The sequence below is a fragment of the Erpetoichthys calabaricus genome, chromosome 1 (assembly GCF_900747795.2).
Source record: "Erpetoichthys calabaricus chromosome 1, fErpCal1.3, whole genome shotgun sequence".
In the NCBI taxonomy this organism is placed as follows: Eukaryota; Metazoa; Chordata; class Cladistia; order Polypteriformes; family Polypteridae; genus Erpetoichthys; species Erpetoichthys calabaricus.
In genome coordinates, this window is record NC_041394.2 from 338125692 (window position 1) to 338197780 (window position 72089).

Here is a 72089-nt window from a genome sequence, read left to right on the forward strand (position 1 = left end):
TGACGTTTGACTGACAAATGACATGAAATTCCAAATTGACAGGAATTCTATTTTTATATTAACCCATTTTAATTTTGTTTATATTGTTAATGTTCAATACTTGCATGGACTGGGTGTTGGGCAGGGTTGTGGAGTCCAGCAGCTGTGGGGCACCTGTGGTGAAGAGAGATTCACTGATCTTGACTTTGCTGATGATGCTCTGATGTTTGCAGAGTCAATGGAGGCTCTGATCGGGACTCTCAAGCTGAGGCGTAGCTAGGGTTTTCAGCGCCCGGGGACAACTGAAGATTTCACGCCCCCTCCTGTTTGTAACATCAATTTAGCGTCCCCTGGATGCTGTGCCCGGGGACAGATGTCCCCACCCCCCCTGCTACGCCACTGCTCTCAAGTGTCTGGGCTTGCGAGTGTCCTGATAAAAACCAAGATCAGGCCTTTAATGACCTCTTAGGCATGGCCATCAACAGTGTGTCTGTTTGCAGAGAGAGTGTTGACCTCGTTGAGAGGTTTACTTACCTTGTCAGTGACATTCATGTCCTTGGTGACTCTTAATATTAAGTCAGTAGACAGATTGGGAGAGCATCGGGGGATCATGAGATCACTGGAAAGGGGTGTGTGGCGCTCCAGCTATCCCTGCAAAAGGATGAAGGTCCAAGTCTTTAGAGACCTGATAGTTCCTGTCTTGCTATATTGTTGCAAGACATTGACACTATCCCGTGACTTGAGATTAAGACTGGACTCCTTCAATATGGTGTCTCTCTGGAAAATTCTTGGGTACCGTTGGTTTGACTTTGTGTTGAATGAGAAGTTGCTCACGGAGTCCTGAATTAGGTACATTACCTGCATCGTGAGGGAGAGTCGCTTATAGCACTATGGCCATGTGGCATGATTCCCCGAGGGTGATCTGACTTGCATGGTCCTCATTATTGAGGACCTGAGTGGCTGGACCAGGCCAAGGGGCTGTGGCAGACAGCTGGTCATTTCTGGGGGTGGGAATAGACTGCCTGCTTGCCTGGGGGGTTGCCAGTGTTGGGTGCAGCAACACGCTGTAGCAGCGCACACTCTCCAACCTGACTGAAACTGACCTGCCTGCCCCTTATCAACTTCAGCACCCCTGTAAAAAAAACTGGGCATATCAGTTTGATCATGCTCAAGCTGGTGAGCCTATGCATTAGGAGTACAGCAAGGCCGAAATATACATTCAAAAGAAAGGAATTCCAGCATTTGTGCTGAAAAGTAAAGTAAAGAACAAAGCAGCGGCTAAGGATTAGGAGACACATTGAGGCAGGGAAGTGAAAAGGAATGTTGGGGGGGGGTGTTTTTGTGAACAGGATGAGGCCCTACAGATGTCCCTGCAGACAGAGTCACCAGCAATGCCTGTAAGATGAAACAGAGGAGCAGCTTCGGCGACAGACTGCTGTCAATGTCCTGCTCCACTGCCAGACTGAGGAGATTGTTCCTACCCCACACTATGCAACTTCAATTCCACCTAGGGTTGGGGTAAACGTTAACATTATACAAAGTTACTGTCTGTTTTACCTGTATTTTTTTATCACGGTTTAATTTAATATTGTTTCCTTATCAGTATGCTACTGCTGGAGTATGTGAATTTCCCCTTGGGATTAATAAAGTAAGTATCTATCAATCAAATGTCTAGACATATTACAGTATTATAAACAGCCCAAATGTGCACTGAGAGGAAGACAAGTGTAAAACAACCACTGCAGTTGCTTTATACATTGATTTGAATATTTAACTTACTGTATATCATACAAACAAATTTGGAAATAATGCCCAAAAAGTACACACCTCCAGTCTTGTTTAATGTGCAACATTCTTGAAGTTTATTTTTCAGGATTTCTACATCTGGGAGAAATTCCAGCTCATCCAACAGTTTGAATAAAGGGTTTCTGAATTTCAGGAGGTGGTCACTGTTACAGAGAATTGGAGGACTTTGCCCAAGTGTCCTTAACGGAGATGGTGTGTTCCTCTAAAGTGCCATAAGAAGGACCAGACCATACAATGAGCTGGGGCATCAACTCCAGAGACAGAGGGGTCTAACCATTTTGAGGACTTTGCGGAAGTGGACAGTAACATTGGTATCTCTGAGGTAATGCTTAGAGATCAGAGGTTCCAACATGTCACTTCAAAACTAAATCCCAGAACAAGCAGTGACAGGAAAGACTCAATTATTTAAGGACTTAAGACAAAAGTTTCCTTCAAAAATGGCATAATGCCATTCTGGTACACTGGTGAGAGTTCTCCCTGGGGTGGGTCTATTTCTTGTTGTCTAAATTAGAACAAATGACATAAGCACAGATAGGTTGCAATTTCTGCAGAACACCTTTAACGGAATACTCCACCCAAAATGACATTTTTAAATGCTACCCCATGTAGTTTGTAGTGGTGGCCAAGAAAAAAGTTTAATCTCCTGTTTTTGTGGAGAAATTATATACTGCATATTCAAACACAGTGGGGCCCTGTGGTGACCAATCCTGGACAACTGCAAACAATGTGAAAAGCGTCCATGAAAAAATAACAAATAAACTTGTGTCAAATACTCCACATGTCCAATCATTTGTATGATCAAAATGTGCAAAATATGTCAATTTTTCCTGAAATATTATGAACAGTTACATTACGGTAAGGTGTCATTCCCACAATGCAGTGCAACTCAATTGAAGACAGGACTCTTGACCACTGAATGAGGGGGAGTGGCAGGGCCCTGTTGAGTTTGAATATGCAATACTTAATTTCCCCCGAAAAGCATGAGATTATATTTTTTTATGAGCCACCACTGAAAACTACATATGGAAAGCAACATTTAAAAAATATATAATATATATATATATATATATATATATATATATATATATATATATATATATATATTATATAAAATATATATATAATATATATATTATATATATATTTTAAATGTTGCTTTCCATATTTAGTTTGCAGTGGTGGCTCATAAAAAAATTACGGTTATTGTGTGTATATATATATATATATATATATATATATAGCATGGGCGGCATGGTGGCGCAGTGGGTAGCACTGCTGTCTCGCAGTTGGGAGACCTGGGTTCGCTTCCCGGGTCCTCCCTGCGTGGAGCTTGCATGTTCTCCCCGTGTCTGCGTGGGTTTCCTTCCAGGCGCTCCAGTTTCCTCCTACAGTCCAAAGACATGTTGGTTAGGTGGACTGACGATTCTAAATTAGCCCTAGTGTATGCTTGGTGTGTGGGTGTGTTTGTATGTGTCCTGCGGTGGGTTGGCACCCTGCCTGGGATTGGTTCCTGCCCTGTGTTTGCTGGGATTGGCTCCCGTGACCTTGTGTTCGGATTCAGCAGGTTGGAAGATGGATGGATGGATATATATAGCATTTTTGAATGAAATATTCCTTTAAGGAGGCAAGTGCTAAGCTGAGGTGCACAAGTGGCAAGATGAATATCAGGTTTAAAGTAAGGGTGAAGTTGTGATGTACAATAGAGGGTGTGCAGGTTATTAAACATTTGGAACTGATGGGATCTCTACTACTAGGTTAGTGTTTAGGGAGATTATATATATAATTGGAACTAATATTAGAGGTCTGTGGCAAAGTGCAGCTTTTTAGTAAATAATTGGAACCTGGAGCATGCAAGCTCTGGTCAAATGCGGGTGGGTGCAAGCACTCATTGCTCCAGGGTTGACTGACATTCACAGCTCGGAGGAGGCAGAGTACCACACCTGTGCCCAATTTGGGCGTATAAAAGGAGCATGCATGGCAGATAGGGGGAGAACAGTAAATGATTTTTCAAAGAGGAACATGAACAGGAAGGAATGGAGGTTAATGGGAACAGAGAAAAGGGCAGAAATTGGATGAAGCCAGTGCGATGGAGAATGAAAACAGGCAGATGGGAAAGTGAGCCCTAAGTGAGGAGTGTGTGTGGTCAAACGCTCAACAAAGAGGGCAGAGGGGCCACTCCTGCTGAACATTAATGGAGTAGGAGTGACCAGGTGCTCTGGGACTCTCCCACGAAAGCCCGATGGATGGTGGCATGAAGAGAGCATAGAGCAAAGCTTTTGAGCAGTGCCCCCTGGAAACGCCAAAAGACTGGCTGCCAGTGGCAACTGGGACCAGAGCTGGATTAAGGGTTGTCTGCACCTGCCGGTGGACATCTCCTACTGAGGAATCCAAAAATGGTAAACCAGGGAGTCATCAGATTTTAGAAGGAAGCACCATGGCTCGGATTGTGCTTTTAGGGACATGATTTTTCTACCCAGGATTTTTAATCTCAACTTACAAGATTACTTATTGAACTTTTTAACCTCCACATTCACTGATTTCATTAGATACTTTTGGAAAAAAATTTGTACTGTACTTTTAAAACACTTTTCTGTTTGGTTTAAAATAAAGCACTGTACACTTTTTCAACAACCACTTGCTGAATGCATATGTCTTCTTTTGCCTGGCTGATCTCAGTCTATGAGTAATCGATGTTTACAGGTTCAAGAGACTCCAGGGAGCGTTGAGCCAACCTGGGCCAGCACAGGGACCAACATGATTTTTTTTTTTTTTTTTAATTCCTTTTTTAAAACTCATGCCTGCTCACTCCTGCTCACACTCTGACCATTCCTGTCTGCTAGAAGGTATAGTGAACTTCATTTAATCCCCCAAAACAATAAATAAATAAAATGTAAAATCTTTTGATTAGTTTAATTTTATTAAAAAATTAATTTGGCATATTTCACAGTTTTATCAGCGAAACTTTCAGAGACTATGTTGGTCCTAGCACTGGAGGTTGAGAGGTGGTCTGCACCTTTAACACAAATGATGCACCAAGTACTGGACTATCAGGAAGTGTTTGCCAGGCCTGAGGTTTTCCTATTGACGAGGCAGTGCAGGACAAATTCAGATTTGACCTGCTTCAACCAACACCAAGAAAAAAAACCTCTGATTCAGTAACACAGTAGCACAGTACCCAAGTACCATGATTACAGAGGCTTACTTGATATTACAGGATTTAACAACTTTCTGGAATAGTGAATAAATATATAAATACATGACATATTTTTAGAAATAACTGCACATTGGGGAAATTCAAAAGGATTGAACACCAACAAATATCTTGTTACATAAAAACACGATCAGACTGACTGTAGGCCAATACGCTTAACATATATCATTGGTAAGTGATATAAGACTTCAGTTGTATTAGCAAAAAAACAACAACATAGATTCAGACAGTTAAGGACATTGCCCATTTTACTAGGCTTTCAGCATACTTGGGAAGAAAGCTAGCTGCAACTCATCCATCCTTCCCAGTCCCCCTTTTCTGAATAAACACTAAAGTAAATGGCTAAACTGCAGCTCTACCAACACTTTGGTTGACTCCATACTTCATCAGATAAAGCTGTAAATCACTGACATGTCTGCCAAGAGTATTTTCAATGTTTATTCATTTTAGGCCTGTAACCACAAGCTAAACTCTGGCCATTTCCGATGGACCTATAAACCGATGCTGGATCAATAACTGAAGTCACAAGACGCTACACCTTCCATTAAAATCAGATGCACCTCTTCGGTCTCTTCTGGAGCAGTAAGCCACGTTTTCTTGAGAGCAAAAAAGTCACAATTTTTCCGTAGGCCTGGAAGCTCCTTTCCATACAGCCTTGGAGCTGAACACCATGAACAAGCTCTAAGATCCATTCCACAATACTTGAGCTCTGTGCCAGTGACTGAGTCCAGTCAGGGAAAGTAGAAAGGGAGAAGTACCATTACTTTAAAATGAAAACTTCAGTGCCTACATTATTTACTAGAAAGACTCGCAGTATCCTACTGAAGTTACAAAGGAAATGGCAAAGAGTTTATGAGGCAAATTTCAAACTCCTGATAAAGGACCACGTAGCAACAATACAGTGTGCCCTCCACTGCCAGCTCAAACTGTGAGACAAGGGACCCAGTTCCACACAACAATGGACCTCATCCTTAAATTTTTGGTGTTGTTAATTTGTTTATCTGGACCAAGATAAATTAGAGCTCTAAATGGTAAACATCCAGACCTCCTTTGTCACATTTGATTGTTTCTGTGTAACAGGCTCAGGACTGTTCTGTGTCAGGTTAGCTTTTTTTTTTTCCTCATGATTTTCATTACAATGGAAAACTGAACAGATTACAATACGCAAGCTTTCGAGGCAACTCAGGCCCCATCTTCAGGCATTCGATAAGGCCCAAGTTGCATCGAAAGATTGTAATCTCTTCAGTTATCCAATAAAAAGGTGTCATTTTGCTGGACTTCTCATTGCATCCATAATGGCCAACATGGTACAACACCCTGCCATTACATTGGAAACAAAAACCTTGAATCACAACATTATAGATTAGCCCTTTGCAGTGGGATGTCCCAGTGAAACATTGAACTAAAATGACAGTAAAACCAAGAATATCTAGAAGACCAGTAAATGAACTTAATAGTCAGACTCTTCTGTATTGTTTGTCTTGTCATCACACCCTATGTCTTACACAAGCATTTTTATTATTTCTATAATCCTTGTATTTTTCAATAAATGGTAGCCGGTTTCTTAAAATGAGTGGGCTTCAGTAACCTTGTTATAAGTAACAGCCATGAATGCCCACCTACAGAGAAAAGTATAGAAAATAAAGTAGGAGCCTTACTGATGTATCTAATTAACAACTAGTATAGCACAGGCAACACTGATGACTAGTTGATTAACATCAATTAATTAATCTCTCAACACCTTTCTTACACCATCTTAATAATCCAAAGCTATCAAACTGGACAGGGAATGGCAGTTGATTTCGGTGTGATTTTTTTGTATCTTTTTATTTATTTTTTTTTTTTTATCTTGTTAGAGATCTCTCTCTCTCTCGCTCATTTTAAAAATCACTCTACAGATGTACTCTTTGCCAACAGTCTGCCTTAGTGTCTTAAGGTTTAGATCTGCTCCTTCATTAATCTCCCAAGTGTTAAAAGGTTCTTCTGGCTCCAATTTTCTGATAAAGTTATGATTGAGGTCAATATTTTTAATTGATGTTAATTTCCAATTTGTGAAGGTCAGTCTGGCATATCGGTCAACTCCAAATGTCATTTAGCTGTTGTTCAAATATTCTGTAACCAAGTGCAGCTGTTCTTCTAGGTGCCGGTTGCTGGAGTTGTAGCCTCAAGGTATCCCTAAAGAACAATAGAGTGACAATTTAACAATTCAGTTGATATTTAGTGAAGATGTTGAACCACCCATGACCAGCGTTATTGAAGGAGGGCACTTAGTGGGTTTGATGCCAGACAGAACAAGTGCAGTGACTGCAAGTCTCCTTGGAATGTTTCCCCCTTATTGTTATATTTGGTGAAACTGCAGATAGGTTTGAAATTACATAGCATTAGTCTTGAAATTCATAAAAAGTTGTTTACGTATAATTGTAAGAATTTGTGTATCAAGGAGTCTGATACACTACTACAGATCTTTTTTTTTTTTATAGTCCATCCAGGCCACATTGCAGTTTCTGCCTTTCTTGCATAACTTTATAAAAGCTGGTCTTTTCTTCCATATGACTTTGCTTTACTTTCCTTTTGTACTGTTGCACATAAAGTATTTTGATCCGGGTGTTTAGAATTCTACCAATATCTTTTGCTTTAAAGAACTTATGTACAGGGGAGAGGAAGACAAAGGGGAGATTATATCCGAGTTAGATAACATGAAGATTTTTCCTGTAGCAAGCCATTGTTGTGTTGTCTGTTGTTGCTCCATTAACTTACTTTTATACTCGAGTCATATCCTGACACTGCAATTTTAGCTTCTCATGTCAGAAGTTGGGTATGACATCTGCACAGGGTGCACTCCAGTTAGGAGCCATTCTGAGTTTGTTTTCAGTTTCTTCGGCTTTACTGCATGCCATTTCATTTCTTTCATTTGGGTGTTTTTTGTTCTATAATTTGCTTATCCATGTTGCTCCTTTATTGTGTTCTTGAGCATTGTCTTAATTTTTTCTCCAAAATGTTTCACTGTCTTTTTTGTCTAGTGGTGAAGTTAATTAACTTCCATAGGACTTCTTTGGATTGCCTCTAAATAGTCTGTTTTGCACCCTTTCATAGGAATTCTGTTTAAATTCTAATAGAATTCAGACAGAAGCCCAAAGTGTAAGTTTCTTGTTTGATATGGTGAAGTTCATGTGTTAATACACATTTGTTACTTTAACCGTTGTATTTTTCCTGGAACTTTGTGATTTCACTCCTTTCATATATACCTTCATTAATGCCACCACTTCCAACAGGTTGTTTTTTCTTTTCTTCAATCAGTTTCATCTAGGGTGGAGTGTACATTTGTTAATGTTTTCTTAACTTTATGTTCTTCTTTGTTTTCTGTTCACTACTTAATCATGCTTTGTTGTTAATTCATTGCATAGTGCTGGTTGTGCCTTATTCACATTACTTGCAGTACTCAAACGTCAGCCCTGGTCACTTGTCTTTTCCATCAACTTTTGTATTCTTATTTGATGATTAAGTCCAAGAGCTCTTCTTTCATTTCTTGGGCTTCTTTGTCTTTTAACAATGTTGTCATTTCTGCTCTTGCTGGGTTGCTCTTTTTGCTTGTTTTGTTTTCTTTTGGATCTGGATGACTGTAGATTTTCTCCTTTTTTGTTGTTTTTGTTTTCTAATTCTGGATGCTCCGCTTGTTTGGGTTGATCAGCTCTTGTGCTTTTGGGTGGTTACGCTGGAGTTTAAACTTTCGTTGTTACTTACAATCTAATGTACGTTACTCAATTTCTTTAACTCCTCATTATTGTTGGTATTTCACTGTAAGAATCCATTGCTTTTAAGAACATTCCACTTCTGGCTGATAATCACTTATCAGTCAATTCATGTTTGGATGTTGAGTTCTGAATTTGTCTTCAAATCTGTCTTCCCTTTTACTCAATTTGGCTACCAGTGTGTTCATGTTGTAAATGCTGCTTTGTTTCTTGTATTATGTCTTCTTTTGCTGTTCTTTGGAGGTATTCTAATTTCTCATGACTTATTTGTTTTCTTTCTTTAATTATTCCAATTAGGGATCTTAAATTTGCATCTGTCACCTTATCCAATTTGGAAATCAAAATTATATTTCTGTACTGCAGTTTTTCACGAGCCCTCCTGGCATATCCTTTAGTTGGGAACTTGGGATCAGTTGCATAGAAGTAGCAGTACATGATCTCCTCTTTGTCTTCAACTGACCACTGGATTGTGTCTCCTGCTCTCATTTTCTTACTCACAGTACTGTTGTGTTGACTTGTCAGTTCTATAGTAGTGGGACCAATGTGAATTATTTTGTGGCTTTGAAGACTGCTCATTTTCAAAAACTGCTTGCCACACTCAGAACAGCTATATGGCTTCTCTCCTGTATGAATTTGTTTGTGACTCTGAAGATGGCTACTTTGAGAAAACTGTTTGCCACATTCAGAACAGCAATATGGCTTCTCTCCCATATGAATTCTTTTGTGGCTCCAAAGGCCACTCCTGTGCGAAAACTGTTTGCCACATTCACAACAGGAAAATGGCTTTTCTCCTGTGTGAATTCTTGTGTGGGCCAATAGAATCTTTTTCCATGAAAATTGTTTGCCACATTCTAAACAGCAATACGGCTTTTCTCCTGTGTGAACTATAGTGTGTCTCTTAAGACTGATCATATGAGAAAATTGTTTGCCGCATTCAGAACAACAAAATGGCTTCTCTCCCGTGTGAATTCTTGTGTGGCTCTTAAGATTGCTCATTTTCAAAAATCGTCTCCCACATTCCAAACAGCCATATGGCTTTTCCCCTGTGTGAACTTTTTTGTGGCTCTGAAGATTGCCCACTTTCAAAAACCGTTTGCCGCATTCAGAACAGAAGTACGGCTTCTCTCCAATGTGAATTTTTTTGTGACTCTGAAGATGGCTGCTTTGTGAAAATCGTTTACCACATTCAGAACAGCAGTATGGCTTCTCTCCAGTGTGAGTTCTTTTGTGGCTCTGTAGTTGGCTCAGATTTGAAAATCGTTTACCACATTCACTACAGCAATACGGCTTCTCTCCTGTGTGAGTTCTTGTGTGTGCCAGAAGGCTGCTCTTCAGTGAAAATTGTTTGCCACATTCGTTACAGCAATACGGCTTTTCTCCGGTGTGAATTCTATTGTGTCTCTGAAGAGCACTCCTGTGACAGAATTGTTTTCCACATTCAAAGCAGCAGTGACGATTTTCTCCTGTATGAAGTTTAAAAAGAATAAAAAAATAATAATAATAAAAAAGCTTTTTTACAATTTTTTCTTGTATTGACTTCAAGTTACAGCATTAAAAATGCACACATAAATATACATAACTTATTAAATTTTGCCTCCTGCATTTTAAACTACTCACCACATGAATGCAATCACTGTAGCCAAGAAGCTGAAATAGCATACTAAACAGATTGTGTGTGATAGACCAACTTAAAAGATTATTGGTAACATTTTATTAACTACATTATAGGTCATCATCTATACTAATAAAAGGCAAAGCCCTCACTGACTCACTCACTCATCACTAATTCTCCAACTTCCCGTGTAGGTGGAAGGCTGAAATTTGGCAGGCTCATTCCTTACAGCTTACTTACAAAAGTTAGGCAGGTTTTATTTCGAAATTCTACACGTAATGGTCATAACTGGAACTCTTTTTTGTCCATATACTGTAATGGAGGAGGCGGAGTCGCGTACCGAGTCATCACGCCTCCTACGTAATCACTTGAACTGAAAACAAGGAAGAGCCCCAAAGAGTGCTGAAGAAAACATTCATTACACAATTGAGAAGGCACAAGAGAGCGGCTCACGTGAACTGACTGAATGCAGCACGAGTGATCACTTCGATACTGCGGAAACAAAGCACGGTGTAAAACGTAAGTTTAAATTAAGTTTATAGAAACGCTACCGCTGCCGTTTGCAATACCATATTCGCGAGATACAAGTTTAACGAGAAACGCTCCTGCTGCCGTTTGCAATACCATATTCACGAGATACAAGTTTAATGAGAAGACACGAGGTATAAACAAGGTTTTCTTTTCTTCTTAATAAAAATTTAAAAGCAGTACTTCGCCGGTGCGAAGCGCGGGGATTTGAGCAACTGACGCATACAGACATATTCATGAATGCAGGTACTTCGGAAACAAAGCACCTTGTAAACCTAAAGTTTAAATTAAGTTCATAGACCTACAAAAGGTTGCCATTGATATGAGGCAAGATTGCTTTTCTCCTGTACAACTATACGTTGCATTCTTAATAGTAAGCTTGCACGGCTTGGTCATATTACAACGGGAGTGCTGAACGGACAACGTGGTATACAAACAGAACTATAACAATCGTAAAAAAAGAAGAAAAAAAAAAAAGCGAAGAACCCGTGGATTAAATAAAAAGGCTCCTTCCTTGGCAAAGCAAGGAAAAAGGAAGACCTTATATGGCGTTCGTTTATAAAACAGCGGAAAAGCAGTGCTAAGGCTGCTTCACACAAAAACAGCAGAGCGCCTTATATGAGCAGGCAGTCAGCTAAAGAAGGGAATCAATAAATAACTATAATCGTAATAAACAAACAAAAAATAGCTGAGAATCTGCAGACTACATAAAGCAAATGGGTACCTGAACAGAACAGTGAGTCTCAAATAGCTACACAATAACTATAACAATCTTTATAAACGAACAATAAAAGAATACAGAACCGCTAAGCTAGGAGAAAGGACGGCCTTATATGGCGTTCATTTATAAAACAGCGGAGAGGCTGTGTAAAGGCAGCTTAACAAAAAAACAGATCCTTAACAAATTGTTATTGGTATATTTTCCCTCAATTTAAAAAGGTTTTCGTTTGTTCTTAATAAAAATTTAAAAGCAGTACTTCGCGGTGATTTATATATATATATATATATATATATATATATATATATATATATATATATATATATATATATGCAAATATGTATATGTATATATTTATGTTGATATGTGTGTATATATGTGGATGTGTATATATATGTAGATATGTATATATATATATATATATATATATATATATATATATATATGTTTATGTATATATATATGTTTACATAACCTCTTTAACACACTACTTCGCTGTGAAGCGCGGGTATTTTGCTAGTACTCTTATAATATTATTCAAAATTATATTTCTCTGAATAGGCAGTGGCAGGAGAAACCAAGACCATTCAGCTTTTTGATGCACCAATGACATTTACGTTCATCATTAAAATGTTATGTTATGATGGTACACATAAATTATGTTAAGTTGAAATTTGCCGTTAAATTCCTCGTTTAATCTAATTTGTGTATCCATGAATATAAATGCTGTCTTGTTTAACGATTTCTGTCAGAATTATAACTGGAACCTCTAAGCACTCCAAGTAATAATAAGCACTATACAAAACAAAAAATAAAAATAACAGAAATAAATTGAACAAAGTTCCTAAATCTGCCATTAGCACAAGTCTTTGTAATGCATTATTTTGGTAGGTTTTCATTAATAAATGGCAGGTGACTGCCACCTTTTGGTTCATTTCAGTCACATTAGGAGATTGTCTTGATAACATTTCATGAAAATTTTTTTTTTCCCTCCCAATCTTCATGGTTTCTCTTACACTAGAGGACACAAGGAGTGTCTAAGAGCTGCTATCATGATCGACAACAAGTGTTTCGCCAAGATTCTTGCAGTGGTTTTCACTACTGAGGTCTTAAACACAGTCTATTCAGACTCTACATGCCTCACGCCTGCTGTGATATAGAAGAAGCTCCGTAAGAGTTGCATTAATGTTGAACAGTGGCTTTCACTACCTATTTGGGTCATCTGAATGAGTTTGTTGAACACCAAGTTGTGATCAACTTACAGATAAGCTCCTTACTTTACCTGAATGTGTAGAACATGTGGCCTCCGAGTAAACACTCCTACAGTCAATCCCTCACCTTTACCCAAGGTGTTCTGGTGCAGGTATGCTCAAACATGGTGTTTGTTATAGACAATCCATGATGAGCACAAAAATACAACATTTCACCACTCACACTCAGAACAGAGAGCTCATTCTTTCCAATCACGTCCTTCATGAAGAGTTGCAAAGAGCACAACTAAGTCTTGTTGAAGTGACTTTTTCATTCATTTCAGCAAACTTAAACCATAGGCACCCAGCTGAGGTCATGCGAATCCCCACACAAGTATGGCCTCTCTAGTTGGAAAAACAGAGAGAGAGTCCCACTGTATCTGGCTGCTATGTTTCAACCTCCTGCATGAGCTAAAGTTTCTACCCACACCAGAGAAGTTAACAACAAGCGGAATAGACATGGAGAGCAAGTGGTACAAAAAGTTGTAAGGTTACAGATACATGTCAGTGTCAGACCTACTAGTGAGCCCACTATGAAATAATAGCTTAATTAACTAGAACACATTAACAATTATGGGTTTTCTTTGAGATTTCCAGGTTTGTATCATAAGTTGTTGTGCTTATGAGGAATTTCATTTAGTGTTTTTCTTGTGTTACAAGGCAGTACATTTGCAGTTAGCTCATTATACAGGTACTCGTTCCTGCTTTGGTATTCTTGGCTACCACACCTCCACCAGTACACATGGGTCAAGCTGTAGGGTTATCAGCTGGGATTCACTATTTACTGATGTTGTAGTGAACAAACACGGCAAATTTCCCACCAAAGGAACAGGGTTCAATAGAAACATCTCCCCAACATTTTCCACAGCTGCCTTTAAAGGGGTGTTGACCCCTAAACTCTGTTCTTTCTCCATACCCACAACCATTAGCTTGCATACTCTGACTTGTCTGCTAGCTCTCTAGTAATCTCACTTATTTTAGACCCAGTCTTGCCAGCACTGCAAAGATGTTAGATGGTTGCTGTGCTGACAAACCCCCTGCACCCTGGTCGCAGGGTGGTTTCAGTGATTTTGGTTGGGAAAAAAAAACCAACTGCCCGCCGAGATCTGAGCACATTTCCCACGCCTTGCCAGAGTTGACTATGGATGTGGGTTTTCCTAACGCATTCTCTTATACGTTCCCACCTGGCTTGATGAATTATACCGTATGTATTTGGGTTTTGCTAGATCGAAGGTGTTATTTGTTCACATCATGCAACTCTTCAGAAAGTTGACTAGCTTTGTTTGGACCCGATTGTGCCACCAACTGAAATGTCCCTGTGTCGGGGCAATCTTGCATCCTGAGTGGGTGTGTCACAGGCTTGAATTGATGTTGTTACAGAGTAGGCAGTTTTTCCTTACATGAGTCAATGTGACACTTTGGCACAGTTTTATTCTACTCCGGGTTTAACATGATACCATACTATTCTTTTTTTCCAGAGCAATAACCAACCACCCCACACCTATTTTCCAATTTGTTCGCCAACTGTGATACTGATGGCATTTTTCCCCTCTTTCTTGACCATACAGTTACCATTTGGTTCTTGCTTTTCGTTTAAAGTAAAAACACTGCACACATATAAACAATGGCAATTTAACGGTATGCTGTGTAGTACGGAAGCGATGAGAAAGTTTACTTGGGAACATTGGAAAAATCTTTATAATTAAGTCATTAATAAAGAGAAAAGGCCACTTTCAAGTGGGTTTTGATAACTACTAGTAACTACTTAAGTGATCATTTTAATGTTAGCCATTTTTTCCTTACACAAAAATGAAATATCAATAATATAGGACTTAGGAATGTATTTTTTCCCATTGAAGTTACTGGGGATTATCTTTTTGAATTACAAGAGACAAGTCTTATGAGGAGTTTTTCCAGAATCCAATATGTTTGTGCAGAGAAAAGACTTTAATACAACAATGGTAAATTGCTAAACCTAACAATATTGAAATGCATGAACACCTAAATTACATTAAGCATACAGGTATCACAGCCATTACAATTTGATTGACATAAACAGATCATGACAATGTCAAGTCAGTAACAAATGAAATACTTCATCTGTGCACAAATTCATGTCCCTATTTTATTTAATTTGACTTGTTCTCCTGTTCACATCTTCTCTTAATCTTCATTGGCTCAGTCTAAAATCACTCAACTTCCCTCAATATTTCAGGTCAAGAAGTTCACTCATCTTTAAACTTGGACTCACGACTGTCTTATACAACTTAAGAAGTACCTTTGAACTTGAATGCTACACACTCCAGGTGCTATATAACTCACCTATTAAAAGATTAACTGCCTCCTTATACATAGTGATAAAATTAATAGAAGACTCAAAGAATTTACACCAAGTACAATTTCAAATTAACCTCATTGTGCTATGTTCTCTAATAATTTTTATGTTCAGGTAGGGTCATATTTTACATTTATCCACATCTCTGAATTCACAAAACATACCCTATACCAGTGGTTCTCAAACTGTGGGGTGTGAAGTAAAAAAAAAAAAAAAAAAAAAGGGGGCGCGAAGATGTGAAAAAAAGAAAACAATCGAAAATATGAAAAATACATCAATTGAAACCAAAACTTAACTTAAACTACATTCTGATACTAGAAAAATAAAGAGTTAGATAAATGTCGATAAAAGTTAAGTAGGTATAATAAAATATGCATCTATGATATATCATTAATTAAAAAAGAACAAATTCGTATTAGTGGGCTCCTTTCAAAAAAACCTTAGGGGGGCGCGATTAAATCTGTTATGAAAACTCAGGTCGCAAATACTTAAAGGTTGAGAAACGCTGCCCTATACCATTTCTAGTTTTCACTTAATCCCACCTCTTCTTTCTAGGACAAGCAGTTTTTTTTGTTTTTTTAAATCATGTTCTGGGGAAAAATGTATGGAAGCTCTGTACCGCACAGTGAAAAAAAAATTGGGATAGCCCTTATCTCGTACGTACAAGATGTTTTCAGGTACATACAGGATACATTTACGCATGTACAAAATCTTTTCATGTACATAAGAGATAGATTAAAAAAATTACAAAAGTGCATGTCACTACCCAATCTGCAGTGCCTGCCTGATCCGTGTGCACTTGCATAGAAGGACTGAGCGTGCTGCGCACACGTGCAGAAATTTACTGTTACGACAGTGCCCGATCTGCATTTTTTTTTTTATTTTGCGACATGAGTTCCCATCTGTGTGCTCTTTGCTTAATAAAATTATTTTCACAACACTGCCCAATTTGTACTGCGCATGTCTAATGTTTTACAACACACATCACTCGTCAGATTCAAATTGTACTTGTGAGTCATTTTTGTATTGCAATTTATCTCCATCAAAAAAATGGACTTCTTACTGGAAAAGATGGGAACTTTTCAATTTTATTACGTCTTGCAAGAATATTTATCACCTGAAAAATTTAACTCCATTCGAATGAAGAGTGAGCGAACTGTGAACTTTATAATGGATACGTACAGCTTTTTATAAGTACACGGTATTAATAAAAAAGGCAATAAGGATTTTCATTTTCAGTTGCAATATGATCTTTGGAATCTCGTGGTTTAAAGATAAAAGTCACAGTATTTTCCATATTAGGCTTAACAAATTAATTGATGTATGTCATTCTTTTCGTAACACCCCATTATCACTTCCTGGCATGTTTTTTTAAACATTTGTCCACATTTTTTGATCTTAAAAAGAGTGAACTGAATGGTAATTAAGCAAAACAATTTAATTTAGGTGTCGAATTAGGAGCGCATGACTGACACTCGACAGGATGGCTTTGGAGGGCACACTTTACACAATACAAGAGTTTATCCATAATATAATTAACAAATATATAATGATGAAGGCTAATTACATACAACAGTAACAACAGCTAAATTACTACAAGAAAGAAGGATGCACTTAATAGCATTACAAATTGTTAATAAACCAGCTCAGAATTTTACACGTTTTAATTGCTTTAGTGTTTTTTCTATTTTTAAAGCTATTTCTAGCACATTAATGTCCACACAGAAAGATGTAATAGAGGGTCTAACATTCTGAACTTTACACTTATGTATATGATATTCACCAAGCAAGGAAACCACAGTTACTATATTTTCTAACGTTTTGTCTTCAAAATTGTATACAGAAAAAGAACAATAATTAAAGAGACAGTGGTAATTTTTTTGTCATTCAAGACAGTAACAGAAAGAAATCTTTCTAAAACATTTTAGAATAGGAGCAGAAGTAAAAGAAATGTGAGAGGGGATTCATCTTCATTTGCACAAAAACTACATTTTGGGGATATATTGATGTCATACTTACTAATTTATTAGTTGGGTACTATTTATTCATAAATTTTTAAATGGATTTCTTTAACCTTGTTTGGTAGAAAAAATGGCTATGGCACAGACTTGGCAATTTTAAAATGTATATGCAAAGCCATCAGTGAAGTGTGGTGTGCCTCTGAAGTGGCACATTGACTGGGCTGAGCACCTGCTATTGTCAGATGTCATTAGCTTATCATTTAAGCTGTTGATTTAGGGGAAGTACATACACATACATTTAACTGATATATAATGGAGAGGGCTTGCCCATTAGTAATAACTTAGTTCTTATTGCTGCAGTTAGAAAAACAATGCCCCTTTATTGTACAGGGTGGCCCACAAAAAAGTGGCCAGCCTCCACTGAGACCACTGCATTGCGTGGTACTCACATTTACAGAAGATGCTGAAAGTGATCTCCTTGTGCATTAATATATCTCTGTGCCCATTTCAGTCTGTTCATGTATACTCTTTGCAACATCATGGGATTGATTCTCTTTATTGCATTTTCAATGTTCAACTTCAGTTAATTTAAAAAGACTACAGATTTGTCTCATACACGCAGCCCTTTAAATGACCCCACAAAAGTGGTTTCCAGGGGTCAGACAGCAAGAAAACAAGGCAGACAACAGAACCGCAGCCGCTTGTCCAGTGGCAGAAGAGACAGGAGTCATCTCGGTGGAGGCGGGCCACTTTTTATTCTTGACCCTACAGGATACCCAGTGATAACCCGTCTTCCATGTGGCTGAACAATGATCCCGAACTCTGAAACACAACTGGATGTCCTGCTTTTAAGATTCCCAATACGAGATGATGTGCAGTTCATCTTAGATGTGCTATTTCTAGAGATAAGGCAACTGAGGCTTTCAGTTTTAGACGTAAATAGTGCACAATTCCTGCAAAGACTCCCCATATTTACTACTTGACCTGTAATATTTTCCTGGCTTGAATACTGTCATCTGTTTGTTTATTTTGTCCAGTAACTAACATTGGCTTTTTTAAATTTTTAGAGAGGAAAGCCTCAGTGTGCAAATCCTCACAAGCACAGTGACTGAGGCACATCAGTTTATCAGTAATCACGAAACAGGGATGTTGTTCCATGTTGCAAAATAACATTTATTTTCTTAAGTTACTGTGCTTTATTGTCAGATTTTGAAAGAGCCAAGACTTAATTTTAGCTTAAAACAAAACTAAGGCAGGAGAGAAAAATGAAGATGTCTGCATGTAAGTAAATGCAACTGAGCATATCACAGAAGAAGTTCCGATATACAGAGATTGTAACACAATGTATACTGTATAGGTAATGTTAAAAAAAAGCTACAAATAATGATAATTAAGTCTGTGTCATACATATATACACATACATACATACATACATAAACATACACACACACAGAACACCTGTCAAATAATACAATGAGCACACCATATGTGTCTCACCCTAATTGGGGCTCACCAGATGTACACAACTATGCTTCCCCTTACATGGTTCGAACCTTGGACTTCAGTGCCTATGGCAAAACCTCAAACATTGCAGGACACCACGAAGGCTGGTTTGTATATTTTGTGCCGTGCCGTCAAGTGGATTTTTTCTTTTTGTCCATTAAGTGCATGCGGAGCATGTCTCTACTTGGTCTGTTGCTGGCCAGATGTGTGTATCATTGCACACTTTGGGCAGGGTTTATACTTCACGTGACGTGACACATGCTCCAGCGGGCACTACTGCTACGCAAGCGTTGCACTCAGACAGCGTATGCATCATGGTTGCCACGCATTCCTAGCATTTATTTGTCACGTCCTCTGAGCACGTCCTAGAAATTAACGCGACGCATGTGCGAGTTGCATTACCAGCAAAAAGTCGGGGGACACAACGTGATCAAGTGGAACGTGATAGCAGAGACTGTTTTTATTATCTGCAAGTGACAGAAAGCCACTTTGAGGATCCTACGAATCGATGTGTCTGCTTCGATTTTTGCCAAATGGTTCGATGTGGTGAAGCAAAATGCAGACATACAAATGCATTCATGGTGTTTTTATATTTAAGCATCGCATATTCCCAATCGTAATGACACGATACATTCTAAAGGTCTCACATACCATCTTCTGTGCCGTAGTTTGTTTATTTGCATCTTCACTACAGCATATCAGAATGTACAGCAGTGTATTCGAGCCACAGAGAAAAAAAAAATTAAGGACACAGTGAAAATGTCTTTTGTGATTAAAGTGGAAATTTCAGCTTTAATCTGGAAATGTTCACTTTTACCTCATAGTTTACTTTATCACTAAAGTACACCGTCGTAAACATCTTAAAACCGACCCAGTTGTTAATTGCTACGTGTTCCTGGGGCTTCTTCCTGAACTGACAGCAGCAATTGCCACACAGAACACATTACATTTATGATATTCCAGCTCTCTGCATATTTAGAATCTTTGGATTTACGCTTGATATCACTTTTATGATGAAATGCATTGAAGTATATACAGTATATTACATTTTACAGATAAGTCGTCATGTCACTTAAATAATGAATACTGATAATAATTACACATGTTGTGGCGGCACGGTGGCAGAGCGGTAGCATTGCTGTCTCGCAGAAAGTCACATCCCTTGTGTTCCCTACCTGGAGTTTGCATGTTTTCCTGGTGATTTTCCAGTTTGCTTCGCTTTCCTTCGAAAGATATGAAGGCTTAGGGATTTGGCGACGGTAAAATGACACTAGTGTATGTGTGTGCCTGTGTTCACTTTGTGATGAGCCGATGCCCAGTAAAGGGAATGTTTTTTGCCTCGTGCCCAATGGTAGCTGAAATGGGCTCATCCCCGGATTTCTGGATTTAATCATTAAACATCCATCATTTTCAGAGATTTTGTGGCAAGGTGTCCTCGGAATTAAATAGGTGTTTCAGCAATTCACAATACTGCAAAACTGAACGTTTTCTCACCGTGATGATATCTCGCCCTGCCACCTGGAGGAATCTTCCAGATTTACAAAAAAGTATGCAAGGAAGTACTCTATAAACAGTACAATTCTTGTGTAGCAGTAGCGTCCACAGGCACACGAGTCACATATAAACCCAGCCTAATGCATGCGTGAACACTTTAGGGCATGTTAAGATTTCAACACGCATGCGCTCACGAATCGGCAGGCACGCGGATCGGGTATTAACATGTGCTTCGGGGCTACATAATAACACCTTTACCAAGGCTATGGTGCTTCAGTTTGACATCACTCCCAAAGCTTTCTTTCATGAATTGTGCAAATAGGAAGCTGCGGGATAGTAAGCAGATGGCTAACTAATGTCATTTACTTAGCACAGTGCAAGTGCTGCTGATTCATGGATCCAATGATCTGAGCTTAAACGCATAGCCTGCTTTTATAAACTTGTCAAAATCTATTTCTATGGAATTTAACAACTTCTTATTTTGGCTGCTCCCATTAGGGGTTGCCACAGCGGATCATCATCTTCCATATCTTTCTGTCCTCTGCATCTTGCTCTGTTACACCCATCACCTGCATGCCCTCTCTCACCACATCCATAAACCTTCTCTTAGGCCTTCGTCTTTTTCTTTTGTCTGGCAGCTCTATCCTTAGCATCCTTCTCCCAAAAAACTCAGCATCTCTCCTCTACACATGTCCAAACCAAGGCAATCTCGCCTCTCTGACTTCATTTCCCAACCATTCAACTTGAGCTGACCTTCTAATGTACTCATTTCTAATCCTGTCCATCCTCATCACACCCAATGCAAATCTTAGCATCTTTAACTCTGCCACCTCCAGCACTGTCTCCTGCTTTCTGGTCAGTGCCACCATCTCCAACCCATAAAACATAGCTGGTCTCACTACCGTCCTGTAAACCTTCCCTTTCAGTCTTGCTGATATCTGTCTGTCACAAATCACTCCTGACACTCTTCTCCACCCTTTCCACCCTGCCTGCACTCTCTTTTTCACCTCTCTTCCACAATCCCCATTACTCAGTACTGTTGATCCTAAGTATTTAAACTCATCCACCTTCGATAACTCAACTTCTTGCATTCTCACCATTCCACTCACCTCCCTCTCATTTACACACATGTATTCTGTCTTGTTCCTACTGACCTTCATTCCTCTCCTCTCTAGAGCATATCTCCACCTCTCCAGGGTCTCCTCAACCTGCTCCCTACTATTGCTACAGATCACAATGTCATCAGTAAACATCATAGTCCACGGGGACTCCAGTCTAATCTCGTTTGTCAACCTGTCCATCACCATTGCAAATAAAGGGCTCAGAGCCGATCCCTGATGTAATCCCACCTCCACCTTGAATGCATCCATCACACTTACCTCGTACATATCCTGTACAACTCTTACATACTTCTCTGCCACTCCCGTCTTCCTCATACAATACCACAACTCCTCTCAAGGCATCCTGTCATATGCTTTTTCCAGGTCCACAAAGACGCAATGCAACTCCTTCTGGCCTTCTCTATACTTCTCCATCAACACCCTCGGAGCAAACATCACATCTGTGGTGCTCTTTCTTGGCATGAAACCATGCTGTGGCTCATCAATTTTATCCCCCTGTAGTTACTACAGTTCTGCACATCCCCCTTATTCTTAAATATCGGCACCAGTACACAACTTCTCCACTCCTCAGGCATCCTCTCACTTTCCAAGATTCCATTAAACAATCTGGTTAAAAACTCCACTGCCATCTCTCCTAAACACCTCCATGCTTCCACAGGTATGTCAACCAGTGCAATTTGTACATTTAACCAGTGCAATTTGTATATATAACAACAAGTGTAATTTGTATATTTTGTAAAGTACTTTTATTACTATTCGGTTTGTTATTATTTACTCTCTTCTTGTCTTTTTTACTTTTATGCCTCACACTGAGTCGACTGCACCTTCAATTTCGTTGTTCCTTTGTAAAAGTGACAATGACAATAAAGATGTATCTATCTATCTACAGTGCATCCGAAAAGTATTCACAGTGCATCACTTTTTCCACATTTTGTTATGTTACAGCCTTATTCCAAAATGGATTAAATTCATTTTTTACTCAGAATTCTACACACAACACCCCATAATGACAACGTGAAAAAAGTTTGAGATTTCTGCAAATTTATTAAAAATAAAAAAATTGAGAAAGCACATGTACATAAGTATTCACAGCCTTTGCTCAGTACAGTTTTTACATGCCCAAAGGATCATTTCTGCTTCTTCACTCAATGTATTCCTGTATTTGCGACATACCTGGATAGCAAGCAAGTTATAAGCAAATGGCTTCGTGTCACACAGCACATGTAAGATTAGGATTGAATTAGGATCCTTACTGCTAAAACTATAACATTTGAATAAACACACCACACTGTGTACTAATAACTGTGTTTTGTATTTTTCTGGGAAAAGAAGCCTAAAACTTCAGGCCAAAAAAAAAAAAACCCAAAAAAACAATTACATAAGCAGAGATTTTACTTATTATTTCCTTCATTGTTAGAGAGCCAGCACCATCAGGATACAGTGCATCCAGAAAGTATTCACAGCGCATCACTTTTTCCACATTTTTTTATGTTACAGCCTTATTCCAAAATGGATTAAATTCATTTTTTTCCCTCATAATTCTACACACAACACCATAAAATGACAATGTGAAAAAAGTTTACTTGAGATTTTTGCAATTTTATTAAAAATAAAAAAATTGAGAAAGCACATGTACATAAGTATTCACAGCCTTTGCCATGAAGCTCAAAATTGAGCTCAGGTGCATCCTGTTTCCCCTGATCATCCTTGAGATGTTTCTGCAGCTTAATTGGAGTCCACCTGTGGTAAACTCAGTTGACTGGACATGATTTGGAAAGGCACACACCTGTCTGTACAAGGTCCCACAGTTGACAGTTCTGTCAGAGCACAAACCAAGCATGAAGTCAAAGGAATTGTCTGTAGACCTCTGAGACAGGTTTGTCACGAGGCACAAATCTGGGGAAGGTTACAGAAAAATTTCTGCTGCTTTGAAGGTCCCAATGAGCCCAGTGGCCTCCATCATCCATAAGTGGAAGAAGGTCGAAACCACCTGGACTCTTCCTAGAGCTGGCCGGCCATCTAAACTGAGCGATTGGGGGAGAAGGGCCTTAGTCAGGGAGGTGACCAAGAACCCGATGGTCACTCTGTCAGAGCTCCGGAGGTCCTCTGTGGAGAGAGGAAAACCTTCCAGAAGGACAACCATCTCTGCAGCAATCCACCAATCAGGCCTGTATGGTAGAGTGGCCAGACGGATGCCACTCCTTAGTAAAAGGCACATGGCAGCCAACCTGGAGTTTGCCAAAAGGCACCTGAAGGACTCTCAGACCATGAGAAGCGCACTGACGCTTCCCATCCAACCTGATGGAGCTTGAGAGGTGCTGCAAAGAGGAATGGGCGAAACTGGCCAAGGATAAGTGTGCCAAGCTTGTGGCATCATATTCAAAAAGACTTGAGGCTGTAATTGCTGCCAAAGGTGCATCGACAAAGTGTTGAGCAAAAGCTGTGAATACTTATGTACATGTGATTTCTCAGTTTTTTTATTTTTAATAAATTTGCAAAAACCTCAAGTAAACTTTTTTCATGTTGTCATTATTGGGTGTTGTATGTAGAATTCTGAGGAAAAAAATGAATTTAATCCATTTTGGAATAAGGCTAACATAACAAAATGTGGAAAAAGTGATGCGCTGTGAATACTTTCCAGATGCACTGTATGCACTAACAACATTCATCATCACACCTCCAATTTCCAGCTTCAAAATCATCAGTCTGTGTAACACTCTTTTCACCTCCAGAACATTCTTGACATACTGCTCCTCCAGAATAACCCCTACTCCATTTCTCCTCCTGTCCACACCATGATAGAACAATTTGAATCCACCTCTGATCCACCTGGCCTTACTCCCCTTACATTTAGTCTCTTGCACGCATAATATATCAACCTTCCTTCTCTCCATCACATCGGCTAACTCTCTCCCCTTAACAGTCATACTGTCAACATTCAAAGTTCCTACCCTCAGTTCCACTCTCTTTACCTTCCTCCTCTCCTTCTGCCTCCTGACACGTCTCCCCCTTCTTTGGCCAACAGTAGCCCAATTTCCGCCAGAACCCTGTTGACTAACAGTACTGGTGGCAGTTGTTGTTAACCCGGGGCTCAACCAATTTGGTATGGAAATTTGTATTGTCCACATATTGATTTGGCAAAATTTTACACCGGATGCCCTTCCTGACGTAACCCTCCCCATTTATCCGGGCTTGGGACCGGTACGAAGAAACACACTGATTTGTGCATACCCTGTGGCTGGGAATTCAACTGTGTAAGGAAAACATCAAACTGTTTAGTAACATTTCCTGTTTCCAGAAAATGATGTACAGTACTACGCAATGTTATTTGATGCTCATCTGAGTGCATGCAGCGCAAACACAGTATTAGTTGGTGAGATCTTAAAGTACCTGGCACGCAGGCCATGGTAAGGGGTGGGCATGAGATACATAAATGGTTAGCATGAGATAGTAAGTTGTATGCACAAAATTGTTTCCCAGGAAGAAAAAAAAAATACACCATAATCTCCTCAGGGGCTCCATACAAGTGTGCAGATGAATACCTGTAAACCTAAAGTATAAAAGTAAACCTTTCAAGTCAGATAACCCTCCCACAACCCTAATCCTTAACCATAGTGTAACGGGGCAAGCAATGGACATTTCGTGACCAACGTTGTGGGTATTACCTGACGTACATCATATGTATTACAGGCTGCAGTTAGACCCATCGAGAGATAACCATCCCACACTCCTTTAATAAACAAAAGCCCACCCATCTGCTTTTTATATCACCACACTACAAGAGATGGGAGCGACGTCAAACTGAAGCACCATAGCCTTGGTAAAGGCGTAATTAGGTAGACCCGAAGCGCACTTTTGTATTATTTTAATATAACTTTATCCTCGTATGTACTGTACGTACATAAAAACATCTTGTACATATGCAAAAGTATCCTGTACATACATGAAAACATTTCATATGTAAGTGAAAGTATCCCTTACGCAGTAACGTGCGGTGAGGTTCATGGCTGGTAAGGCACTAACTCCTTCAGAGTCAGATTTACAAATATATGAACCCAAAAGAGTAGCTTTGCACATTGACTACTGGTTATGTTTCACATCCCATCAGCATTCTTTACACATACATAGGTAAGGTATATATCTTGACTAAGAAAACGTTATATTGATAGCGGCATGTGTTCTAAGTTTACCGTTGAAATTCCACAGTTAATACTCATTCCATACAAATGAAAGTATTGAGTGGGGCACAAAAAAAAAAAAAAAAAGATCTTAATTTTGACCTTAATTGAAATTTGTGCTGGGCGGTATACCAGTTCATACCGAAAACAGTTTATTTTTGTTACGATATGGATTTTTCTTATACCACAACACCAGTTTAAACTGCCTAAACAACGTTCGGAACATGGCGCTGCGGGAAACTGTTTAAGGGGGACCTTTTTCACTGCTACACCGCGAAACAGGCGTGCAACTAAGTACATGCGGCAGAGGAGGTTTTCCGCGGTGAAAATGGACAGAGAACATTCCAAAACTGAAGCTGTAGCAGACGATAAAGTTGAACATGATGACACAGAAGAACTTTTTCTGGAAAAAGGAGTCACGTCTGTAGTCTGGAGATACTTTGGATTTAAAAGTTCGGATGTGGACCATTATGTTCAAATGTGTGAATACTGTTTCTATACTACTGGATAATACTGCAAGCCAAGTTGTACTTATTTTTTTCAATACTGTGTAATGTACCTGAGTACTGTGTAATAGTGTGACGACATGTTGACTTTATTCTCGACATTTCCACTTTAATCTCAACGCTTATGATGAGAATTCCTCAGGCCATCACTCTCATGAACACTTAAGTCAATCTCACAGCATCAGGGACAATACTAGGTAAAACCGGAGTCCAATTCCTTGTATGTGTACATATACTTGGCCAATAAAGCGGATTCTGATTCTGATGTTGACTTTATTCTCGTAATTTGTTATTAAAGTAGATCATCGTAAACTAAACTTCATCTTAAAACCCCTTCATAAGTTATGTAACACATTAAATGCTTTGTGTTAAGTGTTCCCGGAGCCATATTAATCGCTACGTGCTTCTTAAACGGACTTCCGCTTGCAATACATTAATTTCATGATATTCCTGCTCCCTGAACATTTAGAATGCCAAGATAAATACTTGACATAGTTTTCATGATGAAATGCATTAAAGCATGTATTAATCATGTGGGGGCATGGTGGCATGGAGGTTGCACTGCTGCCTTGCAGCAATGGGGTCCCGGGTGTTCCACCAGATAAACCTGCAAATTCAAAGCAGGGGTTTACTTGGCGTGCTTCAGTTTCCTTTCAAAGTCATATAGGATGTGGGGTTTTATTATGCTATATTGACCCTGCTAGTGTATGTATTGCTCGTATTCAACCTGCAATGTGCTGGCGCCACGTTCAGGATTTGCTCCTGCCTCGCACACAATGCTTACTGGGATGGGCGCAACCCTGAAAGGATGGCATAATTGAACATGTATAACGAAGATTTTTTTTAATTTCTGACCACTCCGTGGTCTAAGTTTATAACTAGGTTTAATTTCACAACGATGTTTATCGAGTGGTGATTGGTTATGTAGAGAAAGAAAAAGGAAGGATAGGAACTGGGGGTTTGGTACGTCAGACAGAGACAGCACACTTGCACTAAAGAATGCCCGCTCAGAAGAACATCCATTGAATTCTGTGTTCGTGTCTCCGACCACCAGATCACAAACCCAATATTTAAGTTAAACCTGTGCGATACCCATCCATACATCCAGTTTTTTGAAGCCTCGTCACACCTGCCATAAAGTTCTCTACGCTGAATGTACACCTGGGGACCCCTTACTGCGAGGGAGCAGCACTACCGTGCATGTTTAATACCTGCTTTAATGCATTTCATCATGAAAATTTATCTTAGCATTCTACATTTTCAGAGAGCAGGAATATCATGAAGTGAATGGATTCTGTGCGGCGATCGCTACCTCTTAGTGCAGAGGAAGTCAGTTTAAGAAATGTGTAGCGATTAACAACTGGTTTGGGGAACACTTAACACGAAGCATTTAATGTGCTACATTAACTTATGACAGGGTTTGAGAAAATCTAGTAAATTAAACATTGATTTTAGGTTGAAGTTTAGTTTACGACATTCTACTTTATTCTCATAGTTTATTTTGTCATTAAAGTGGGAATGTCGACTTTAATCTCGACATATAGTTTTTTTTTCTTCACTGTGTCCGTATTTTTTTTTTTTCTTCACTGTGGCCCTAATACGATTCCGTAGGGCTATACCACAAATAGCATTATAAATGCAATATGCAGTTTTATTATTTATGTATATAGCTTAGCTTGAAGCAAGGCCCATATTAATGCAGTTTGCCTTAATGATGATTCAGTTGGTAAAGATGTCATCACCAAGTTTCAATTGTTTTATTTTATTTTAATTTGGTGAATACTGTGTAATGCACCTGGGCTTTGAAGTCTTGGAAGTAATAGTATTATTACTGGAAGTTGCACTATTATTTATTGTATTGTTATTATTTGCTTAAATAAAATGTAGTTTAATGATGGCAAAGTTGTTTAAAAAGTCACTTTAACGTGTCAGTGGACATAGATTGTTAACATTAACAAAGTGTAGTTGGTTTGCAAAAAATATTTACTATTTATTCCTTTTCTAAGACATGTTCAGTACAATACAAATTTTGACAAGCACCTCTGGATATTTTACTAAGTCTAAATGCCTCTATGGATGGTTGAAAATTTGTTGTCAAAATTTTAAGTTGTTTGCAAACTTTGTTCAATAAAAAAGGCTCTATATTTTGACTGCATCTGTCATGCAATGTGATGTGATTCCTTCTCTTCATTAGTGCCACCCCCTTGAAAACTATCACTTTATGGGGCCATGCAAACCTGTATTAATACTTGGTTGCACATTAAAATGTTGTTTTGTACAATGTACATTTCTCATGACAGTGGAATAGGTTATTCTTAGACAGTAATTTCAGTGGAAAATGTGGTTAACATCCACTCATGCATGGGGAAAAAAATACCATCTAATACTGTGAAACTGGTATAATTTTGAAAAATACAGTGATATAGAATTTTGGTCATACTGGCCAGCACTAATTGAAATATTTAGTTATTTTTAAAAGTTTTTAATTATGATGCTTTAATCAATTTTAATAAATACTATTCAACAAAAGGATAACAAGAAAATTAAAAGAATGTTTTATTTAAAGTCAAAATTTAGTTTTTAAATATTGGATTGTTTTTTTCTTAGTCTGATCCCATTTTTTATAAAAATTGAAAACTGTTTATGGTCTTACCTTTATTTGTAAATGAAGTCCATGCGCCTATCCTTCTCCACGAAAATCTCTGTCACTTTCTTGTAAAAGTCCTCCTTATTTTCTTTTAGTTTTAAAAGTCTCTCTGCCTCAATGGAGATTATCGCTAAGGAGGAAAGTTGTCCTGGATCTGTCCTATTCTGACTGTATGTTTTCAGTCTTTTCAGTGCAGAGAATGACCTTTCCACGGACACTGTTGTAGCTGGTACAGTGAGCACCAGCTGAAGTAACTTTGTCGCCTCAGGAACAGTCTGCATTAGATCCTTCTGGACCAAAAAGCTGAGAAGCTGTCCAGGAGATTTACATTCATTCCTTACTGTCTGTGAGCTGTACAGTCCGACGAGATCAGCCTTTAGTCTAACAAAGTCAAAGAACCTTGCATATTTTGACAGGCTCTGCAGCTTGGTTTCATCAAAATGTAGTGACATTGCATTAAATTTTGTACAATTGACCAAATTAAGGAAAGCTAGCTCACCAAAATGATCAAACCTAGCTTTCATTTGAACACTGATGTTGTCCAGAATGTTAAAAAACATTTGTTTCCTCTTATCTCTGACAGACTGTTTACTTCCACTATCTGTCAGGCCAAGTGTGGTGCATTTCTGCTCAAATCGCTCATAGAATGCATCAAACTCCTGTCTCATGCGTTCAACAACTCCAATTGTGTCGCGGATTCGCGCACAACAATAAACATTGTCCATGACTTTGTTTTGCAGTACTCTAAAAAGTGCATCAGTGTCACTGAAAATGCCCTCATATGCCATAATTAAAAAGCACGTTGATGCATTTGACAGCCATTGATCATATCCAGCGGCCATCATTAGAGTGTCATTATCCCAACTGTCAGGATTTTCACTCATAATTCGAAATACACCACGCAGATCAGATTGATACAAGCTTATCGTATGCAACAGCCGAGAGTTGGAGCACCATTTTGTGGGCGCTGCTCTTGGTAAACGCCGCTTCACAACATTATTCAGTAAGTGGGTGCGTGTTGTGGAGTTACTAAAAAATGACGCAAGTCCCTCAACTGTTTTAAAAAAAGTTCTACACTCAGGGATGGATTTTGCTGAATGCAACAGCACGACATTCAATTCGTGTGCGTAACAGTGGATAAACATCGCCGTGGGTGCCTTTTCTTTAACTTTGGCCTGCACCTCATTAAGCTCTGATGCCATCACAGAAGCTCCGTCATACGTCTGAGCTACTAGCTTTTCAACACAGTTGTATTTCTCCAACATTCCCAAGACATATTTGGCTACAGCAGGGGCTCGTCTGTCATCACTCACATCATCAAATCCCAAAAACGCCTCCTTCACTTCACAGGCCACTTCACTTTTAGCCACATAGCGCAAAATGACAGAGATCTGGGCTTTGTTTGTGACATCTGTTGTCTCGTCCACTTGTACAGCAACAAATGGGGCTGCATTAATCTCCTTTTTAATATCATTTCTAATCACATCACCGACTGCTTCAATTAAATCATTCTGTATTCTGTTTGACAACCCAGAAAACACAGTGGATGTCTCCAAATGTCTAGCTAACCTTTCATCTTTCTCAGCAAAAGCATGTAATAGCTCTACATAATTACCACGATTAGAAGAGCTTGTACTCTCATCGTTACCATGAAAGGTCAGCTCCTGTTTGGCTAGGAAGCAGGCTGCATTAATTAGGTCTTTTAAAATCTCTCGGTTTTCTTTTACCTTAGCATTGTGGATGCTAATATTTAGTCTCCGCTGTTCATTCAAGGCCAAATCGATCCTCGTGGTTCCAAACGTTTTTAAAGCAATCTGGCTTTGAATATGAGTAGTCGATCTTTCATGTTTGCAGAGGCTTCTTGGTAAATTTTTCATGTCACAATATCCTGTGTTAGTCCAGACATTGTCACAAGTTGAGAACAAAAGGCACGGAAAGCAGTAAAGGCGGTTTCTTGTAGGACAGCCACACAGCCAGTCTTTGCGGGTGTACCATTCGGTTTGAAAAGAGCGATTTGCCTTCTGTCCCTTAGTTTGAAGCAAACCTTTTAGCTCCGGTGTTGGTCTTCTGTTATTTATCACTTCCTGTTTTGACTTAAAGTCCATTTTTGAGAAATTTTTAAGCTTAGAGATATAACCTTCCATTTTGGCAGTCAATCAGGGGAAAAAAAAAAAAAAAAAAAGTTTTATATTTAATAAAACTGACCACTGCAGTGTACTTGACTTTCTGATATCACTAACTTATTGGCACCTAAAGCCTCTGCATAGAAGAACAGCAGCAACAAGCACTTGTTGGGCTCATATACACCCCCTTTGGTGCAGCACAGTACTGTTTGCCTCACCACATGCCTTTTCGCTGCGGTTTTATGTACGATTAGCAAGACTAAATATGTCACACACATTCATTAAAGATATTAGCCAGACTGTGGAAAGTCAGGGTGTATAATAAACGTGTTCTGCAAACATTGTATTGGCAACAAACAGAGACAGCAACAGGCACCCGCCAATTGCATGCATCAACCCAGTGTGTGAGGGAGAGTGCAGTCCGAGGTGAGGCGAGTCTCTGCTTGTCGCTGCCGTACCTCGCGTTTCTCCACTGTATTTGAACAGGAAATGTGCAAATTCAGTGATTTTGATTATAAAAATTACCAAAATTATTGGAATCATACAGAAAACAAATTTCTAGCACAAACCAGTGGACAAATTTATTTTATGTTATCAACAGATTTTTTTTCTTTTCATGCCTCCCATGATCACATGTCCCTGCCCATACATACAAGATAAGGGCTATCCCATAATTTTTTCCACTGTGTGGTTCAAAGCTCCTGTAAAAATGAGATGCGCTGTTCATGTCACATTGTATCACAGCTTGTGTGTTATTAAACATTGTAAAATAGCAGCTCATACAGCATTCATGCTGAACAGAGTAACTGTGAGGACTGCTATATTTCTTTTCAAATAGCTTTCATTTTTTCCTTATATTTAAACATTTGTTGACTACTGCAATTAATTTTTTTTTTGTTCTCATTTGATGCTACAATGGCACCATGGTTGGCAACACAACCTCATAGATCCAGGATTTTGGATTAAATTTTGTGTGAAGTCTGCATGTTCTTTTTGTGTGTGTGTTCTGTGTCCACTGATTTTCCTTCATACTCTAAGATTTTAAAATGGCCCTCTATTACTGCATGAACTAACAAAGTCACAGTTTGAATACTCCTAGCCTAGCTAGACATTCTGTAATATCATAAACACCTGTTGGACAGTCTAGTAAGAGACAAAATCTTTAAAAATGATATTCTATGCATAAATCTGTGGTGTTACTTTAATAAACACAAAATCTTATAGTGCAGAAAAAACAATTTATCATATACTTGCTAAGTCAGTAATGCTTCTTAACAACTAAAATGTCTTTCCAAAATAAAAAATGAAATCTCACTGCATTTCCAACTCACTTAAAATATTTAAGACCTTAAGTCTGGGCCTCAGATGCTAAAACTAACACATTTGTATTTCACACTTACTTTCTCCAGATTGATTTGTAGGTGGAGGTGGATCTTCACAAGTTCTAACAGATGAAATTTCCTTAGTGCTCTTTGGATCAGATTGCAGTGATTCAGACCTCAACTTGAGGTTGACAGGATCCACAATATTATGTTTGTGCATCTCAGTGTTGACAGAGGTCTCCTCTGCTTCTTCTTTAATGTCTGATGATGCCACTTCACAATCCTCATCTTTAATGAGGCGACTCTCTTTGTCATGATGGACAGACTCCCATGCACGCTCCTCCTCCTTAATATTTACAGCTGTTACCTCCATGGTATTAATTCCAGCCTCGTACGCCTCCTCTTTCACATCCATCTTGGTGTTACAGTAAATTACAGTGGCTTCTTCCTTGCTGTTGAAAGAACAGGAATCAATCATATTACAACTGCTCCAACTAGATCTAAAAATAGATCTACTTTTTAAACACCAGTTAAGTTTAACATCAAGTCAAACACTTTATAAAAGTGCAGCATGTTGATAGTACTCTTTGTATCAAATTATTGGGTGTAAAACAAATTAAAGTGTGGCATGAAGGTTCAAAAGGCTTAAGGAGGACCCCCACCAAGAGTTGTGATCCAACAGTATACAGTACATGGCTCATACATATTATGTTTAAAAGTGTTGTACGCAGGTCACCATGTACTAGTTTAACTTAACTTGCGATTACTGAATTTTTATGATCACTTAATGGAAACAAAGTAGGAACATAGGATGTATAATGACAAATTTAAAATGTGGAAATAGCCATTCCTTTCTGTAGATGGCATCATTAACAGCAGAAGTGGCCAAAAGGTTCTTTATGGAGTAAAAAGTACAATACAGGCTATAACAGGACTGATCAGTGTGATAAAATCAAAGAAGCAATGAAGAAAAGGACAGAAAGTGGAGTGAGAACTCTTCCTTACAAGTTTAAATACTGAGCAACAAAAAGATTTTTACATTTTACATATGAAGCAATTAGATGACATTCTGGATAATTAAAGGGTCTGAACTCAGTTAAGCCAGTAGGTTACTTGTTGGAATGCTCGCATACAACATGAGGGTTTGCTGCCAATGTAATGGAGCTCAAGATAATTAGATACACATAATGATGAGTGCTTTAGTGAACTGAACTGCATTTTATTGAGATGTTCAGCACAATGTTGCACCCTAAATCACTAAAACATCCCGACTGTGGCTTAAAAAAAGTAAAATGATTTCATATTACCAAAGAAAAAAAATTACATTTCTGAATACTTGCCATCTTAAATCAAAGATCTAAAATATCCAATATTCAACACAATTGAGTACCTTTAATTCATTATTTTAACGTCCTTTGACTCACTTACTCCAATTCTTTTCTATCAGCTTGTGTGCACAGCCATAGCAGTTTTGACAACTCACAAATAGTCCTGTATAATAGGAGCACTAGGCATCAGCAGAGGGTTTACAGATAGGACTGTATGGAAAAAGATGCTTAATGCTGGAGTACAGCATCTAAATGATATGAGTATTAATTGATGTTTATAGTCTTTCTTTAAAATCTCTAAAGCAAAATCTCAACTGTTTCTAATAACTCAAAAAAAGTTTCCTATTTACCAATTTCATCCTGTAGAATTAAATGTTTCAAACAAAAAAATCTTAATTTGCTTAAATAAGTTATGAACATCCACTTAATACTGCCGCCTAAAGCTGAATGATAAACCAGTTGAGCTGGTATATTGGATTAAACTCTTCTTGCAGTATGGATAAAAGATAAAATAAGAAATACATTTATATATATATTTAAAAAAAAAAAAAGAACATAGTTTTACTGATTTACTAAAAATTAGTGGAAACCTTGCACATTTAAATGGGAAACATGCCCTTTCACAAAACACGCAAACCACTGCATGCAAAATGAAACTGAAAATCAGTTTATCTGTGCTGTCTAGAACTTGGTCTGGAGGGATGCCAAAGTTATGTCTAAGAGATGAGAGATATGGAGACCTGCAATTTCACCCTGCAGTTCCAAACCTCTGGTCCCCACACCTGGTCACGAGACTTTAACAGGTTTGAATTACATATCACAGGGCATTGCTCCACTGCCCTGAAATTGACATCCCAAAACATTCTTAACCCTTTAAAGAAACCTCTGGTTTGATACCCTTACCACACCACATCTAAAGTTTACTTTTCATAAAATATGCAAGAATCTAGACCAAATTAATATTACAACATTCTATTTATTACAGTACAAAACAAAATATAAAAGGTAAAATATTAAGTGCAGAAGCTATTTAACATACAATATACTTTAGCTTGTCCCCCAATTTAAATACTAGCTTAAAAAATGCAGTTAAAAGTAGAAGTAAACCATCCATCCATTTTCCAACCCGCTGAATCTGAACACAGGGTCACGGGGGTCTGCTGGAGCCAATCCCAGCCAACACAGGGCACAAGGCAGGAACCAATCCCGGGCAGGGTGCCAACCCACCGCAGGACACACACAAACACACCAAGCACACACTAGGGCCAATTTAGAATCACCAATCCACCTAACCGGAATGTCTTTGGACTGTGGAAGGAAACCAGAGCACCCGGAGGAAACCCACGCAGACACAGGGAGAACATGCAAACTCCACGCAGGGAGGACCAAGGAAGTGAACCCGGGTCATCAAAAATGTTGTAAGCATGCTGCCCTCAACAACTTGTGGTATGCTCTGTCCTCAATGTGCCATTTTATGTGTTCACCTTCCCAATGTCAAATGGATACTGGTAGTGTACTTCATATTCCAAGTTGTGCCAAAACATTGTGTTGCCATTTCAAGAAAGTTTATAGTTACTTTATACCTAATTGTAATAATCAGAGTGCCAACAGTTTTCCGGAATTGCCTATTATTTTCTTAATTATGTGTAGTGAAGAATTGTAAGAGATTATAAGTGTGACACTTTTTTGGAATTATATTCCAGTTATCTGCAGTACAGAAACACCAAATCACACTTGAGCAGCAATGTTTAATTATGTCAATGATATTGACAACAGATGATTTGTTGCGGTAAAATGGTATACAAATATGGTCAAGATTACTTTTAATTTCATAAAGAAGCCGCCTCAAAGTTGAAAAGGGTGTGCTTAAGAACAAAAAACCAAATTGAGGACTTGTCTTTGAATTCTCCAAAATAAAACAGGCTTTTACTCTTTGGTACAACGAACATTATCACCCAAAAAAACAAGATAATGATTCTTAGATAAATGATAGAAACACAAAATTGTATTTGTTCACCAGTTAATTGAGAAGGTCCCTCTGTACTTTTCGATTATTGTGACGCAAATTGGTGGGGCCGCCACCCTGGTTACTCGATTTTGGGATTTTAAATTATTAGACTGGCCTACCCCAACCAGAAATACTAACCTTAAAGTTAGTGGGGATGGAGCATAGTTACCTATAGGTCCCTAATGTTAATATCCCTTTTGGGTGCCTAATCTTAAAAACGATATGATTTGTGTCACAATAATAGAAAAGTACCGGACCCTCATATAGTTGCCCATTCTGACTTGCTCAAAATTTGGAAATATCTCTTAAATAAGAGACTATGAAAAGCTACTTTTCCTCTTTTATTGAAGGACATCACAATATTGCAGATACTTTTATTATTTATCATCAATAAAAGGAATTAACATAAAAGACAAGAAGACAAGAAGTGAAATAATTTTATAAGGAGCTTATTATGTTATAAAACTGATCACCCAATGACATATTTGTCAGCTCACCAAAGAAAATACTGTCTTACGATCCACTTAATCTGGACCTTTTTTTTTTCTTCTAATAACAAATGAGAGAATTGCCATTTAAAACACAGCAGATACCCTTCGGTTAAGAAAACACTTCATGAGTTTGCTGATGTGTGGCTGAGTTAGTTTGTTTTATTGTGAACATTCTCAAAACTATATTTTTTTATACTGAAATTCTTCTGTTTTATATATTGTGAATTTTGTTTAATGTGAATGTAATCATTGTATCTGTTGTATATAGTTCTTATTTGTCTGTTGTAGCAGGGGGGGGCTTTAATTAATGTAACACCCATAGGACGCACATGTGACGTACAGCAGGCTCCTGGCAAAAGCTGGAGGACGCTGTTGCAGGTAAGGTGCTTCTCAATGCTCTCCGTCTCTTGTATAAGCTGACAAGTTTTAAATGAGTGTTTTTCTGTCTGAAACTGAGTGGAAACATCACACCACGTGGTTGTTGATGTGTTTTGAGGGTCTGTTGTCACTTTTGGTCGGCAGAAGTGGATTTTAAAAGTGTTTGATTTAGCGGAGATCCAACCTCATTGGTATTTTGTTTGGCTTGCTACAGGAGACAGAGAGCGCCTGACGTTACATGTGCTGACTGTGCCCTTTACTGCTTGTCTTGTAGGTATGTTGCAACGTTAATTATTGTCCTTCATTGTTGCTGTTTATATTCAATTGTTAAATTTGTATTTATCGTATTTGTGTATATATGGTTAATTAAAAAAAAAAAAAAAGCTGGAGGACGCTTTTGCAGAAAAAAGTGGATGACGCTTTTGTAGAATAAACGGCAGAATTTGGGTATTGCTGTGTCTGTCTTCTTCCAAATCACCAGCAGCCATTCTAAAGCCGCTACAGATGCAAAAGATGCTTGTGTTTTCTGTAAAGGGGTTACATAATCAGTTGGCAGCTTTTTTTTTTACTGCATTTGCCATCTTTTTGGAGAGCTCTTGTCTTAGACTTTAATTAGTGGGGAAATCCCTCTCAAAGTTGCTACATATGATTACATTTTGAGGCAATCCTCCGAATACCGGTCCCAAATTATTTAACAACTCTTTTCCTATCGAGTGGACAATACTACACTGAAAGCCGCGAAAAAACATTTATTGCAATACAATAACATGTATTTCCAATATTTTGTATTAATTCCAGCACAACAGCTGCAACGTCTCTTAGTGGTGACGGTTCAACACGGAGCAACTAAATGTTGTAGTTATCGCTGAGCAAATGCATATAATTGCCGAAAAGATTGCGTGGTAATCCGTTACCACTAAGAGACGTTGCAGCTGTTGTGCTGGAATTAATACAAAATATTGGAAATACATGTTATTGTATTGCAATAAATGTTTTTTCGCGGCTTTCAGTGTAGTATTGTCCACTCGATAGGAAAAGAGTTGTTAAATAATTTGGGACCGGTATTCGGAGGATTGCCCATTTTGATAATGCCTTCTTTAGCTCAGATAGACACTACACAATGAATTATAATACTGTCTAAATGTTATTTAGATAGGATGAGGTCACTTAGAAAGATAAGATTATTTATGGTTTGTCGAGACTGACTTATTAAATAACTCAGCTATACTTCTAAGTTTGCGATGACACATCAAAACTATTCAACCTTAATTTAAATTGTACTTGTATCCCACATTCTTTTTTTTTTTGTATCCTGAATATAAAAGTCAGAACTTACAAATGTTTGTTATATATTCTAGAAATACGTAACCTAAACGATATGGTTCACACAAACTCATCTTGCTTAACTGGAAAAATCCAAATGCACCTCTTACAACTCGATGGGAAAATGAAATCTAACCTTTCAAAACTGAAATAAATTCATAGCTAAACAAATAACGTGTTTCTCCAATAAACTGTTTTGTTTTCATTCGATGGATTTTTTAACACAGTGGATGCTTTTTGACTGAACTTTCTGTAACCGCAGCTGTTTTACTCTCTTCAATAAAAATGCAAAAAAAAAAAAAATCAAAGCGTTATTTGTGCGCGAAGTCGTCTCCTTTTCAAGATCAAAAGGTTCAGCAATCTCACGAGGACCTTGATTAAAGGAACATACGGTACACCTTTAGTATTAAACACTGTGTCTGGGCGCTTCGAAGCTGAAACGGAAGTTAACAGCGTAACTTCAACTGAACTGCAGACAGGATAATATAGTAAATAATCATGCGCGACACTGAGAATTAAGTCGAGCAGAGCCTAAGATTCCACTTGCATGTGTTTTAAGTCCCGTAACACTGAATGAGAAAATCCAACATCCATAAAACCGCAAAACTCGGATCACCTTACCTCCTGTCTCTAAATAAAATGCTAAAACCTCTTTGCACCTCTTAAGCGAGCTAGAGAGAGATACACGAGGAGCGCGTCGACTTGTGTTCGTCGCCCTTGATGACGTCACATGACACGTAGCGTTGCCTGCCGTCAACGTGCACGCCCTCGTTCTGGTTTACATAAATCTGCGCGCCACCTCCTCCCTTTCTGTCTCTGTTTCTCTTTAAAAGGATGAAATAAAGACTAAGAAAAGTCATTTGTAAATTGACGTGGATGCAATAAAAGTATAATCTGCGCGAACATTTTATTTTACTTTAAAACAGGACGCTCGCTCTTGTAGTTTGTAATGATCCATGTCGTAAAATTAAGAAAGTGTTTAAAACCGAAAAAGTTCCATTCTTTATTCTAGTCTATAAAGTACATTTGCATAAAACATTCAATTTTATCATTAGTCTCTCTAGGTTCTCCAGAACATGATAGTTTTATTAAAAGTGAGCCCTGAAACAATCAACAAATAGAATAAACGGATACTGTCTTACACGAATGGCGGATTCTTTAAAATAAACGCAGCGTTATCTGTATGGCGTTTTCACGCTCTCCTTGTGTTGGTTTTAGGTTCTCTTAACATCCACTAACAACAGCAGGATAAGTTAACTAGCGATTTCAGACTTTGTGTGTGAAACATTTAGAAATGTTTTGCCATAGGAAAAACAGAAGCGCTTCTAACTGAAAGGTTTCGAGTCTTATTTCAGCACACGAATACTACACATTTTAAAGAAAGAGCAAGCTTACCATATTAAAGGAAAATAAAACAATCGCGCAGATTATAGTTTCATAGCGTCTACCTGACTTTTCAACATTTTTCAAACTTTGAATAGAATCCAGTATGGACCTTTGAGCAAATGCGCATAATAAGACTGCCGAGTGACGTCATGAAGGGCGACAAACTATGAAGTCGGCGCGTGCCTATCACATATGAGCACTTGGAACTACACGGTGGAATTTTGTTGAATGCGTTGGGTTTAAAAATGTACTACATCACCCAGAGGTAGCAGGTAAGTAATCTGAAGTTTGGGGCTTTCGCTTCATGAATGTGCGATTTTTCATTCGCTCAAGTCAGAGTTACACTTTAAGATTTCATTCTCTGACGAGGGCTTATTCGTGTCCTTAGACCGTCTTTATTTGTCAACGGCTCACTTCAATTCGTTGAGTCTGATTTCTACTTCAAGCAGCCTGTGATCGACACTAAAGTTAATTCCTTACCGTATATTCCTTCATTCAGCGGTTTCATGGAATCACCGGACTGTTTTGAGTTTAAGGAGGAGGAGGCGATTTCACAGTGAAACAGCCCTCTGGTGTCTGCATTTTTTAAATTTATTTAAGAGATTGCAATGCTTACATTAACATATTGAAGCCGTTGTGTCAAAAAGGCCAAAATACAGTATATTGTAATGTGCAGGCAGCCACTTGCTGACAATTGTCTGAAGGAATGAAGGGCGCTGGGAGGAGACGTTTCTGATTGTAAGGGTTAGGGTTATTTATATATATCTATATAGATAGATAGATAGATATACTATAGATATATAGATTATTTGACATTCAGAAAAGCACAATGTTATGATTTTTACATTTATAAGACATTTAGAAGTATTTGTTTTTGCTATAGATTTAAATGCTTAAATCTCTTTTGTTGATTTCATTATATTTTGCACTTTCGCTGTATAGTTTGCTCCTGGTCCTGGAGCATGAGTAGTGGGTTAAGGGGTAGAAGCACAGGGTGAAGTCAATGAGGAGTGAGGCGACTAATGATGACGGACAGTGATCACAATTGAAGTTGACAGATATGCAGGTGAAGCTGACATGGGACAGCTAACCAGGCTTTCTTAAGTGTTTGTGGTATTAGAGATGTACTCCATTACCCAAAAGAATGAAGCTAACAATAGTAATCCATTTGCATTGAACTTATAAGAGCAATTAACTCGAAGAAGCCATTACAGCCACAAATCTTCTTGTGCTTATTTACATAGGTTGCTACAATACAAGAGTGGTGGCTCTGAGGCTAGGGATCTGCACTGGCAATCGGAAGGTTGCCGGTTCGAATCCCGTAAATGCGAATAGGGACTCTGCTCTGTTGGGCCCTTCAGCAAGGTCCTTAACCTGCAATTGCTGAGCGCTTTGAGTAGTGAGAAAAGCGCTATATAAATGCAAAGAATTATTTATTATTATTTATAATTATTATTATTATTATTATTATGAAGTCTGCATGTTCTCCCAGTGTCTGGGTGCTCCTCTTTTCTTCCACAGACATATTGGATAGATAGATAGATAGATAGATAGATACTTTATTAATCCCAATGGGAAATTCATGTAAAGGCCCATGTGTATGTTCATGTTCATACTGTTCATCCTTCTCAGGACAGTGAGATACCTAAAAGAATAATGGCATGAGTGTGAATCCTTTGGGTCAGGAATGGCAAGCTCTGCGCAGTAACAGAGGTAGCATTTGGAGACAACCTTGAATCCGACCCCAAAAAGTGCTTAAAAAAAAAACAAAAATGTTCTTGCTATGCTGTTTGGAGCTATCTTATTGGGTATTTTACTAGACATGTACACAAAACAAGTTAATGCATGTTTTTTAAGGATTTGGGGAGGAAAATACTCTGAAATTTACGGAGCGTTTTATCATTATGAATTTTTCCACTTCATAAGTGCCATTTGACTTTTTAATAATGCAGAACTCCGTATTCCTCCCCAAAAAAGTTTTTTTTTCACCAACTCGATAAATTGAAATCTTGTGTTTACTACTGTGTGTTTATTGAATTCCTTGAATTTAATTATCTCAGGTTTCATTACAAGAACATCAAAGTGGCAGAAAACTGCCATTGTAGCATGCTATTGGTCCTACTCTTAACATAGTGCCTTAACAAAAATGTTTCAGTTATCCAAATTATCTTCTAAGTTTTTGATATTTAAAGCATAATTTGTTCCTTTCTGCTAAAATCTGAGATAAAATTCCAACTGTTCATGATGTGTACAGGTGTCTGATCTCTGCCTTTGTTGCATTTTTACTGTTTAGCTCTTTGATTTTTTGATGCTAATCAGTTCTTTTTCACCCTCAACTGTGATATTTACTTTATAAAGCAAATTATGGTGGCACCTGCTGTTAATGTTGCCATCCAGAAAAAGAATTTATTAATTTCACCTTGTAAATTTGCCTTAATATATCCCACACTGCTACGTTGTTTCCACTAAGTTACATCATAGAAATTCACAAAGTATATCTTAAACTAATGATTGAAGCAAATCTTGTGACCTGCCTTACAGCACTTTTAGTTTTAAACACAGTATATATAAGTCAAGTGCTGTATACTGTTGGGTCACATCTGCTTGTGGTAGTTATCCACATGGCTGTAGGACTTTAATAATAATAATAATACATTTTTTTATATAGCGCCTTTCCCATGCTCAAGGCACTTCACAGAATTTAAGAAGAACGGCAGGGTATACAGTATATAGCATTGTACAAACCGGATAAATAAATAAGAAGATTAAGGCAGTAAATTCAGAGAAAAAAACTTAACAGACAAGATAGTGTAGGATTAAGGCGATTTTTGCGAAAAGTGTTGTTTCACTCAATAGTTCTAAGTTTATTTTACACTTGATGAATTGATATGCAGAGTAATGAGTGACTGTCAACTTCCTATGGTGTGATTTCTGTAAACTGTCTGACATAATGTAAAATGTATCCGAGGGGGTGCTATAAAAAGAAACTGAAATATTATTTGTTCTGAATGGTTCATTGTTGATCAAATTGAATCATGTTCTTTTAACAGCAAGAAAAAGAAGCACTTGACAGTTACTTTAACATGAAGATGAATGTGAAAGAGGAGATGTGTGAAGCTGACATAAATGCCATGGAGATGATGACTGTATGTTTTAAGGAGGAGGACAGTGATTGGAAGTCTGCCCACCCTAACCAGAAGAGTCTCTGCATTAAGGATGAGGATTATGAATTGGTTACTGTGGACTTTAAAGAAGAAAATGGAGAGATGCCTGTCAGCGATGAAACACACAAACATAAAATTATGGAGCATGTGAAGCACAAAGTGAAGTCTGAATTATTGCAGTCTGACACAAAGATGACTGAGGGGATTTCATCTGTTATAACTCCAGAAGATCAGCTACCACCTACAAATCAGTCTGAAGAAAGTAAGTGTAAAATAAAGATAATCATTAGCTTTAGAGTCAGGAGTATGAGCCTGAAAGGGAGATACTTTTTATGTGAAAACTGTAAATGCAGTGAGGTTTAATATTAGTAGTGGTGGTCTTTTTTGATTAGTTAGACTTAGTATTGTTGATTATATCCCCTAAGGTGTCATTTTCAAGTGCATATACTGTATGTTCAAGAGAAATGCATTTTGTGAGCTTGTGAATGCATGTATATAACAGGAGGCCGAACTCTAACTTTTTTTTTTTAGTTTCACTTTTTGTCTAAAGGTCACCTCGATCCTTAAGTATTCATTTTTACTTTCACTCCCAACTATACAAAATAGGAGTGTAAGGTTAATTGGAAGATCAGGAGAGAGAGCATGCACATAAACTAGTGTAAAGTAGGTAAGTAGGAAGGCGATTCAGGGCAGCATTGTAATCCAGTGAGCTCCATATATACAGAGATGGAACAAAGGCTGTCCATCCGTAAATTGACCAAATAAATTAGCATTTCCTATCCTAAGAATACCAATGGCAATCCCAGATAACTAAAATGGTGTTCATCTTAAAGCCTCTTACAGGGATCTGTCTATAGACAGAGTGAACCAAGCTTTCATGTAACCATTTCTGCTTCTCAGGTGAAAGTGGATGTGACTGAGAATTTTCTGGACTGATTTTTTAAATATATCAGCTGAATGCAAGTAAGAGGTCATTTTGGCATTCTGCTTTCTGCTTCTCTTAAATAAACACTTTTCCTCTCCTCAGATACATTCATTCTTGTGCCATTTTAACAAGTTGGTGTTCAGTTAGTACAAAAGATTTATTACTGTCTACCAGGCATTTTTATCTTCTTGATGAAAGAAAAAAGCACACAGCATTTACACAAACAGATTGGAAGCAAAAACAATCTTCTAGCTATGCCAGGTTCTGTGAATTTAAACAATGGAATGAGCCAGTCCCATGCCACTGTTTTGTGGCACTGCCAATATGTGTTGTTTGAGGCACAGTCTTGCAGTTGTTAGTACTGCTCTCTCACAACTCAGATCACATTTTTGACTGCAATAATCAGTCCAGCATAGTTGGTAGATGCTTCTTAAAAGAACCATTATAATCCACTCAAAAATAGCTTAGTTCCTCCTGTATTTCATGAAGTTTGGCAACGTCTCTGAACTTTGAAACTGAGTTTCTGATACCACCAGACTTTGTGGGGTTCTTTCATCATTAGTCAGCACTATGAGTGCTGTATGCTCTGTTATTTTACTATGGTATGTAATGCAAACTTTGTTTTTTCCCTGAAAACTCAGTAAAAGGCCTGCTTGTGGTAGAAAGAAAGAAAGTAAGATGTTTAGTCATGGGCCTACAAAACCAAGAGGCAGCAGTGAAAATGAGTGTAAGATTGATTGAAAACTACAAATGGTAGGCAGATGCTTTATTCTGAATCAGGAGATGTGTTGATTTTATATGTCCTGGATGCAAAAAAAAAAAAAAAGTGTAAATCGCACAATAGCAAAGAATGCAGTTTGGAACAGGCTTTATATAAAGCCTTTACAAGTTTTCCTTTGGTTATTATTGTCTATAACATGGCAGTTAACAGAAGCAGTTAAAAGGTTTATAAGGAAGGAGAGTTCTATGGTGCTTGCAGTAATATGCAGTCCAACGTTTAATATTTGTTAGTTTATTATTTTTGTGACTCCTGCTTTGTGCTTCAAGTTATTTTACATTATATGTAATGAAAAAGAATTTTAGCATATTGGATTCTTGACAGGCAGCACGGTGGCGCAGTGGTAGCGCTGCTGCCTCACAGTTAGGAGACCCGGGTTCGCTTCCCAGGTCCTCCCTGCGTGGAGTTTGCATGTTCTCCCCGTGTCTGCATGGGTTTCCTCCGGGCGCTCTGGTTTCCTCCCACAGTACAAAAACATGCAGGTTAGGTGGATTGGCGATTCTAAATTGGCCCTAGTGTGTGCTTGGTGTGTGGGTGTGTTTGTGTGTGTCCTGCGGTGGGTTGGCACCCTGCCCGGGATTGGTTCCTGCCTTGTGCCCTGTGTTGTCTGGGATTGGCTCCAGCAGAGCCCCGTGACCCTGTGTTCGGATTCAGCGGGTTGGAAAATGGATGGATGGATGGATGGATTCTTGACAGTTCTTTTATAAAATCAGTAGTAAATCAGTTTAAAGGTGAGCCAGAATGGTGCTGGTGAAATGTTTAGTAGAGAGTGAGGTAGTAAAACCTGTGCTAAAATGCATGGTAAATGAGTGTATTTTGTAACAAAATAGACTCCAGTCAGTCACAAAGGTTTGGAGAAGCCACCCGTATAATATGTTCCTGGCTAAAGGTTTGCAGTGTTTATCAGAGTCCAAAACAGAACTGATCAAGTGGAGGTAAGATAGCGGTTTTAAAAGTTGGGAGAGGAAATGAGGTCATCCAGGCTGGGACCGGAAGTGACATCATCAGTGGCGCCGGGAACCTGATGGGGTTTCCCGAGAATGGTCTGCAAAAGACTAAGAGAGACAGTCATCACACTCTGCCACCCCCTGGTCTGGCATAGTATTACCGTTACTTTAGCTGCTTCGTAATCGCACGTGTGTGACATCTTTTAAACTGCCACATACTTAAGGGGTTAATGCACCCCTGAACACCAAATACTTTTTTGCTGCCCTTTTTAAGGAAATGTCACAATTCACCAAGAAAAAGTGAAATTTTAATGGAACACATTTATTTTCATGCAAATAGCATCACAATTACTGCAACACTGATCATTTTGCACATTGCCAATAAACTGTTAATCCCATGAAAAAAAGACTACTGCAACAATCTATTATTATATGTACAAGGTGCAACTGATGCCATTGATGAAATTCAGTAAATCACCAAGCCAACTACGCTTGAACTGGCTGCACACAAGCACACAGAGGCCAACGCTGACGCTTGCAGGCTATAGTCTAGTGCAGCAGCTGAATCCCTGGGATATGCTGCAGGGGGTGGCAGTTGCCATGAGCTGGCTGCTCAACAAGTGTACGGCACTGACTGATCAGCTCCAGCATGCTGGCAAATATGGGAACTGACTATAGTCAGTTGCGGCATTCAGCGAATATACGTTGCCGAATATACTCAGCCCAGGCATGCTGCCAAATTGGATTGGGAAATGACTATAGCCGGTTCTGGCGGTTTAAGGGTTAAGAAGCAGAAGCCTGTCTTGCTTTACTAATTACAATACATGACCGGTTTGGTGGTGGGTCAGTGATGGTCTGGCTAGACCACGGCACCTTGACTGCCATTAGGTATCGGGATGAAATCCTTGGACCCATTGTCAGACCCTATGCTGGTTCAGAGGGTCCTGGGTTCCTCCTGGTGCACGACAATGCCCGGCCTCATGTAGCGAGAGTATGCAGGCAGTTCCTAGCAGATGAAGGAATTGGTACCACTGACTGGCCCCCATGCTCGCCTGACCTAAATCCAATAGAACACCTCTGGGACATTATGTTTCGGTCCATCCGACACTGCCAGGTTGCACCTCAGACTGTCCAGGAGCTCAGTAATGCCCTGGTCCAGATCTGGGAGGAGATCCCCCAGGACACTCTCCATCATCTCATTAGGAGCATGCCCCAGCCCCCCACCAAATGCCGCCCCAGCCCCCCAACCACCACTGATGTTGTCAGGCATGCATACAAGCAAATGGAGGCCATATATACTACTGAGCACGATTCAGAGTTGCTGCATTGAAATTTCGGCAAAATGCACTAGCCTGCCGCATCATTTTTTCACTTTGATTTTTCTGAATGTCTTTATATTCAGCCCTCTGTAGGCTGATAATTTTAATTTCCATCAAACAGTGTGGCATCCTTTCGTTCCTAACAAATTACCCAGTCCATATCAGTATACTGTAGATATCCAGCATGATTATTTTTTCCATTTGAGATCTGATGTGTTTTCAAAGTGTTCCTTTAATTTTTTTGAGCAGTTTGTTTCTAAAACCACTGGGACTCTTCACCCTTTATTGCCTGTGTCCTTCATCAGCATCTCCACATACAACTCTCAGAACATTTCCTAATTACTTACTTCCAAACAGTCCTGTAGGACCTGATTACCTTTCATTCTCCCCCTTTTCCTGATATTTAATGCACTGTGTGGTGATGCACAGGCATTAACTCATAAGGGTGTGATCAGACTGACTAAAAGAGTTGCCGTTGCAGAACAGTTTGCTTCATTAACATCAATTGACAGCAAGTCTAAAGTTTTTATTTTATGTAGCTGAATGCAGAGTACATGTCACATAGACAGACAGTCTCCAGAAACTCCAGAATTTGTGTATATTCTGCTGGGCCAAAGGCACAGTAACTGGTCTCCTGGGCTGAGTTTCTGGTTATTACTCCTTTAAGATAAGGTGTATGCAGCAACTGTGCTTCTTTTTATGTAGGAACACATACATCATAAATTGAAAATAATTGCAATTTAAATCGCAAATGTTATATCTTTAAAAGATCATGTGTATAATTTGAACAAAACTTTATTTATTATTGTGAATGAAATGCAAAACTGAAGGTGTTTTGACACTGAAGCATTTTTGTGTTTTAGCACAGCCAACAAACAAATGCAGTCTTGTGAAAAAATAGGTACACCCCAAGATTTTTTTTCTTTTATAATATGAAAACATCTAAAGATTTGATGTTCATTTAAACAGTGTCTAGAGATAAAGGTGATATAAGAAATATCATGCCACAATTAGATAATAATTTTGTTTTCCAAAACCAGAACATTACTGTGGCATTCAATGGGCCATATTTAAATTTTGTAGTTCATTGTTTAATTTAAATAAACATAAAGTAATGTGCTACAGTCCTACATTTATAACTGCCTTAAATACCTAAAATTAGAATCAGGTGTAAATGGTTAGAACACAGGTGTCAAACTCTGGCCCGCGGGCCAAATTTGGCCCGCCGTGTAATTTCATTTGGCCCGTGGGGCAATATCAAATTAACATTAGAGCTGGCCCACCGGTATTATACAGCGGCGGTGTTGCTGTAACACCGCATTCACTGCGAATACTACAAATCCCATAATGCTCTGCGGTTGTTTTGGCGCGCCAGCTTTGTGTCAGTAGATTTCTAGCAAGCAGCGTTCTTTCCAGACGTGCTGCGGCCCAATACTACAACTCTAGGTGTCACTGTTTTACCCCTACCAAAAATGACGAAAAGGAAGGGAGAAAACAGAACTTTTCGGGACAGGTGGGAGACAGAATATATGTTTACGTATCTGAAAGACAGACCTGTTTGTCTCGTTTGTGGAGCCAACGTGTCGGTACCTAAGGAGTACAACCTTAGGCGACACTATGAAACGAAACATCAGGACATGTACAAGGACCTGGACACGACTCAAAGGAGCCAGAAAGTAGAGGAGATGAAGAGAGGGTTGGTTTCACAACAAAATATGTTCAAAAAAGCCACAGCACAAAACGAGGCTGCTGTAAAGGCGAGTTATATCGTGGCAGAAGAAATCGCCAAATCAACCCGATCCTTTAATGAGGGAGAATTTATTAAAAAGATAATGCTGAAAGTTTGTGACCAAGTGTGCCCAGAGAAAAAACAGGCCTTTTCAAACGTAAGCCTGAGCAGGAACACAATAGCAGAGCGCATATGTGATCTTGCCACCAATCTGCATGACCAGCTGATGGAAAAGGGGAAAGATTTTGTTTCTTTTTCCCTCGCTGTGGACGAGAGCACTGACGCGTCTGATACTGCGCAGCTGTCAGTCTTCATCCGCGGTGTCGACTCAAAAATGTGTGTTACGGAGGAGCTTTTGGGATTTAAATCCATGCATGGCACAACCACAGGGACGGACATTTTTGAGGAGGTTTGCAAATGTGTAACTGAAATAAACCTGCCGTGGGATAAACTCGTGGGATTAACCACTGATGGTGCGCCAGCGATGAGTGGTAAAAAGAATGGTCTGGTGGGCAGGATGCGTGAAAAGATGCGGGAAGAGAACTGTGCAGGTGAGCTATCGGTTTATCACTGCATTATACATCAAGAGTCACTGTGTGCTAAAGCCCTAAAGATGGAACATGTTATGACCACAGTAACACAAGTTGTTAACTTTATAAGAGCCAAAGGTCTGAATCACCGCGAGTTTAAGTCTTTTCTGGAAGAGTTTGGTTCGGAACACACAGACGTGCCGTATCACACAGAGGTGAGATGGTTAAGCCGCGGAAAAGTACTGAACAGATTTTTCGAGCTGCGTGAAGAAATATGTCAGTTTCTGCAAAGCAAAGGGAAGGACACAGCAGAACTCCAGGAGCAAAAGTTTATGTGTGAGCTGGCCTTTCTGTCTGACATCGCAAGCCATCTTGATGCGCTGAACCTGCAGCTACAGGGGCGGGGCCGCATCATCACCGAGATGTACTCGTCAGTGAAAGCTTTTAAAGCTAAACTCTGCCTGTGGGAGAATCAGCTGCTGCAAGGAAACCTTGGCCATTTCCCCTGTTGCCAAACCATAAATACGCAGATCTCTACCGCCGTGTGCGCACAGTTTGCTGAAAAACTCAGTGTACTCGGCGCTGAGTTTAACCGACGATTTGGCGACTTTGATGGTCAGAAATGGAGATTTGAACTGCTTAGTAATCCCTTCGCAGTCGATGTGGAAAAAGCACCAACTAACATTCAAATGGAGCTGATTGAACTCCAGTGTGATGACACGCTGAAGTCAAAGTATGATGCTGTTGGCGCCGCACAGTTTCCACAACACATCCCTGACACAATGCCTCAGCTCCGCACCCAAGCTGCTCAATTGCTCTCCATGTTCGGCAGCACTTACCTATGTGAGCAACTTTTCTCCTCAATGAAGATGACGAAAACATCTCACAGGGCACGTCTCACTGATGAACACCTTCGTTCGATAATGAAGGTTGCCTCAGCTCAAAGCCTGAGCCCCGACACTGATGAACTAGCATCCAAGAAAAGATGCCAGGTGTCTGGTTTGAACACACCATGTTAGATCAGTGTGTCGCAAACTGAACAGTAAAAAGGCCTGAATGATTGATTTATGTATTAGCCAGTGGAAAAAGTTAATGTTGATATTTAGCAAATTGAAAAGAGGCATTCATTTTTTATTTAAATGTTATTTAATATGCCATTGATGTTTCTTCGTTTGTTCTTTGACAGTTGATTTTGCACTATTAAGTTAAGTTAAGCTATAAGCATGGCTTGTTCCATATTCAGTGTTAAAGCAAATCAGTGTAGCAAACTGAGCAAAAACATTTTATTCATGCACTCTTCTCTTGCTACTTCAAGGCTTGAATGTTTGATTCATTCATTATTGTTATTTTGTTTTCAAATGTATTTATTAGCCTGTGGAAAAAAGTTTATTTTGATATTTACCTCAGAAGGCTGCAAATAGAAAAGAGGCATTCAATTTTTATATTTAAACATGAAACTCGGGTTTGCATGTCATTATAAAGTTATATAAGCCTTGCTTGTTCAATTTTCAACGCAAAACTTGTTTGGGTGCCTATTAAAAGGTAATTTTTTTCAACCTTGGCCCGCGGCTTTGTTCAGTTTTAAATTTTGGCCCACTCATTATTTGAGTTTGACACCCCTGGGTTAGAACATCATAAGAGAGGACTGTGGAAAAAACATTCTTATTTAAACGTCAGACATTTAGTTTGGGTTACTCTTTGTTAATGAAGTGTGTGTATAGAGCTCTCAGAGGCCTTCAGAAAGAAAGTTATATGTGCACTTGAGTTAAGGACAGGTTCTACAAAGATCTCCAAACAATTGTTGATCTTCCAGACAATGATTTTCAAGTAGACATTTTAAACAACAGTCAGCTTGTCTAGATCAGACTGCCCCACTATGTTCAGCCCTAAGTATCTAAGAACCTCAAAATGTCATCATGAAACTTACAGGTAGTAGCTCTTGCCACAGCTGAAGTTAAAGTGAATGAGTCTATCATTAGAAAGAGGTTGCACAAATTAGATTTATATGGTAGGTGTAACAGGAGAAAACAGAAAGAACATCAGGGCAAAACTAAAGTTTGCCCATGACCGCCTAGGCAAAGACCAGGGCCCTCGTGTATAACGCAGCGCGAGAATTCACACTCAAACATGGCATATCGACAAAAGTGGAAATGTGCATACGCACAAAAAAGTCCAGGGGCCTCATGCATAATGCCATGCGTAGAATTTGCACTATAACATGATGTAAGCACAAAAGCCGAAATGTGCTTACGCACAGAAAAATCCAGATGCATAAATCTGTGCATTCGCCAACTTCCACGTTCTTCCTCTCCATAAATCCCGGTCAGCGTGAAAAGTAACACACGTGCACGCGCCTGCTGTCCCGCCCCAACTCCTCCCAGAATTATGCCTCTTTGAATATGCAAATCAATATAAATAGCCCTTACGCTCAGTGTTCTGTGAAAAGGCAATGGCAAAAGTACGAGGAAAAATAGAAGAATTTCAGCGAATACCAAATGGAAGCAAAGAAAACGTACTATTTGTTGGTTTAAACAGTTATATAAGCAACGAAAGGAAGTTGATCGAGTGACAGCGTGTCGGAGAAACTCGAAAGCTCAAGTTCACAAAGTCGCACAGTGCCCAAAATTAAAAAGAAGTCACATATCAAAGTCGGCGTGAAAAGGCGACTCGTAGCCCACCGTCTGAGCGTCATATGAAAGCTTATTAGGGTACAGTGAAAAAAAAAGGCACACAATGTGAAAAAAGCACGAAATGTCAACTTTAATCTCGAAATTTCCACATTAATCATGTAGTTTATTTTGTCATTAAAGTAGAACATCATAAGCTTCATCTTAAAATCGTTTAATTTACTAGTTTCTCAAATCCCATCATAACTAAAGTAGCACGTTAAATGCTTTGTTGTGTGTTTGATCTTATATGTGCTCTATGTGCCTGAATCACTACGTGCTCTTCCTCCAACTAGACACAGAATCATTACATTCATAATATTACAGCTCTCTGAATAATGAAAATACTGAGAAATATACAGTACTGTGCAAAAGTTTTAGGCAGGTGTGAAAAAATGCTGTAAACAAAGAATGCTTTCAAAAATGGAAGTGTTAATCATTTATTTTCATCAATCAACAAAATGCAGTGAATGAACAAAAGAGAAATCTAAATCAAATCATTATTTGATGTTACCACCCTTTGCCTTCAAAACAGCATCAATTCTTCTAGGTACACTTGCACACAGTTTTTGAAGGAACTCGGCTGGTAGGTTGTTCCAAACATCTTGGAGAACTAACCACAGATCTTCTGTGGATGTAGGCTTCCTCACGTCCTTCTGTCTCTTAATGTAATCCCAGACACACTCAATGATTTTGAGATAAGGGCTCTGTGGGGGCCATACCATCACTTCCAGGACTTCTTGTTCTTCTTTACACTGAAGATAGTTCTTAATGACTTTGGCTGTATGTTTGGGGTCGTTGTCCTCCTGCAGAATAAATTTGGGGCCAATCATACGCCTCCCTGATGGTATTGCATGATGGATAAATATCTGCCTGTATTTCTCAGCATTGAGAACACCATTAATCCTGACCAAATCTCCAACTCCATTTGCAGAAATGCAGCCCCATACATTCAAGGAACCTCCAACGCTGTCCACTTTGGCTGATCATTTGGTGGTGCCACGATTGTGTGCTACATTATGCAGCACACTACATGTGACACACTTTCTGTGCACCATAGTGCAGCACATTAATAGAGTGGAAATGCTTTCTGTGTACATGCGCAAATTAATTCTCTGAAGGTGCCTTTATGGTGTAGCGTCGGCAACAAGCGCTACAACGAATCGATTCTCTGCTATTTATGTGGCTCTTTGAGGGGACTCACTATCCTTAAAAGGACTGCTTGCCTTTTGCCACATTAGTTAGAAACAGCACCTGCAACACTGCAGAGTTGCAATTTTATTGGTCCTCCTGCTATAGAGAGCCTATAGATGTAATACCAGCTCATTCTTTTTGTGATTCATCCCAGGCTGATGGAATTTGTTTTGCATCATGTACAATAGCAACGTGCGTGCAGTTGACTGCTCCAATTACATTTGGAAAACTGGACATTGCTGCGAATTGCGCTTTGATGTTTCCTAGTTCCACCACAGTGTTGAGAAATCTTATCTATCTGGATGACAAGCAGATAATACCATCCTATACAGCTGGAATAGTGCAAGTCAATAATGTTTGTGAAATACCTGATCAGTCAGCAAGTTTATGTTGAGAAGCTTCTGTGGCTAAAAACCCGAGAGTGGACAGAACTTGCAAAGGAGCAGGTAGATCACAATTCTTCAGAGTCTGCCTTTGTAAAGCTGTCGAGGCTGCCGTGAAAATCTGCATGGCTTTACAGCAAGTTTAATTTTTATACATGTCAAAGTGAGTGTGGAAATGGGCGTACACAACATTTTTGTGCATATGCACTGTTTATACATGATGCCTGAGGACATATGAAACAATGTGCTCTGCACAAATGTGGCGAGATAGTCTTGTTCGTCCACAGTTCCAGAAGATATGTTTGGGGAAACCAAAGACAGCATTTAAACAGAAGGATCTAATATCATCTGTAAAGTAATTGCAGAAATGTTATAGTTTGGGTCTGCTTTTTGCATGTGAGTGTGCTTTTCCCTATTATGTAATCCACTCTTGATTCCTCATTGTACCAGAAGGGGTTTAAATGATAATACGATACCATCTGTCAGAAGATTGAAGCTCAACCAACAGTGGACTTTACAATATGAAAATGACCCTAAACATACCAGTTAATCTACCAAGAAATGTCTGGTATATTCCAGAACCATCCATTTTTTTCTTTTCAAAGTGTGGATCTGAACCCCATTGAGATGCTGTGTTGTAATTTGAAACGGGCTGTGCACTCAAGACACCCCCTCAAACATTGCACAGCTGAAAATAAATTTTCCATGTGGGATATGGTAAAACATTCTCACAGTCAATGTCAGACTGCTAGGCAGTTACAGGAAATGCCCATTTGAAGGGATACCACCAGTTATTTGTGCCAAGGGTTGACTTACTTTTTCCACAACAGGAATGGTGTATCTGTTCATTTTTTTGTTGAATAAACTATTGCAAAGTCAAATTGTTTCCCCAGTTACATCACCTTGATTTACAAATATTGTTTAAATTAAGATAAAATTGTAATATATTAACATACATTAAAATGCAAAAAACTTCAATGAGGTGTACTTACTTGGCTTTTCTTTACTTTTTTACATATCTGTATATAGAGCAAATAAATTAATCTGTTTTTAGTTATGTGAATTGTATTAGTGGAATTAAAGTTTGATTTATAAAGACATGATTAAGTTCTTTGGTGTTGTAATATGAGATTTTGCATATAAGTTGATAAATATTTTGTATGTCTTCATTTGTAAGTTAGGCAAAGCAATTTAATATTAGTGTTACATCAGTGAGAAGCATTCATGTTTACAAGCAACCCCCCCCCCCCCCCCACCCAATCCCCAACCAGGACGGAGATGGAGTCTCTTTGAATCTTACGACAGGATTTGGGGGTAGTGCCTCAAACCAGTTTGGCGAGTGTTTCTCTGCTAAAGTCTCTCTCTCAACCCCGACACAAAGCCAGGCTGCCTAACTGCCAACATATGGTTTTGGGGGCAGGTGTGAAGGTGTTCCATTCCCCATTGGTCTTAAGTATGGCTGTTTGGAACTGGCTTGTATCAAAAGCCTTAAAGTACTATGATGCCCTATTGGCTCTAGGGGTTGGACAGAAAATCTATAACTTTGCTCACTCCCTCACTTTCTCTCTTACCAAATGATGAAGGAGCATCTCACACACCATGAACTGAAAAGGACAACACAATGAAGAGCACAGCTCGGCAGCCATATTGAGACAGGCATGAGGCCTGTTCTGAAGAATGCTGACCACCAATGATGCCGTAACTAGAGACATTTTTAAGTAACTAACAAGTCTGTGTGCCACCTGAACTACACATCACCATTTATCAGGTTGTATGGTTGCCAATATTCAAATGTACTTTTATATATATCACTAAAAATACATTGTTTAAATTGTAACTTAACTCCTGCTTGTCTTTTACTACACCTAATTGCCTGAGGTTATAGATGTAGAAGGGAAGGTGGGGAGAAGTTATAAAGTACAATACCTTATAAACAGTGGTAGGTCTGTGAGATTAAAGGCATTCTGACAAAGGCTACATATTGATAATACAAAAGTGTAAAGTAGAGCAATATATTACTCTACTAAGACAAAACAACTTGTTACAACTTTGGACTTCAAACCCTAAGATTATCGGTTCAAATCCTAATACTGACACTGTGTGACTGAGCATGTCACTTGACCAGCTTATGCTCCAATCAAAAAACAAAAAGAAATGTAACCAATTGTATCATAAATGTAAGTCGTCTTGGATAAAGGTGTCAGCCAGATAGGTAAATGTAAAATTAAATGGTTCCCTATTTTCATATCTCTTTCAGAAATGCTCATATTTACATAAACCTGTTGACCATTGTATTTTCACAGATTTTCCAGATAGTCACAGCTTCCACCAGTCTGCCTCTCCTCAAATATTTCTTCAGTGCAGACCACAACAGGCACCACATGAGGACAATGTGAAGAAATCAACATCTGGATCAGAGATTTTTACCCCAACTTCTCTGCAGTATAAATCTTCAACTGCTGTGCAACTAACAAGTAACGACACTATTAACAATCTACAAGGGGTGCACAGCACAAATAAAAATCTCTGCCAAGATATGAAGACTAATTTTAAACACAAATTTAGATATAACAATGGTCAATGGAGTCATACAGGACAGAAACTTTATAGCTGTCCTGACTGTGACAAACAGTTTTCAAAGAAGAGCAGCCTTCTGGTACACACAAGAACTCACACAGGAGAGAAGCCATACTGCTGTTCTGATTGTGGCAAACAATATTCATCAAAGAGGAGTCTTCTGGTACACACAACAATTCACACTGGAGAGAAGCCATATTGCTGTTCTGATTGTGGCACACAATTCTCATCAAAAAGGAGTCTTCAAACCCACATAAGAATTCACACAGGAGAAAAGCCCTATTGCTGTTCTGAATGTGGAAAACAAATTTCTTCAAAGAGAAGTCTTCTGGTACACACCCGAACTCACACTGGTGAGAAGCCATATTGCTGCTCTGAATGTGGAAAGAAATTTTCTTCTAAGTGCAGTCTTCAGACCCACATAAGGATTCACAATGGTGTGAAGCCTTACAGCTGTTCTGAATGTGGACGGCAATTTTCACGAATGAGCCATCTTCGAAGACACATAAGAATTCACACTGGGGAGAAGCCGTATTGCTGTTCTGAATGTGGGAAACAATTTGCAGACAGTAGCGGTATTCTAAAACACACAAGGATTCATACCAGTGGGAAGAGTGTGAGGACTACATACTACAATAATGGCAAACTTAATAGAATGAAAACAAATGTGGTACAGGAATGTGTTGTTGCTAAAGATGGAGGTTCACTCCTGTAATGACAGTGCTTAAAACAAACTTTGTGGAGAATTCACAAATGAAATGGTTTTACTGCTCCAAATGTAGCAAATCCTTTTCTACAAGGAGCCATTGCCAGAACCATGTAAGAATTCACATTGGAAAGAATCTGTATTGGTATTTATAATGTGGTGATTCTCTTGTTATGTATATACATTTTCACATTGAGCAAAATCATGATACATTTTCTGAATGAAGCAGAAAATCATGGCAGTGTGGTCGAAATTTAACATTTGAATAAAGAAACGTCGTCTAACAGGACAATTCAGTACTCGGGCAGGAGATTACTCCTCAGCAAAATACCTTGGAGGAAGCATTCTTCAAAAGCAGTCTGTTACAGCATGGTCAAAGAAACAAAGAATAGAGTTTAATTTTATAAACTGTTGAATTTACATACAGTGTCAGACAATGCATACAATTTACTGTGGTCGGTTCATTGGTTTAGACCCAAATGATTTATATAAAATAAAAGTCTATTATATTATATTCTGGTTCTTCTTATACCTTTTGAGATGAGCTACCACCCTTGAAATTTCTGTACATATAACAATTGTCCATTCTCGTTGTGTATAGGACATCTGCTGATTTCTTAGTCATTGCTTAGTCGACCTTCAGTGCATTTTCTATATTACATCAACCTTTCTTCTTGTACATTATTTACTTGACCATCTCGGTATTTTTCCTAAACTAATTCTTATATTTCAGTGTACATTTTGTTGTTCACATGACCTTTATCTGGTTTCCGGTGTGCCTGAACAGGTTTCTGACATTTATGAAGCCTTTTATGCTATTTTTTTAAGATGAATGCTATGTTACCCTAAAATTATTCTTCCACTACAGGTATACCAAACATTTTGCACAATCTTCAGAAACTCTCAGGAATTCACACAACATGCCCTGATGTACAAAAAAAATAAAATAAAACAGGTCACTGCCAATTCTTACAGTACTAGAGATGGCCATACACCTGGTTGCTAGTGAGATACTGATGGCTGAACACTCACCAAAGTTGTTAGTCTCCTACTAGGAGTGGGTGGTATTGTCATACTCCAGAAAGAATAACAGAGAAGGGGAAGATGCTAGTCACATGGAACAGTCCATTCCCAACTGATAGAAATGTTGACATAGGTATACTGGATTTAATTTTCAAGGAAAACATTAGAGAAAGTTTTTGTTGATAGAAGCTAACAATCTAAGATTTGCATTGGGTGTGACGAGGATGGACAGGATTAGAAATGAATACATTAAAGGGTCAGCTCAAGTTGGATGGTTGGTAGACAAAGTCAGAGAGTGAGATTGTGTTGGTTTGGACATGTGGAGAGGAGAGATGCTGAGTATACTGGGAGAAGGATGCTAAGGATAGAGCTGCCAGGCAAGAGAAAAAGAGGAAGGCCTAAGAGAAGGTTTATGGATGTGGTGAGAGAGGACATGCAGGTGATGGGTGTAACAGAACAAGATGCAGAGGACAGAAAGATATGGAAGATGATCTGCCGTGGCAACCCCTAATGGGAGCAGCCGAAAGAAGAAGAAGAAGCTAAAAATCCGACTATTCGATGTTAAGACTGGATAGACAAAAAACAGAGATGTCATCCGAGGTAAGCCAGATGTGGTTATAATGAGTTCATGTAAATGTTAATTTTGTATACTCTGGGATGAAATTAGTTATAGGTAACTTTAAAATTTCAGCAAGTGTGATTTACTACCATTTACTACACCTCATGTTATACTTTATATCCCCTAGAAAACAATCCAACTATGGCCAGTAGTCCCTTTTCCATTTGTAGCTTCAGAGGCTAAGTCGCTAAGATAATGTATGTTGCATCTAATTCAAAGCCTAACTATGAAAGAATACTCAACAGATATGTATATTTTGGACCATGAATTGCTGCAGTTGAGTTTCATCATGTGTCTGTAGGAAAGGGCTAATTATAATGATAGGAGCAAAGTAATCAGCCAAGTCTTAGAATAATTAACATTTTTTAATGGGAAACTCAAACCTATGTACACTAACAAACAACAGGTTATAAAAAGACTTAATAAATTGACTATAAACACCTAGACCATCCTTTTTATACACTATGAGAGCATAAAACAAAATATATAAGGCAGCGATCAAAGAATATTCACTTAAACATAGTGTGGGCCCTCAGACTTCAAAAGAGGACTTGGTGTTAGGAAACTCAAAAAGAAAGGTAGCAAACTCGCAGTCTTTCATAAAATGCAGTCTTTCAGTGCATCCAGAAAGTATTCACAGCGCATCACTTTTTCCACATTTTGTTATGTTACAGCCTTATTCCAAAATGGATTAAATTCATTTTTTTTCCTCAGAATTCTACACACAACACTCCATAATGACAATCTGAAAAAAGTTTATTTGAGGTTTTTGCAAATTTATTAAAAATAAAAAAAAATTGAGAAAGCACATGTACATAAGTATTCACAGCCTTTGCATTGAAGCTCAAAATTGAGCTCAGGTGCATCCTGTTTCCCCCGATCATCCTTGAGATGTTTCTGCAGCTTAATTGGAGTCCACCTGTGGTAAATTCAGTTGGTTGGACATGATTTGGAAAGGCACACACCTGTCTATATAAGGTCCCACAGTTGACAGTTCATGTCAGAGCACAAACCAAGCATGAAGTCAAAGGAATTGTCTGTAGACCTCAGAGACAGGAATGTCTCAAGGCACAAATCTGGGGAAGGTTACAGAAAAATTTCTGCTGCTTTGAAGGTCCCAATAAGCACAGTGGCCTCCATCATCCATAAGTGGAAGAAGTTCGAAACCACCAGGACTCTTCCTAGAGCTGGCCAGCCATCTAAACTGAGCGATCAGGGGAGAAGGGCCTTAGTCAGGGAGGTGACCAAGAACCTGATGGTCACTCTGTCAGAGCTCCAGAGGTCCTCTGTGGAGAGAGGAGAACCTTCCAGAAGGACAACCATCTCTGCAGCAGTCCACCAATCAGGCCTGTATGGTAGAGTGGCCAGACGGAAGCCACTCCTTAGTAAAAGGCACATGGCAGCCTGCTTGGAGTTTGCCAAAAAGCACCTGAAGGACTCTCAGACCATGAGAAAGAAAATTCTCTGGTCTGATGAGACAAAGATTGAACTCTTTGGTGTGAATGCCAGGCGTCACGTTTGGAGGAAACCAGGTACCGCTCATCACCAGAGGCCTCATGTATAAACGATGCGTATGCACAGAAATGTTGCGTACGAACATTTCCACGCTCAAATCACGATGTATAAAACCTAAACTTGGCGGCTTTATAAATACACTGAAATTAACTGCATATTGTTTATTAGTGTAATGCATCTGATTGTAATTAACCTGTAGCAATATAATGGTCCAGGGAATAGCCATAATATTCCAAATACCATAACTGCTTTAGCGTTGTTACTCTCACTGCATCTTGTTCTTCTTTCAGCTGCTCCCGTTAAGGGTTGCCACAGCAGATCATCTTTTTCCATATTACTCTCACTGCACCACTCGGAGTATTTATATCACTGTATCTGAGTGGGGAATCACAGCAGCAGCTGATCGGAAAGAGAAGTATCGGTATACAGTTTCAAGCACACACCACTTCAGCCACGGCAAAACGTGTCAAAGCCTTTCCTGTACGGACCTCGCGTTTCAGAAACAGTTTCATCCCAAGAACTATAAACGCACTGAATCAAGTGCTCCTTGTAGAACTGTTTGTACTTCTAAGTATAATTACCCCACTGTAAACTGGCACTACAGTTATAATATTGCACAACCTGCGCCACTTTATAAAGCGCGTATGATGACGATATCATTTTTAAGATGAAATGCAGCAAAATATGTTGCTTATAGTATACAGATAAAACTTTAACTTCATTTAAATAATCAGTATTGTTAATAATTAAACATGTGAGGACACGGTGCCGCAGGGCTAGCTAGTTCACGGATAGCTCCTGCCTTGTCCTGTATTACTGGTGGTGTTGACGCGACTTTGGAAGGATAGACGGATAGAATAATTAAACATGTACTACAAAGATATTTCAGTGTTCCTTAAAAGTTTTAAAGAATCGGCGTTCTAAGCTTACAGATGGCTTAACGTCTATTACAGAGCTGATTGTGTGGCGATTGGGTATTTGGAGAAAGAAAAGTAAGGACAGGAATTGGAGGTTAGTACGTTTGTAAGAGACGGTACTTCTGTAATAAATTATTTCATCGATGGTCACGCATGGCACAGCAAGCCTCTTGCGTGAGATACGAACAATCACTGCGCCACCGTGTTCCCATGTTTAATAACATGCTTTCATTCCTATCATCATGAAAAAGATATCACACATACATCTCAGTATTTTAATTATTCAGAGAGCTGTAATATCACGAATGTAATGGATTCTGTGTCCTGTCGGAGAAAGAAAGAACAGAAGCACGTAGTGATTCACACACATAGAGCACATAGAAGATCAAACACAGAACAAAGTATTTAACGTCCTACTTTAGTTACGGTGGGATTTGAGAAACTAGTAAAATAAACGATTTTAAGATGAAGTTTATGATGTTCTACTTTAATGACAAAATAAACTACGTGATTAAAGTGGAAATTTCGAGATTAAAGTTGACATTTCATGCTTCTTTCCCCACTGTGTGCCTATTTTTTTTCTCTGTACCCTAATAAGCTTTCATATGACACTCAGACGGTCCGCTACGAGTCGCTTTTTCATGCCGACTTTGATATGTGACAACTTCTTTTTTATTTCAGGCACTGTGCAACTTTGTGAACTTGAGCTTTCGAGTTTCTCCGACACTATGTCACTCGATCAACTTTCTTTTGTTGATTATACCACTGTTTAAACCAACAAGTAGTAGGCCTACGTTTTTCCTTTGCCTTCACTTAGTATTCGCTGAAATTCTTATATTTTCCCCCGTGCTTTTTCCATTGTCTTTTCACAGAAGGCTATTTATACCAATTTGCATATTCAAAGAGGCATAATTCTGGGAGGAGTTGGGGCGGGACAGAAGGCGCGTGCACATGCGTTACTTTTCACGCTGATCGGGATTTATGTAGTGGAAGAACGTGAAAGTTTGCGTACTCACAGATTCTTGCATCTGGATTTTTCTGTGCGTACACACATTCCCGCTTTGTGCTTACGCCATGTTATAGTGTGAGTTCTACGCACGCCGTTATACATGAGGCCCCAGGCCAATACCATCCCTACAGTGAAGCATGGTGGTGGCAGCATCATGCTGTGGGGATGTTTTTCAGCGGCAGGAACTGGGAGACTGGTCAGGATAAAGGGAACGATGACTACAGTAATGTACAGAGACATCCTGGATGAAACCTGCTCCAGAGCGCTCTTGACCTCAGACTGGGGCGAAAGTTCATCTTTCAGCAGGACAACGACCCTAAGCACACAGCCAAGATATCAAAGGAGTGGCTTCAGGACAACTCTGTGAATGTCCTTGAGTGGCCCAGCCAGAGCCCAGACTTGAATCCAATTGAACATCTCTGGAGAGATCTTAAAATGGCTGTGCACCGACGCTTCCCATCCAACCTGATGGAGCTTGAGAGGTGCTGCAAAAAGGAATGGGCGAAACTGGCCAAGAATGGGTGTGCCAAGCTTGTGGCATCATATTTAAAAAGACTTGAGGCTGTAATTGCTGCCAAAGGTGCATCGATAAAGTATTGAGCAAAAGCTGTGAATACTTATGTACATGTGATTTCTCATTTTTTTTATTTTTAATAAATTTGCAAAAACCTCAAGTAAACTTTTTTCACGTTGTCATTATGGGGTGTTGTGTGTAGAATTCTGAGGAAAAAAATGAATTTAATCCATTTTGGAATAAGGCTGTAATATTACAAAATGTGGAAAAAGTGATGTGCTGTGGATACTTTCCGGATGCACTGTACATCGACAAAACACTCTTGCAATCTTCTTTATTCATGCACTCATTTAGAGAAAGACTTTCAGGAAATATTGTAACAGAAGCAAGTAACTCCAAAACATTCACAATAACATTAGCATCAATTTAAGACCATATTTGCATATGAAAATATTTCACGCCATCCGAACTCCTTGATTAATTGTAATAATCTTTGAAGACGTAAAACTTAATGACTGTCCATTTTAGTGACAGCAGACATGGCGAGCAAACATTCAGAAACCATGTGGGAAAATATAAGTACACCCTGTAACTTAGTAATATGTAGTACAACCTTTAGCAGTAATAACTTGAAGTAAATGTTTTCATTATGAGTTTGTCAGTCTCGCATTATTTCGAAGGAATTTTGGCCTACTCTTTTTCACAACATTGCTTCAGTATATTGATGTTTGAGGGCATCCATTTACGCACAGTTTTCATAAGATCCCGCCACAGAATCTCAATGGGATTGACATCTGGATTTTGACTTGGCACTTCCATCTCCCTGATCATGAGCCTGCTGGTGTGCTTGCAATTATTGTTCTGTTGCATGGTCCAAATTCAGCTTAAGCAGTTTCACAGATGGCCTCACAATTGTCTCAGTTATATTTTGGTATAAAATGGAGTGGTTTATTCCGTACACTGCTACTTTTCCAAGTCATGTGGCTGCAAAACAAGTCCATATCATTACTTCTCCACCACCACCCTTGACAGTGGGTATGTGCAGTTTGTGGTGATAAGCTGTGCTTACTTTTCATCAAACATGGCACCATGCATAATTACCAGACATCTCTACCTTAGTTTTATTTATCTAAAGGGTATTGTTCCAGAATTTATCTGGTTTGTTCAGATGCAATTTGGCAAACTTGAGCTGTGCTGCAACCGTATATTCTTTTAGAAGAGAAGGGACTTTCACCTAGCCACCCTTCCGTTAAAGCCATATTTGTTCAGTGAACATTTAACACACCCTGCGGTGGGCTGGCACCCTGCCCGGGATTTGTTCCTGCCTTGCTCCATGTGTTGCCTGGGATTGGCTCCAGCAGACTCCCGTGACCCTGTGTTAGGATGTAGTGGATTGGAAAATGACTGACTGACTGACATTTAACACGCTCACCATGGTCTTTAGATTACATGATGTACTGTATTTCTTAGGTTTTTCTTAATTTCTCTGAGCATTAAATGGTGTGGCCATGAGCTGAATTTGCTGAGATGTCCACTCCTCAGAAGTTTGACAACTGTCTTAAAAGCTCTCCATTTGGAAACAATCTTTCTTTCTGTAGGAGGTCCAATTTCAAGTTATTAGGAAATGGCCTTATAACCTTTCCCAAATTTATAATCAGTAACACCTGGTCATTGCTGATGTTTTTTTTTTTTGGCATGATGTACAACTATTTTAAGTGCTCTAGATACCAAATTGCCAAAACGTTCACTTTTACAGTAGGAGTCACACTTCCTGGTAATTAACTAATCTTGTGCATTTGATTGGTAATGCCAGTGTGCTAAATACTCTGTTAATTTTTGTGGAAGTTGGAAGGATGTTCTTATTTTTTTCCCAACATGGTTTCTGAATGTTTACTTACTTTTTGGAAAAAATAACAACCTATTGAAATCTATTATCTTTTGTTAGCTGTGCTGAGTTTAGATTTCTCTGTCACGCAGCATAATTGTGATTTACACCCTAATTAGTAAAATGACAGAAATGAAGGAGGGTGTACTTTTTCCCATGACTGTAATTTCTTTATTTGACATGCTACACTCCGGTCTAGATATTAAACCACCACTCGAGATAAACTAACTTTTAAAGTTATTATGGAGGACTCCAAGAAAAGTAGAAAGGCTAGATTGCCAAGAGTCAACTATTCAAAAGCCATTTGGTTGCACGCTACACTCTTGAATATTTCCTAATGTCTTTATTTTTTTCATAATTTAATTTACCATGTGCCACTGTTCAACACCCTGCTCTTCACTGTGTCAAAGACTGTATTAGGATTACAAATGTAAAAATAAAGAATTTAATATTTCAGTAGGTCTCTTTGTTACCATTACTGCCCTGCCTGGGTTTTAACCCATTGCCAGTCTTGACATCCAGCCCTCCTCATTGATTTAGTATCTCTTCTTAAAACCAACCTCGCCACCAAATTTTCACTAACCTTTGTCTGTGGAGGACCTCAGGCACACCCAGCTATATAAAACATCATTGGCACACAGTGCAAATGGTGATATTTAATTTCAATTTCAGTTACCAAGACAAAATTTGTGAGTTAAAAGATATCCTCAATGAAAGGGATTGGCCCTGATGAAGAAGGAAACATAGATAAAGAAAGAAGCTGTAAATATCTGGAGATAAGTAAGAGTTGAGATAGAAATCATTTGTTACCAAGGCAAGAAACTGGTCCAAAAAACATCTGCTATGTTATCACACAACACAGTCAGTCAAGTAACAACACCTGTCTACTTTAGCAGTAATTGAGTAGGTATGAAAATATATGGCTGGCATGGTCAATTGATGTACTTGATGAAATGGCTCAACAAAACAAGTTGTATTTTTATAATTAACTGTTCACTCCAGAAACTCAAATTCTTACCTGATCAATTGGAAAGAAAAATACAGGTTAATAATAATAATTTTTTATATTTATATATAGAGCTTTTTTCACCACTCAAAGTGGTTTATATAGAGGTTTGGGAGTCTCTTCAACCACCACTACTGTGCAACATCCACCTGGGTGATCCGACGGCAGCCATTTTAGTTGCAGAATGCTCACCACTCATTAGTTATTAGTTGGTGAAGGGACGAGAGAGATAATTAGTCAACTGGGGACAGTGGATGATTAGAGGGTTAGAATGACTAGGCCATGGTGGACAATTTATCCTGGAGTTTGGGATATACCCCACACTTTACGAAGGATGCTCTGGGATCTTTTATGACCACAAGGAATCAGGATCTTGATTTTACATCTCCTCCAAAGGATAACACAATTTTGACACCACAATGTCTTATTCACTTGGCTAGGGCAATGGGATCCGCACACAGACCACAGGGTATACATGCCCTGATGGTCTCATTAACACCTCTTCCAACAGCAACCAGGCCAGGCCTGAACATGCATAGCTTCAGGTGGATTACCTGTTCCGAAGTGCATGTGGCATGGCTGCTGGCAGTCTAAGAGAATTTGCAGAGCAACAGACAACTGCTCAACCAGTGCTGTCTTTCATGAAAATAAGCACAAATTTTACTGCCATTCAAGTAGGATAGGTTATATACCAATGCCAGCTGTCATGCTAAAACAAAAGTCAATAAAAATCAGCACTTATGAAAGGAAAGTGTTCTTGCCTCTCTCAATATTCTGTCCCAAGGTCAGCATGAATGAGGCAGAAGACCAGGTATTACAGGTTTTACTGAACTTCAAACATCACATTTTTGTGATGTTAAACTGTTCTCCTGGGTCTAACCTTCCCCTTTCAGGTTTGAAATAGAGTGCATTTTCTAGTAGAAGAATTCTTCATTGTGAGTAGTTTTGTGTAGCACAGAACCCATGTTTGTGACGAGTGGCAAACACAGGATTTATTTAATGTATATGTGAGACTTAAGTTGTAACCTACTGTTTAATGTTGGCTTCCCAAAAAGACTAAAATTATTGACAAGCCTAAAGGAATTTAAAGAAAAATGGGCTAATGTATTTGCATTTGTATTTATATATATTTTTTCTTGTCTCTGTCTCAATATTTAATTCTAATAGAAATGAGTGGATTGCATTCTGCAAGCCATTTCATTTTCCTAATGGAATGGATAACATAGTTATCATGATAGCACATATAGGAATAGAGATGTTTCTAGAGTGTCAATAATGCACTTAAGAAGGGAGGTGTTCATTTTAAACTACCAGCTAAATAATTGCACAAGAACAAGTCAGACGTAAGGACCAATAAAGAGCAATACTAGATAGAGACAATGACAGTTCTGATTTGTCAGAGGATATTGGTAATGTAATCAGTTTAAATTACAGAATACAGAAATTAAAGGAATGTAAATTAAATAACGCTGTTAAAATTCCAGACAATAAAATACTTTGACATACATGCATATCTTAAAGAAAATGGATAATGATAAAGGCAATATGTCAACATATTGCATTTTTTAGCAATGTGCGAGATTTTTGTTCTTTCAAAAGAAATAATTTTATAGACAATCTTTGATTTGTGGTATCACTTGTAACTTGTTGGTAATTATTTTTATGCATATATTTATGTATACAAAAATCAAGATAAAAAGTGATACAGTTGGATCTTGAACCACAATGTCAAAGACCTGCATTCAGACATGCTACCATCTTCACTATTCTGTAGCTGTCGTAGACTTGCACTAAGATCTTCTTTCTCCCTGTGCAGTGTTAAAGTGGCCCTGTAATGCACTCACCTGACTATTATTATTATTATTATTATTGTTGTTAGATAACATGGTTGGGAAATTAAACAACTGCAACTCTTCCATTGCTTCTTGGGTACAGAGAATCACAAAGAACTTCCAGGCAAATATCAAACTCAGAACCCTAGAAGACAGAGACAGATACTACTTTATTTGTCCCAAGGGGAAATTTAGTTATTTACAGACACTCAAGAAAGTTAATAACAAATACAGAACAAGAGAGAGAAAGATGATAAAGAGCATATTTTTATAGAGATAACCATACAAAAGGTCCAAGAAAATGATGGGTGTGGGGGCAGCATTGATGCAGCTGCACAACCATACATAACAGACTGTCTGGACAACACAAAACCTGTGACTCCTGGCAATTTATTGAAGCAGGGACTAATTCGACTGCAATGAAAATTGAGTTAATAAAATCAAACTGATTTGAATTGTTCAAAGGGTGCCAAGAATTGTATCATTGTAACTTTTCAATTTCTATATTATTTCTACACTTTCTTTTTTGATCCTGCGTTGCTCCCCATGAAACAAATGAGTGATTCATTGACCACTTTTTTCTCTAGAAATGTTATACAGGATATACCTGAAATGCAAAAGAACCAATAATAGTGACAGCAACTGTAGATCTGAAATGGATCCATGACTGTTAAATATATGTGGATGAAGCTCTGACTTTCAGTAGCTGTCTGATAATTGACACTTTTAGGGCATCAGAACTGTGCCAATTGGTGATAAACTGTTGATAATGATAATAATGAGTGCCAGTTTACTTGGGCCTGGTTTAAAGGACTGGTAGGAGTTTTCATTATCAGAATTAAAGTTGTGATTTTCTGTTCTGTTATCAAGTTAAAAATACTAATTTGCAATAGACAGATAGGGTTTGACATGGCAAAGAAACTTGGAATCTTGTGTTGTCAATTTTAACATTAAAGAATTTCACAAATTCTGTTTTCCTGTTGTTTGGGGGAATTCCGCATGACAATTTAGAATTTTGTCAAATCAGCAACTTTTCAAACAGATTTTAGTTGTGTAGAAGGGAACAGCCCGGACACAGACAGGCAGACACGTTGCAGTCCATCACCACACGTTTATTTACACTATTATTTACATAAGTCACTAAGTGCACCGCCACCAACAAACCCCAACAGTCTCCCAAAGTCCTGGCTTCTCCTCCAAGCCGTCTCTTCACTGCACACACACACACTCAGGGCCTCTCCTTGCCGCCTCCTCAGACCTCGTCCACCTCCTCACCCGACTCCAGCCTTGATTGCAGGGCAGCGGCTCCTTAAATAGGCAGCTGATTGAGGGCCGCACCCGGCCACCTGCCACATGACTCCCCCGCTAGCTGAGACCTCCTGGGACCAGCGAACCATTCTGGGAGGACGGGAACCCCTCAGCGGCAAGCCGACACACTGTAGCCTAGGGCCCGATCCTGTAAACCCAAAAGAAAAACAAGGGCGGAGGCGTTGCCCTGACGCAGCCCCTCGGCTCGTCTTCAGCTGGGCCAACGCTCTCGGCCCCGATCGGCGACCCAATGCTCCCTTTCTCGGCTTCCCAGCCCGAGCAGTCCGTGCTCCCCGCCACGGAATCACCAGTGGGATCACGCTCTGTTTCCACCTCTTCAGCTGCGGGATTCTCCTCTGCCTCCGCAGAGGACGGCCCTTTGCGGGACACGCTCACCCAGCAGCATGTCCTCGCTTATCGGAGGAACTGGCTTCCCCAAGCCGCTTCCTCCGTTTACTTTGGGACACCGCGACGGTTCGATCTGCCCATTGTAAGAGGGCAGACCCAGCCCTGCTGGCGTCCGGAGCTTCACGGGGTCGGTCTCCCTTACCTTCCCCGCTGTGCCTCTCCGTCCAGGAGCTCCTGCAGTGCGCCGATCCTCTTCTGCCTGCGGCTCTCGATCCGACGCCACTGCCATCCCTCCTAGGTGGGCACAAAGTAACAAAAAGGGGGGCGCGAAGATGTGAAAAAAAGAAAACAAGAATCAAAAATATGAAAAATTCATGTATTGAAACCAAAACAAATTAACTTAAACTACATTCTGATACTAGAAAAATAAATATAGAGTTAGATAAATGTCGATAAAAGTTAAGTAGGTATAATAAAATATGCATCTATGATATATCATTAATTTAAAAGAACAAATTGGTATTAGTGAGCTCCTTTCAAAAAAACGTTAGGGGGGCGCGATTAAAACTGTTAAGAAAACTCGGGTCGCAAATACTTAAAGGTTGAGAAACGCTGATCTAGACACTTGAAGGGCCGAGTTTCTCAGTGTTTGAATCACTTTTGTTTTAAGAGGCTACTGTATGTAATGCCTCTTTGAAAATTACTTTACAATTACATGTCTGTGGATGTAGTTTTAAAATTTTACATTTTACTTGTACTCTTAATAGACTATATACAGTAGGCATAGAATTATCACATTCTTCAGGGATGTGCAATCTTTACTGATCTCTTCTTTTCCGGTTCTTTTGTGATGGCGTTTTGCGCCACCACCACCTGACCGAGCTATTTTCCAGCCACCTGTGATGCTGTAATGAAGGAAGGTGCCCCACCAGGGTCAAGTGGTATACCTGCATTCATGGTAAATTAGGACCTTTGTCCTAAATTGGGATAATTGATGAAATTCTTTTAATTGTGTTCCTACAAGTAAGACCACATTTGCGTCACTCTGAGATTTTTGAGCCAGTTACAGCCGTTTTCCTACTTTGAGGCATTTAATAAATACAGGAACACGTCTTGCTGTCCTTTGAGTGTTTTTTAATTTAGCACCATCTGGCCCGCAGATTTCATTACTATCCACTTCAAAAGCAGGGGACAATCTTTTACCAAATCAATTGTTCCATTTTGTTTCAATCTCTCAAATACCCAAATTGATTTATCACTAATGTAACGACACATGCCTATTTTAGCAACCCTTCAAGTTTACCTAAGTAGCGGTGTCCCGTGACGTCATCTAGCCACGACGGAAACTAACGCTTTGGTGCCTCTTCTCATAACAAATGTGTTTTAGTGGCTAATAACCGAGAGGCAAGGCACTTGTCTACTAAGTGAGGTAGTTGTGCCAATTAGTTTATAAAGAATTCCATCACTGAGAGGCAGACGGTAAGTGATCGGTGTTTGGGGTTGTCACTTTATGGATGTGTGAGTTTTCATTTGCTCCATTCAATTACTACATGTGAAATGAATCAGAGGTGGGCAGCACATTTTTGCCCATCAAACCATCACCCAGCTTTGCTCATGTTCAATTAATGGATCCTAAACTAACACATTAAGGAAAAATAGTGGCCTTCTTCACAATACTTTTACTTTTTAACAATAGTAATATCACCTCCTTGTAATGGTGGAGTAGCAAAGGATGTCATAGGAGCTCACGTCAGGTCAATTAGCTATTTACTTGCGCAGAAGGGAATCTCACAGTTCGCCGGAACAAAGCACTTAGAAAGTTATAATGGAAACATGGGGTTTTACAAAATCTGTTACTATAATCAAGTATTATGATTGGCTCACTGGGTAATTCAATGAATTATGTCATTTTATGATTAGTTTTCTTCAGTTACCAGACAAAGGTCTTTGTCTATCCTACTGCCAGAAATAGAAGATAAGAATCATCAGTTACAAATGTCAACATAAAGTGGCAAATCCATCATATCACCCACTTTATGTGTTGCAAGCTGTGCATTGCAGCACAGTTATAACACAATCCTATGCCCCTACTTGTATTAACATCCCTCAGTACAATTCAAAACACAATTCTGGGACTACAACAACACTGCATGTTTAATTCAAGTGGTTCATACTCCTGACTCACATTTCTGTGGAATGGTAGTCTTCCATCCCAATGGACCTTCATTCCATTACCAGGTGTAAAACAAATTTTGCAATTTAATGTGAAGAGTGGTTAGTTACTGTCAATATGCTATGAACTGCCTGACTTGACATAAACCTTAACTGAAAGGTTGTAGTAAAATGAAATGCAAATGTCTTTAGATCTGATTGAAGCAGTTTTATTTGGAATTAAACCCTTTTCTTTCCACAGAAAGAAACAAAACTGCCATTTAATGTTATGGCCAGATGGATATGAAAGATGAGACTGAATACTTTGGATAACATAGTGCTGATAGAATTGAATCCTGCACTTTCAACAGCAATGAAAAGAAGAAGCTATGATTTAACCTAATACCAAGATGGATGTAAAAGAGGAGATGTGTGAGGCTGACATAAACATCATGGATGTAATAACTGTAAGAATTAAGGAGGATGACCGTGAGTGGGAGTATGCCCACTCTGAACAGAAGTATCTATACATTAATGATAAAGACTGTGATCTAAGGTCAGTGAGCATTAAAGAAGAGACTGAAGAGGAACATAAAAGTGTGGAGAGTGTTGAGAAAGGTAACCTTCATTATGGGTGTCAAGGTGGAGTGGTGACTGGGTTGCTGTCTTCTCAAAGCAGACACTCTTCATCTCTGGAACCTTCTGTCACCATGAGGTCTGAGTCATTACAGTTTGACACAAAGAGGATTGAGGAAATTTCATCTTTTAGAACTCAGGAAGATCATTCACCATCTGCAAGAAAGTCTGGAACAAGTAAGTATAAAACAACAAAAAAGTGTACATTTTAGGGTCTGGGGTATGAACCTGAATGGATGATCTTGTGCGTTTATGAGAAACTTTGAAATGCAATAAAATGGATGTGTATAGTGTAGTTTGAGAATTCATCTATGTTAAGTTTACCAATTTGATGTTCTTTCATTATACAGTGCCTTCCACAATCATTTTCGAATAAAGACACATTTTTCATGGATTTTTTCCTCTGCTCCACAGTTTAAAATTACAAATAAGACAATTGAGATCTGATTAAAGTGCACATTGCAGACTTTAATTTAAGGGTCTTTGCATAAATTTCCATCACACCATGTAGAAAAACAACACATTGATTGATTTCCAATATATTTCATAGTGATTCTACTACAGGGGTTCATAACCTTTTTAATCTGAGGATCCAAATAAGGAAATCAGTACCGTAGTCAGACCTATGAAGTGTATTATTACCAGAGGCATACGTAGACAAATAATAATGGCCATGTAATTGGAAAAGGTAAGTTTCTTTAGTCTTATATGGAGTCTTACCTCCATATTACTAAATGAGAAAAATAGAACACAAGCATATTAATAAAACAATCACTGTCATTCAAAAATGGGGAATAGATTTCTGATGTATATCATTACCAGGTTTCCTCCGGGTGCTCCGGTTTCCTCCCTGCTCTGTCTTTTGTTTTCAATATATTGTCTCCCATAAAAACACAGACTGTTTCATTTATTCTTACTGCTCCCTGGTTTACACCTGAACACCATCAGCTCAAGGCCATTGGCCGTCAGTTGGAGTGTCTAGCTAAGAAAACGGGTCTCGTTCTACATAAGGAAATGTACTCGGATCACATGTTACAATATAAAACTGCTCTATCTACTGTGAAAACTGTATATTATTTTAACATTAATACAGGGGGGAAAAATACTAGAGCTCTTTTTTCTGTAGTGAACATGCTAATCACTCAACCAGAAAATGTTGCTTATCATAACTTTACTGATAAACACTACTGTGCTTTTTTGGATGTCTTCAACCCCAAGATTGAAAAATCCACCAGCATCTTGCTTCTTCTATTCCGGTGGAAAATTTATAAAAAGTATCTCACAAAAGTGAGTACACCCCTCACATTTTTGTAAATATTTTATTCTATCTTTTCATGGGACAACACTGAAGATATGACAGTTTGATACAATGTAAAGTAGTCAGTGTACAGCTTGTATAACAGTGTAAATTTGCTGTCCCCTCAAAATAACTCAACACACAGCCATTAATG

At 38.9% G+C, this 72089-nt stretch overlaps 2 protein-coding genes across 3 annotated transcripts; one reads left to right on the forward strand and one right to left on the reverse strand.

Annotated features, from left to right (window-relative positions):
• Nucleotides 1-6874: 6874 nt before the first annotated feature.
• Nucleotides 6875-32491, reverse strand: LOC114667018 (zinc finger protein OZF). 2 transcript variants are annotated; one of them, XM_028822092.2, is made up of 3 exons: nt 32122-32491; nt 28605-30735; nt 10090-10208 (listed from the first exon to the last, which is right to left on the reverse strand). In XM_028822092.2, the coding sequence occupies exons 1-2, from the start codon at nt 32456-32458 to the stop codon at nt 28607-28609; spliced, it is 2466 nt and encodes an 821-aa protein (XP_028677925.1). In that variant the 5' UTR covers nt 32459-32491; the 3' UTR covers nt 10090-10208; nt 28605-28606. The 2 variants fall into 2 exon arrangements, with proteins under 2 accessions (XP_028677935.1, XP_028677925.1); XM_028822102.2 differs by lacking the exon at nt 28605-30735 and having other exon boundaries at nt 6875-10208.
• Nucleotides 32492-39123: 6632 nt separating this feature from the next.
• Nucleotides 39124-56332, forward strand: LOC114667816 (zinc finger protein OZF-like). Its single transcript, XM_028823303.2, has 3 exons — nt 39124-39229; nt 42008-42383; nt 54896-56332. The coding sequence occupies exons 2-3, from the start codon at nt 42041-42043 to the stop codon at nt 55882-55884; spliced, it is 1332 nt and encodes a 443-aa protein (XP_028679136.2). The 5' UTR covers nt 39124-39229; nt 42008-42040; the 3' UTR covers nt 55885-56332.
• The last annotated feature ends 15757 nt before the right edge of the window (nt 56333-72089 follow it).

Bases quoted from the DNA above. Each gene is read 5' to 3' on its own strand.
- LOC114667018 (XM_028822092.2), bottom strand. From the start codon at position 32,458: ATGGATGTGAAAGAGGAGGCGTACGAGGCTGGAATTAATACCATGGAG. The intron at 30,736-32,121 runs GTAAGTGTGAAA...CCAAAATGGAAG, and splicing joins TACAAATCAATCTGGAGAAA to GTTATATCTCTAAGCTTAAA.
- LOC114667816 (XM_028823303.2), top strand. From the start codon at position 42,041: ATGAAGATGAATGTGAAAGAGGAGATGTGTGAAGCTGACATAAATGCC. The intron at 42,384-54,895 runs GTAAGTGTAAAA...GTATTTTCACAG, and splicing joins TACAAATCAGTCTGAAGAAA to ATTTTCCAGATAGTCACAGC.